The 72,089-nt window shown below is 43.6% G+C and overlaps 3 protein-coding genes across 10 annotated transcripts in view; 1 reads left to right on the top strand and 2 right to left on the bottom strand.

Annotated features, from left to right (window-relative positions):
- hcfc1b (host cell factor C1b) overlaps positions 1 to 6,910 on the bottom strand; it is a 62,224-nt gene extending 55,314 nt beyond the window's left edge. For 3 of the 4 annotated variants that reach the window (XM_029718321.1, XM_029718324.1, XM_029718323.1), the window contains exons 1-4: positions 6,634 to 6,910; positions 4,926 to 5,125; positions 3,164 to 3,312; positions 2,733 to 2,893 (exon numbers count right to left, since the gene is read on the bottom strand). In XM_029718321.1, coding sequence (XP_029574181.1) covers positions 2,733 to 2,893; positions 3,164 to 3,312; positions 4,926 to 5,103 — 488 coding nt within the window. In that variant the 5' untranslated portion in view covers positions 5,104 to 5,125; positions 6,634 to 6,910. Of the gene's footprint in view, positions 1 to 2,732; positions 2,894 to 3,163; positions 3,313 to 4,925; positions 5,726 to 6,633 lie in introns of those variants that run through there. The other variant, XM_029718322.1, reaches the window with a different exon arrangement.
- Positions 6,911 to 28,067: 21,157 nt separating this feature from the next.
- On the bottom strand, positions 28,068 to 62,063 carry mecp2 (methyl CpG binding protein 2). Of its 5 annotated transcripts, none has more exons than XM_029718318.1 (3): positions 62,046 to 62,063; positions 33,396 to 33,809; positions 28,068 to 32,462 (listed from the first exon to the last, which is right to left on the bottom strand). In XM_029718318.1, the coding sequence occupies exons 2-3, from the start codon at positions 33,674 to 33,676 to the stop codon at positions 30,932 to 30,934; spliced, it is 1,812 nt and encodes a 603-aa protein (XP_029574178.1). In that variant the 5' UTR covers positions 33,677 to 33,809; positions 62,046 to 62,063; the 3' UTR covers positions 28,068 to 30,931. The 5 variants fall into 5 exon arrangements, with proteins under 5 accessions (XP_029574178.1, XP_029574175.1, XP_029574174.1 ...); XM_029718315.1 differs by lacking the exon at positions 62,046 to 62,063 and adding an exon at positions 35,142 to 35,233; XM_029718314.1 differs by lacking the exon at positions 62,046 to 62,063 and adding an exon at positions 35,142 to 35,167 and having other exon boundaries at positions 33,396 to 35,006.
- LOC115165280 (uncharacterized) lies at positions 35,939 to 41,361 on the top strand. The gene is made up of 9 exons (XM_029718320.1): positions 35,939 to 36,495; positions 36,796 to 36,969; positions 37,551 to 37,708; positions 37,816 to 38,014; positions 38,731 to 38,827; positions 39,179 to 39,350; positions 39,797 to 39,949; positions 40,182 to 40,345; positions 41,040 to 41,361. The coding sequence occupies exons 1-9, from the start codon at positions 36,251 to 36,253 to the stop codon at positions 41,106 to 41,108; spliced, it is 1,431 nt and encodes a 476-aa protein (XP_029574180.1). The 5' UTR covers positions 35,939 to 36,250; the 3' UTR covers positions 41,109 to 41,361.
- Positions 62,064 to 72,089: the final 10,026 nt, after the last annotated feature.

Here is a 72,089-nt window from a genome sequence, read left to right as displayed (position 1 = left end):
AGATTATCCACTCGCCGATGACTTCTCACCAAACACCCCTTTGTATCGGAGTATCCTTTTCATGTGAATGATGGTGATTTGGGCCAGGTCCGGGAGGGGCCGTACATCTTTCGCCTCCGATTGAATAAAGAAAAAAAAATAATCTTTGTCCAATCCAAGGTGAGTAATCGCTCTTCTGATGTCCAGAAGCTATTTTAAGTCATAAGAGACGGTGACAGAAACGTTAAAATGATGAAATAACACATATTGCGTCATGTGGTAACCAAAGAAAGGTGTTAAAACGAATCAAAAATGACTCTTGGCATTCTCTGAAACAAGTTTCATGAGGTAGTCACCTGGAATGCATTTCAATTGACAGGTGTGCCTTGTCAAAAGTAAATTTGTGGAATTTCATTCCTTAATGCATTTGAGCCAATCAATTTCGTTGAGACAAGGTAGGGGTGGCACACAGAAGACAGCCCTTTTTGGTAAAAGACCAAGCCCATATTATGGAAAGAACAACTCAAATGAGCAAAGAGAAACGACAGTCCATCATTACTTTAAGACATGAAGGTCAGTCAATCCAGAAAATGTAAAGAATTTTGAAGGTTTCTTCAAGTGCAGTCGCAAAAACCCATCAAGCGCTATGATTAAACTGGCTCTCATGAGGACAGCCACTACTAAAAGACACCAATAAGAGAATTGCTTGGGCCAAGAAACACGAGCAATAGATATTAGACCGGTGGAAACCTGTCCTTTGGTCTGATGAGTCCAAATTTGAGGTTTTTGGTTCCAACCGCCAAGAGTAGGTGAACGGATGATCTCCGCATGTGTGGTTCCCACCGTGAAGCATGGAGGAAGAGGTGTGATGGTGCTTGCTGGTGACACTGATTTATTTAAAATTGAAGGCACACCTAACCAGCATAGCTACCACAGCATTCTGCAGCGATACGCCATCCCATCTGGTTTGAATCTTAGTGGGACTATTATTTGTTTTTCAACAGGACAATGACCCAACACACCTCCAGGTTGTGTAAGGACTATTTGACCAAGAAGGAGAGTGATGGAGTGCTGCATCAGATGACCTGGCCTCTACAATCACCCGACCTCAACCCAATTGAGACGGTTTGGGATGAGTTGGACTGCAGAGTGAAGGAAAAGCAGCCAACAAGTGCTCAGTATATGTAGAAACTCTTTCAAGACTGTTGGAAAAGCATTCCAGGTGAAGCTGGTTGAGAGAATGCCAAGCGTGTGCAAAGCTGTCATCAGGGCAAAGGGTGGCTACTTTGAAGAATATAAAATATATTTTAATTTAACACTTTTTTGGTTACTACATGATTCCATGTGTGTTAATTCATTGTTTTGATGTCTTCACTATTATTCTACAATGTAGAAAATAGTAAAAACTAAAGAAAAACTCTTGAAAGAATAGGTGTCCAAACTTATGACTGGTACTGTAAGTATTCAGATATTTTGCTATGAGACTTGAAATTGAGCTCAGGTGCATCCTGTTTCCATTGATCATCCTTGAGATGTTACTACAACTTGAATGGAGTCCACCTGTGGTAAATTGAATTGATTGGACATGATTTGGAAAGGCACACACCTGTCTATGTAAGGCCCCACAGTTAACAGTGCATGTCAGAGAAAAACCAAGTCATAAGTTTGAAGGAATTGTCCGTAGATCAGGGGAAGGGTACCAAAACATTTCTGCAGCATTGAAGGTCCCCAAGAACACAGCGACCTCCATCATTCTTAAATGGAAAAAGTTTGGAACCACCAAGATTCTTCCTAGAGCTGGCTGCCCGGCCAAACTGAGCAATCAGTGGAGAAGGGCCTTGGTCAGGGAGATGACCAAGAACCTAATGGTCACTCTGACAGAGCTCTGGAGTTCCTCTGTGGAGATGGGAGAACCTTCAAGAAAGACAACCATATCTGCAGCACTCCACCAAATCAGGCCTTTATGGTAGAGTTGCCAGACGGAAGCCGCCACTCAGTTTGCCAAAGGGAACCTAAAGTACTCTCAGACCATGAGAAACAAGATTCTCTGATCTGATGAAACCAAGATAGAACTCTTTGGCCTGAATGCCAAGCAACACATCTGGAGGAAACCTGGCACCACCCCTACGGTGAACCATGGTGGTGGTGGTGGCAGCATCATGCTGTGGGGATGTTTTTCCAGAGGCAGGGACTGGGAGACTAGTCAGGATCAAGGCAAATATTGAACGGAGCAAAGTACAGAGAGATCCTTGATGAAAACCTGCTCCAGAGCACCTAGGACCTCAGACTGGGGCAAAGGTTCACCTTCCAACAGGACAATGACCCCTAAGCACACAGCCAAGAAAATGCAGGAGTGGCTTTGGGAAAAGTCTCTGAATGTCCTTGAATGGGAGAAACTACAGAAATACAGGTGTGCCAAGCTTGTAGTGTCATACCCAAGAAGGCTTCAACAAAGTGCTGAGTAAAGAGTCTGAATACTTACGGAAAGGTCATATTTCTTTTTTTCATATATATATATATATTTTTTTTTCCAAAAAAATTCAACCCTTTTTACTTTGTCATTTTGGAGTATTGTGTCTAGATTGACGAGGGGGAAAAACGATTTAATACATTTTAGAAAAAGGCTGTTCAGTAACAAAATGTGGAAAAAGTTGAGGGGTCTGAACAGTCTCCGAATTGCACTGTAGGCTACACAGTACACACATACCTGGGGGTGTGGTTCTTGGTGGATAATATATATAGATGATGCATACCTGGGGATGTTGTTCTTGGGGTCCTCACTGTCGTTAGCCAGTCCTCCAAACAGGAAGCATTTGTTCCCTACTAGGGAGAAGCTGTGTCCCAGGCGGGGACAGGGAGGAGGGCCGTTCTTAGGAGACTTGGGCTTCAGACGCTTCCACTCCCAGCGACTGGCCTGAGGAGAGATCAGCAGCAAACGACAACATGAATGCAGTGACTCACTAACAAGCTCAGTTGTGCCTACAGAGCTAAGATCTCTAATTAGGCTATCCCTGTTCAAGCACATCTTATGCAAAACATAGAAATGACAAAGAACGTATGTTACGGTTTAAAATTGAGGACGGAAATTAGCATAACAGATATTTTTGCAAAATATTTCGTGTTTAAAACCCCAAATCCCACTAAATAACTGTCAGAGCTTAATTCTGTGGGGCTGAACACGTACCTGCAGTTCATACAGATCGTTACTGTATTTGCCATACTCCACCATCCCTCCGAACACCAGCAGCCTTGTGCCGTCGCACACAAACCCATACGCAGCACAGCCAGGCGGGATGTCGCCACGGACAGCAGGAATGAACCACTGATTGGTTGCTGAAACACATTGAATTTATGGATTACAAACCCTGCTAGGTACTGAAGTTACTGTAGTAATAACCAGTGCTTGACTTGGGCAGGCCGGCTAATCAAATCTACTTAGTGTTGCACGGTATACCGGTACCACAGTAGTACCACAGTACCAAAAAAATGTCATGATACCAACATTTTAGAATACCAAATTGTTCAGTCCTACTGATCTAAAAGAACCCGCTTGCTCGTGTCATAAAACGTTTAATAAAGTCAGTTGTGTTTATAAATTCTGTTGAATCAAAGCAACAGTCACTAGTCCCTTGTATGTACTGGTCCAATAATGTCTACTTCACTTTAAATGCTCATATTACGTGTGACAGCTATAAATACATTAGTGCATCCCCTACAGCAATCACTCACCTGCTTCTCTCCTTATGCATCATTATGTATGTATATTCATTCCTCCATCCAAATCACAGGTAGGCATTTGCAAATACTGTATGAGCAAGTGTGAATATCAGTGACAGGTTGTATAGCGCATGCGCATAATGTTTAGAGAGCAGGAACATGGTTCCGGGGACGGGTTGATCAGGACACCAGGCCACTGAATTTCCACCGTGGTATCCTGATACTACTCGGTATCCTGATACTTGGTCCGGTATCTTATTAGTAAAAAATGTTGGTATCGTGACAACACTATTCTACTGCAACTTATAGAATATTAGCTCGAAAGTATTGCAGAGTTCCTGCACCTAAATATAAACAGTACCAGCACAGCATCCATTTCAGTCCAAGTCGATCACTGGCAATAACCTGCTTAACTAACGACTGTCAAAAGCCACAGCCTGTTAGAATTCCAGTTATTTCAATTAATTAAATAGACTATCAAATATGCCAATATGTAAATTAATTCCTGATGCTGCACCACTGGCAGACCATAGTGATGCGTTGTTTACATTTTTGTTGTTGTTGTTGGCACACCCGTTGAAATACCCATTAGTGTGGATTTTCACAAACGGCATGGCTTATTAAAAATGCAGATCATAGATTAATCGTCAGTTTATATATATATATATATATATATATTTCAGTTTATTATGCAGTTACAGAGCTTTTGTTGATATTATGACGTGGGTTGTTTTAATTTAACCCGCCATTTCTCTTTGCAGTTTCCCTCCAATCTCCACTGGGCGAGTTCGGCTTTGCCAAAAGGCTTCGCAGCTCAACTGGGTACCATTAGCCATATAACTAGCGAGCTAGCTACTTGGTCCCATTAAATTTCACGGCACGTCAACACTGGCGCATGATTGTTTTGCACAATATGAGAAAAAAAACAAGAGTCAAACACTTTAACCACCTACCTATTCACTGTCACAACCACAGAGATACATTGGTAATTTACTGGTGTTGAACGACCCATGTATAAGAGGTTTAAAGCAATAACTACTCGGTGAAAATATTTAGCTAGTTAGCGCTACAGCCCATGAAATGGCTAACTAGCACAAATTAGCCGAGGAGCAAAGTTCGTATCCAATTGCTAAACATGTTAGTACCATAGCAACTCAAACATTTATGAACAATACCGAATGTATGCAACAACAAAAAAACACAATGGGGAAAATTAAATTAATCTTTACCTGTGTTATATACGTGTAGCTCATCCACAATTCCTTCATTGCCTCCCCCGAAAACAACCATCAATTCTTTGATTGCAACTGCACGATGTCCGTGTCGGGGCCGAGGGACAGGGCCGGACCAACCCAACACCCGCTTCCACCGTGGCTGCAGAACTGAGCCAGAGTTCCCAGATGTCATGGTGCCGGTAGATTCAGTTTCTCTTTGAGGGAAAAAAATCCAATTTGAAAAGCTTTCCAATATAGCTAAATTGCTAATGTACAACAATGCTAAGCTAACTAGTTAGCTAGCTTCCGTTAGGACTAGCCAGCTAACGTTAACTGACAACAAGCTAACACTAGCTAGCTACAGTAACGTTAACGCTAAACTAACAGGATTAAAAAACGCGTCCTGCTAAAATACTGCACTCAAACAACAAATATAGTATCAAGAGTTGTATGCGTTGTTTCCCAGTTCAAGACCACTTGTAGATAATTGTATAGAGAATATAAATATGTCCAGGCTGTGGATGCTAGCTCGCAAGCTTATTTAGCCAAGAAGAAGCACAAAAAAACCATCTATGGGAGCCGCCATTTTAGCAAGCAAGACACCCGAGAAGAAAATATGAAACGTAGAGCCGGAACAACATGAATGCACAGCCATCGAAATTGTGTAACTCTGAGACAATTTTTTGGGATAATCTCTTCAAAATTAAACGCATTAATTTTCTGTTGCAGTTATATTTCCAAGGAAAGCAAGGCGGTGCGATTCGATGGGTGCCGCCATCTTGTAGCTAACAAACTAAACAAACCATCCAGAAAACAGCCTGACTAAAAAAATAAAAAAAATGGCAGAACCAAATTAGGCACTGAAACTGGCTTGCTAGTTTAATCGTTTCAGATACCTTTAGAGTAATGCATGTACCCAATACCGATTAGAATTTGCAAGATACATTATGGTTGGACATTATTATCCCGGGAGAAATGACTATTGCAGTTGATTTTCATGCTTCTTCATGAGCAGAAATGATTTCTCAACTTGTTTCAGTCAGTAAACCTCCAATTGTCATATGTCATTGTAATTTTATAGCCAATGTTTATTTGTGTTCAGTTCTGTTGCACTGTGATGGTAACAAGCTAGCTTCCAGACAAAAAATGTCATGCCTTTCTGTTCTGGGTGTCGCCATTTTGACATACTTAAAAAGCTACAGTAGTTTAAAAAAAAAACGCTAGCTCAGCTAACGCGTTAGTGAAGCATCTTTGCTAGTGAGCTAGCTAACGTTAGCGGATGCTGCAAATTAACATTCAAAATAACGTTACTACCAGCTTATACAAGACATTCCAATACAAACCAGATAGCTAAATGGCTAAGCTAAATAGCAAATATGCTAACAGCTAATTTCTTAGCTTGCTAACGTTAGCTTTCAGCTTGGAGGCTACAGCTAACGTTAGCTTGCTAATATCCTTCTTGACCAATTAACAGAAGCTAGTTATAAATGGAGAACAACCTTAATAAATCCTAACATGATAGAATCATTTAACGAAATTAAGTTTTACTTCTTTATTAACGTCTCTTTCATTGATGCATTCATATCAATAAGTATTTTTTTTGTATTAGCCTTGCTAGCAAGCTAGCTAGCTTCCCTCAAGAAAAATGGCGGAGATAACGTTAGCCGTCACAATAAAACGCGAAAAAAAGTTAGTCGCGTTATCGTTAGCACATTATACTTACTCGTAAGTTGTAACTTTAATCAAAAGTCTCGAGAGCGGGACTCAATTTAATTATTTGAACCCGGGATAATTCTAAATAAAAATGAGAAAAAGCTACATGTTCTCATGCCGCCCAGGAAGCCGCCATTTTCTCATCCGCCTCAAACACCACTTTCCATAAACCGATAGTGGAGAGATGTCGAGCACGGTGGCCACTGTCACCAATTCTCACTGATTACCTGCTACAGAATGGTTGGTGGTCAACTTCGAAATTAAAAATCATATATATTGCTCATTCAAAGACAAGTTTGATAAGACCACTGAACCTGGAGAAACGATTGTCATTCTGGCAAACTGCATGCTAATGTAGAGTAGGCTATGTCGCCATATTATTGTGTGAAAAAAAAAATACAATGCAACAGTGACACAGCCATCATCCCACTGCTGACACCAATGCAGCAAATTGAGGGAAAATATTAATACAGCTGGCTCCCACGGCAACAGGTGGCAGAACACTACATTGCATGAGCCAAGTGTCCCTCAGACTTATATCATTAGGTGACTACTGCCCTAGTTTGACAGTAAAAAAAAATAAAAATGCACCCCTCTGGACAGTTGAAGGCCTGTACCCCAAACATGATCAAGTATATTGTGGGCCATGTTTTAAAATAAAGTATAACAATTGAATTACTCTTGATAACAAAATCTTGACATCAGACAAATAATTCACATTAATAGCTAAATAACTCTACTTTGTTAACTCGAAGCAGTCTGTACAGTAGACTTTCTATTCAGAAATTATAGTTTAAAAAAAATCAAACTCTTAGGCTATTTGTAACTGGCATATTTCATGAAAACCTTGACATACACTGTAAATATACAAATCCTACATTTTCTGAAATATCTAAAAGATACATTGTGAATACTAAAAAAGGATGTCATACAAATTGTGAACAATGATTTGGTGTTGAGAACTAGTGATGTGTTGTGGCCTAGGGCAGGGTTTACCAAACCTGGTTGCACATTTAGTTTTTTTGCCCTAGAACTACACAGCTGATTCAAATAATGAAAGCTTGACGACGAATAGGTTATTTGACTCAGCTGTGTAATATAGTTTCACTGATTCCCAACTGTATGCTTCAGTATTTTTAATTAAATGGAAAATACTCCTATACTGTTTGTTACTAAACATTTGCTTTGCTCTTCCAGAACTGACTTAGATAAAAGCCAAAATATACTGTTGGCCAGTGTATGACACACAGACAACTGTGTACGTATGTATTGCAGTGTGTACTGGGCCGGTAAGCTAGTTTTATTTTTAATTATTATACATTTTTTTGACAATTTCAACACAACAATAGAACAATTATTATTATGATTTCTGTCAAACCCCCGAAGGCTAGGATGTTAGCTGTGAGTTTAGGTTGGTCTGGATGTGTTGGCTTGACTCACTGGCCTCTCCTGAAAGGTAGTCAAGCTCATCGCTTTCCTCTGGTCCTCCGCTTGGTGGGTTCATCTCCGCATCTGAAAGATCAATGAAAACCAAAAACTACTTACAGGGCCGTCGGAAAGTATTCAGACCCCTTGACTTTTTCCACATTTTGTTATGTTCTAGCCTTATTATACAATGGATGAAATAATTTTTTCACCCTCATCAACACAATACCTCATAATGACAAATCAAAAACAGGTTTTTAGAAATGCTTGCTGATTATTATTATTTTTTAAATTACTGAGTAAAGGGTCTGAATACTTATGTAAATGTTATATATTTCCATTTTTTAAGCACCTTTGGCAGCGATTCCATCCTTGAGTCTTCTTGGGTATGACACTACAAGCTTGGCACACCTGTATTTGGGGAGTTTCTCCCATTGTTCTCTGCAGATCCTCTCAAGCTCTGTCAGGTTGGGTGGGGAGCGTTGCTGCACAGCTATTTTCAGGTCTCTCCAGAGATGTTCGATCGGGTTCAAGTCCGGGCTTTGGCTGGGCCACTCAATGACATTGAGACTTGTCCCGAAGCCACTCCTGCATTGTCTTGGCTGTGTGCTTAGGGTCGTTGTCCTGTTGGAAGGTGAATCTTCACTCTAGTCTGAGGTCGTGAGCGCTCTTGAGCAGGTTTTCATCAAGGATCTCTCTGTACTTTGCTCTCTTCATCTTTGCCTTGATCCTGACTAGTCTCCCAGTCCCTGCCGCTGAAACACATCCCCACAGCATCATGCTGCCACCAACATGCTTCCTTTTGGCAAACTGCAAGCAGGCTGCCATGTGGCTTTTACTGAGGAGTGGCTTCCGTCTGGCCACTCTACCATAAAGGCCTGATTGGTGGAGTGCTGCAGAGATGGTTGTCCTTCTGGAAGGTTCTCCCATCTCCACAGAGGAACTCTAGAGCTCTGTCAGCGTGACCATCGGGTACTTGGTCACCTCTCTGACGGGTGGCCAGCTCTAGGGTTCCAAACTTCTTCCATTTAAGAATGATGGAGGCCAATGTGTTCTTGGGGACCTTCAATGCTGCAGACATTTTTTGGTACCCTTCTCCAAATCTGCCCCTCGACACAATCCTGTCTCGGAGCTCTACGGACAATTCCTTTATGGCTTGGTTTTTGCTCTGACATGCACTTTCAACTGTGAGACCTTATATAGACAGGTGTGTGCCTTTCCAAATCATGTCCAATCAGTTGACTTTACCACAGGTGGACTCCAATCAAGTTGTAGAAACATTTCATGGATGATCAATGGAAACAGGATGCATCTGACCTCAATTTCTGAATACTTATGTAAATAAGGTATTTCTGTTAACTTTCTTTGCTAAATTAGCTTTTTTGCTAAATTTGCAAAAAATGTTTTTGCTTCATCATTATGGGGCATTGTGTGTAGTAGATTGATGAGGGGAAAAAATATTTAATCAATTTTAAAATAAGGCTGTAACATAACAAAATGTGGAAAAAGTCACGGGGTCTTAATACTTTACGAAGGCACTGTAAATGCATATTTAAAAACCAAAAATGTCATCATGCCGTTAAACAACAATACCGTTATTACAGTTAAATTCAAGTTCAAATTGTGAAATGAAAGAGCAGCTTACAAAGTTCATCAGAGGAAAGCATTTCGCCGGTCTGTATTCTGCCTTCCTCACAGAGCGCCATCTTGTGGAGGAAAGCAGCTCGCCGGTCTGTATTCTGCCTTCCTCACAGAGCGCCATCTTGTGGAGGAAAGCAGCTCGCCGGTCTGTATTCTGCCTTCCTCATAGATCGCCATCTTTTGGAGGAAAAGCTCCTTGCACGTATTAACAACTATGGCTGAGCAAGCCTGGCAGGGTTATTCCAGAGAGGGCAAGCTTGGCAGGGTTATTCCAGAGAGGGCAAGCCTGGCAGGGTTACTCCAGAGAGGGAAAGCCTGGCAGGGTTACTCCAGAGAGGGCAAGCCTGGCAGGGTTATTCCAGAGAGGGCAAGCCTGGCAGGGTTATTCCAGAGAGGGCAAGCCTGGCAGGGTTACTCCAGAGAGGGCAAGCCTGGCAGGGTTATTCCAGAGAGGGCAAGCCTGGCAGGGTTATTCCAGAGAGGGAAAGCCTGGCAGGGTTATTCCATAGAGGGCAAGCCTGGCAGGGTTATTCCATAGAGTGCAAGCCTGGCAGGGTTACTCCAGAGAGGGAAAGCCTGGCAGGGTTATTCCAGAGAGGGCAAGCCTGGCAGGGTTATTCCATAGAGGGCAAGCCTGGCAGGGTTACTCCAGAGAGGGAAAGCCTGGCAGGGTTATTCCAGGGGGCAAGCTTGGCAGGGTTATTTTCCATGCACCGGCAGAACAGAGACGCTACCTCTGGTAAGACGAGGGGTGGGGGTGTGTGTCTATTTGTCAATAACAGCTGGTACGTGATGTCTAATATTAAAGAAGTCTTGAGGTATTGCTCGCCTGAGGTAGAGTACCTTATGATAAGCTGTAGACCACACTATCTACCAAGAGAGTTCTCATCTATATTATTGGTAGCCGTCTATTTACCACCACAGAACGAAGCTGGCACTAAGACCGCTCTCAAACCAACTCTATAAGGCCATAAGCAAACAAGAAAATGCTCACCCAGAAGCGACGCTCCTAGTGGCCGCAGACTTTAAGCAGGCAAACTTAAATCAGTTTTACCAAATTTTTACCAGCATGTCACATGTGCAACCAGGGATAAAAATATCCTAGACCACCTTTACTCCACACAAGCTCTCCCCAGCCCTCCAATTGGCAAATCTGACCACAATTCTATCCTCCTGATTCCTGCTTACAAGCAAAAACTAAAGCAGGAAGTACCAGTGACTCGCTCAATACGGAAGTGGTCAGACGACGTGGATGCTACACTACAGGACTGTTTTGCTGCACAGACTGGAATATGTTCCGGGATTCATCCAATGGCATTGAGGAGTACACCACCTCAGTCACCGGCTTCATCAATAAGTGCATCGACGACGTCGTCCCCACGGTGACTGTACGTACATATCCAACCAGAAGCCATGGATTACAGGCAACATCTGCATTGAGTTAAAGGCTAGAGCTGCCGCTTTCAAGGAGCAGGAGACTAATCCGGACGCTTATAAGAAATCCCGCTATGCCCACAGACAAACCATCAAACAAGCAAAGCGTCAACATAGGATTAAGAATGAATCCTACGACACTTGCTCTGATGCTCGTCGGATGTGGCAGGGCTTGAAAACTATTACGGACTACAAAGGGAAAACCAGACACGAGCTGCCCAGTGACGCGAGCCTACCAGACGAGCTAAATGCCTTTTATGCTCGCTTCGAGGCAAGCAACACTGAAGCATGCACGAGATCACCAGCTGTTCTGGATGACTGTGTGATAACGCTCTCTGTAGCCGATGTGAACAAAACCTTTAAACAGGTCAACAATCACAAAGCCGCTGGGCCAGACGGATTACCAGGACGTGTACTCAAAGCATGCGTGGACCAACTGGCAAGTGTCTTCACTGACATTTTCAACCTCTCCCTGACTGAGTCTGTAATACCTACATGTTTCAAGCAGACCACCATAGTTCCTGTGCCCAAGGAAGCGAAGGTAACCTGCCTAAATGATTACCGCCCTGTAGCACTCACGACGTTGCCATTAAGTGCTTTGAAAGGCTGGTCATGGCTCACATCAACAGCATCCTCCCGCATACCCTAGACCCACTCCAATTCGCATACTGCCACAACAGATCCACAGATGGTGCAATCTCAATCGCACTCCACACTGCCCTTTCCCACCTGGACAAAAAGAACACCTATGTGAGAATGCTGTTAATCGACTACAGCTCAGCATTCAACACAATAGTGCCCACGAAGCTTGTCACTAAGCTAAGGACTCTGGGACTAAACACCTCCCTCTGCAACTGGATCCTGGACTTCCTGACGGGCCGCCCCCAGGTGGTAAGAGTAGGCAACAACACGTCTGCCACGCTTATCCTTAACACTGGTGCCCCTCAGGGGTGTGTTACATTTTCTTTTTACATTTTAGTAATTTAGCAGACGCTCTTATCCAGAGCGACTTACAGTAGTGAATGCATATATTTCATACATTTTTTTCTCTGTACTGGTCCCCTGTGGGAATCGAACCCACAACCCTGGCGTTGCAAACACCATGCTCTACCAACTGATACAGTCTCCTCCTGTATTCCCTGTTCACACACGGCTGCATGGCCAAACACGACTCCAACACCATCATTAAGTTTGCTGACAACACAACAGTGGTAGTAACTGATCACCGACAACGATGAGACAACCTATAGGGAGGAGGTCAGAGACCTGGCAGTGTGGTGCCAGGACAACAACCTCTCCCTCAATGTGAGCAAGACAAAGGAGCTGATCGTGGAAGACAGTAGGCGGGCCGAACAGGACCCCATTAACATCCACGGGGCTGTAGTGGAGAGGGTCGAGAGTTTCAAATTCCTTGGTGTCCACATCACCAACGAACTATCATGGTCCAAACATACCAAGACAGTTGTGAAGAGGGCACGACAAAACCATTTCCCCTTCAGGAGACTGAAAAGATTTAGCATGGGTCCCCAGATCCTCAAAAGGTTCTACAGCTGCACCATCGAGAGCATCCTGACCGGTTGCATCACCGCCAGGAATGGCAACTGCTCGGCATCTGACCGTAAGGCGCTACAGAGGGTAATGCGAACGGCCCAATACATCACTGGGGCCAACCTTCCTTCCATCCAGGACCTATATAATAGGCGGTGTCAGAGGACGGCCCATAAAATTGTTAGAGACTCCAGTCACCCAAGTTATAGACTGTTTTCTCTGCTACCGCACAGCAAGCGGTATCAGAGCGCCAAGTCTAGGACCAAAATGCACCTCAACAGCTTTTACCCCCAAGCCATTAGACTGCCGAACAATTTATAAAATTTGCCACTGGACAATTTACATTGACCCCCGGACACTACTGCTAGTCGCTGATTGTTTGTTACCTATGCATTATTTAAAAAAATATATAAATACAAAATATTGATTCAAGCGTGTGTTAAGTCGTTCGTTTGCTTGTAGAATATCTACGATCTACTAAATAGTATACCTACTCATTGATGAAAGCTAAGGTAACTGAGTTAAATGACTACCGCCCTGTTGCACTCACTTCCGTCATCATGAATTGCTTTGAGAGACTAGTCAAGGACCATATCACCTCCACCTTACCTGCCACCCTAGACCCACTCCAATTTGATTACCGCCACAATAGGTCCACAGACGACGCAATTGCCATCACACTGCACACTGCCCTAACCCATCTGGACAAGAGGAATAGCTATGTTAGAATGCTGTTCATCGATTACAGCTCAGCATTTAACACCATAGTACCCTCCAAACTCCTCATTAAGCTCGAGACCCTGGGTCTCGACCCCGCCCTGTGCAACTGGGTCTTGGACTTCCTGACGGGCCGCCCCCAGGTGGTGAGGGTAGGTAACAACATCTCCACCCCGCTGATCCTCAACACTGGGTCCCCACAAGGGTGCGTTCTTAGCCCTCTTCTGTACTCCCTGTTCACCCACGACTGCGTGGCCATGCATGCATCCAACTCAATCATCAAGTTTGCAGACGACACTACAGTGGTAGGCCTGATTACCGACAACGACGAGACGGCTTACAGGGAGGAGGTGAGGGCCCTCGGAGTGTGGTGTCAGGAAAATAACCTCGCACTCAATGTCAACAAAACAAAAGAGATGATCGTGGACTTCAGGAAACAGCAGAGGGAGCAGCCCCCTATCTACATTGATGGGACAGTAGTGGAGAGGGTGGAGAGTTTTAAGTTCCTCGGCGTACACATCACGGACAAACTGAAATGGTCCACCCACACAGACAGCGTGGTGAAGAAGGCACAGCAGCGCCTCTTCAACCTCAGGAGGCTGAAGAAATTCGGCTTGTCACCAAAAACCCTCACAAACTTTTACAGATGTACAATCGAGAGCATCCTGTCGGGCTGTATCACCGCCTGGTACAGCAGCTGCTCCGCCCACAACCGTAAGGCTCTCCAGAGGGTAGTGAGGTCTGCCCAACGCATCACCGGGTGCAAACTACCTGCCCTGCAGGACACCTACACCACCCGATGTCACAGGAAGGCCAAAAAGATCATCAAGGACAGCAACCACCCGAGCCACTGTCTGTTCACCCCGCTATCATCCAGAAGGCGAGGTCAGTACAGGTGCATCAAAGCTGGAACCGAGAGACTGAAAAACAGCTTCAATCTCAAGGCCATCAGACTGTTAAACTGCCATCACTAACATTGTGTGGCTGCTGCCAACATACAGACTCAAATCTCTAGCCACTTTAATAATGGGAAAATTGATGTAATCAATTTATCTCTTGCCACTTTATATTATTTACATTAGATAATGTTTACATAAACTACATTATTCATCTCATATGTATATACTGTACGCCATACCATCTACTGCATCTTGCCATCTTGATGTAATTAGATGTATCACTAGCCACTTTAAACAATGCCACTTTATATAATGTTTTCATAACCTACATTACTCATCTCATATGTATATACTGTACTCTATACCATCTACTGCATCTTGCCATCCTGATGTAATGTATCACTAGCCACCTTAAACAATGCTGCTTTATATGTTTACATATCCTACAATACTCATCTCATATGTATTTACTGTACTCTATACCATCTACTGCATCTTGCCTATGCCGTTCGGCCATCACTCATTCATATATTTGTATGTACATATTCTTATTCATTCCTTTACACTTGTGTGTATAAGGTAGTTGTTCTGGAATTGGTAGATTACTTGTTAGATATTACTGCATGGTCGGAAATAGAAGCACAAGCATTTCACTACACTTGCATTAACACCTGCTAACCATGTGTATGTGACAAATAAATCTGATTTGATTTGATGATAAGCCCTGCTTTACTGAAGTTCCGAGACATTTCAAGCCAGGAAATTGCAAAATCCATTGCGAGATACAGCTTTAGATTGCTGATAGACGGGCCTAGTGCACGTTTCTGACTCTGTCTGTCTGGTTGCCGATCTGCCTATTCAGTACCCATCTCCTCTCTCTCCGTCTCTCGCTATGACAGTTTTGTTTTGTCTGAAGTATGCGGCAACTAATCACTCTCCTCCATACCAAAAATACTTGAATCCCTATCGGACGATTCCTACCACCAAAAAAATGCAATGTTCTTCCCAGACTTTTCCTAAATGTTTTTTGTATTTTACATTGTTTATGTGTCCAGAATTTTGAAAATCACATTACAGTAAAGTATTTAGAGACTTTAACCCCCTCCATACCTATTTACAACTTAACCCGTGAAGACAATGTGCTGTAGGACCAGTGTTGCCAACTCCTCAGTAAGGAAAGTAGCTATTGGCTGTCCTAAAAGTCGCTAAATGACCCAATTTGCATAATTGGCAATGTGCATGTAATTGTGATGGACGCTGTAGGAGAGAGGAATAACGTTGTGGGAGAGACGAAAAGTGAGTAAAAAACACCATAACTACAAATGAACTTTCTTCTGTCATTTCTTGTTTGTTTTTTTATATCACAATTCCAACCGTCCTCCTTTATCCGGGCTTGGGACCGGCAAAAGTGACCCAAAAGAGACACTCTGGCAGAGTTACTTAGTTAAAAAAAATATATATTTAATTTTTTTGTTTTTTAGTTTAGTTTTTTACATTTACATCCTGCCCTGAATGTAAGCCAGGGCGGGATCAGCCAGCGGCGGCTTCTCGTATGCACGATTCATTTGCGGTCTGGATGTGGAGGGGTGAACATCTCCTGCTCTGACTGCAGCTGGGAGGGACTGCTGCGCGAGGACTGGGAGTGCTTTGGGACTGGGGTGGGACAGGGGTGGGACGGGGGTGGGGCCCACGGCAGCACCCGTAGCTCGTTGAGAAGAGTAAGAACGATACGTGCTTTCACGTCAGAGTCTCCAATAACACCAGAAAAAGTCGCTAGATTTGTCGCTAGTCGCTTTTTTGAGAATGTGTCGCTGGAGGGGTCTGAATGCTTGCTAAATATAGCAGCAAAATCGCTAAGTTGGCAACACTGTGTAGGATGTTGGTACCCAGCCAGGCTATAAAATGTCTCTTCTCACTGAATGACAAATGGATGAATGGGCGATTAATTGTGCACGTTACTTCACAATAACATATAAATGAGGCCCTAATGATTGATAAGGCGGGTGAAGAGGTTGATTTAATTTAGAACAACAGTGTGTAAATGGTGAGTTTGTATTAAATAATTTTTACAGTGCGGTTTGCGGGATGATGTCATTCTCTTTAACTTTTTACTTTTGGAAAAGATGCTGTTATGGGACTGTTTTACTCTAACCCTATTACGAAAACTATACCGAAACTAATTTCACACATAATAAGACTAGTGCTGAGCGATTAACCGAAATTATTGTCATTTTTCGGGGTTTTAAACAACTAATTGACTTACATTGATTCAAATATTTGAATTTCATTTCATTAGTTTTTCTTCTGCGTAATTATTGCGCACATTGCTTCTCAAGAGATGAATCAGATCCAGCCTGAACTGTGCGATGTAGTAGGGAGTTGTAGTTTCTCTAGGCATAAATCAGATCCAGCCTGAACTGTGCGATGTAGTAGGGAGTTGTAGTTTCTCTAGGCATAAATCAGATCCAGCCTGAACTGTGCGATGTAGTAGGGAGTTGTAGTTTCTCTAGGCATAAATCAGATCCAGCCTGAACTGTGTGATGTAGTAGGGAGTTGTAGTTTCTCTAGGCATAAATCAGATCCAGCCTGAACTGTGCGATGTAGTAGGGAGTTGTAGTTTCTCTAGGCATAAATCAGATCCAGCCTGAACTGTGTGATGTAGTAGGGAGTTGTAGTTTCTCTAGAGATGAATCAGATCCAGCCTGAACTGTGTGATGTAGTAGGGAGTTGTAGTTTCTCTAGGCATAAATCAGATCCAGCCTGAACTGTGCGATGTAGTAGGGAGTTGTAGTTTCTCTAGAGATGAATCAGATCCAGCCTGAACTGTGCGATGTAGTAGGGAGTTGTAGTTTCTCTAGAGATAAATCAGACCCAGACTGAACTGTGTGATGTAGTAGGGAGTTGTAGTTTCTTTAGAGATAAATCAGATCCAGCCTGAACTGTGCGATGTAGTAGGGAGTTGTAGTTTCCAACAGGCCAATATTCTACATGTTTAGCACATAAAACGTGGTAATTAACTAAAATGACGATAATCCATTGCCGGTGGCGATTTTAGGATGTAACACAACACTAAACAATACATTAACTGCCCTATAACGGTGACAAATGGTGCCCACAAACTGTCCCAACAGCAGAGTCCCAACAGCAATCCCAACACCCACTGCTACACCTGGCTATCAGCGGAGCCCTGTCTGGCAGCAAAACAGTTCATTCAGCCTCATTTACTGGCTTTTAAAAAAACATAGCTGATATGGCTGACTTGCTTAAACAAATGTGGTTTCTACTGACAATTGAGATGTACAAACTATGGCATAAGGAGATGACAAGCTGATAAGAGGCAATCCGTAATTTTGATTAAGACATTACTGAGCAAGCTAGGATGGACGTAGTCAATATAACTATTTGTTCAGCACTTTTGAAATGTACAGTGACAGAATTCAGAACATGGTCTGTTTCTTACATTGTTCTCCCTGTACACCAAGTCATAGCTGTAGGATAAATAAAGGGGGCATATAAGCAGACAATGAAAACTCGTACAATATTCTATGATTACATTTCTCAAAAAACAGGTTATAGGCCACATGTGTACCACCGAGTCAGAGCAGTAGGCGAAATTAAGAGGTGAAAATAGACCAAATTATTAGGGTGAGGCACATGGGCTACCAACAGCTTACTACACAACATACACTTAGTATTACTTTCTTAGCTACAGTATACATATCTCCCTGGCATATTACATCATTTATGCAGCAAAATATATAAGACATTTTTGGACTCACCTTGTTGTGATGTGGTCACTTGAACAGGAAGGTGGCACAGCGTTCCTTCGTGGGCAAATTTTGTCATCCAACAAAGAGAAAGAGGCCAGATTTACAATTCTATACATTTTTTATCAAAAATGATTATGTGGAATTAATCAATCAACATAATAGTGATAATGTGAGTATATTTTATATAAAGCCTACAGTTGCAAAGGCCTGCATGATGCAAACAAGCATTAATCAAGCTCAGTCCTGTGAGTTCTATTGTCTATCGTTTGTTGTCTATGTGTCTGGGTAGAAGAAATCCCCCTCCTAATCTAGTCTAAATATAATTTATATGAACCCAATATAAGGTAGCTGCAGTTTGACAGGGTTTTCATCCCCCCCCAGGGCCAGGAGTTTTTTTCCCAGGAGTTTTTTTAAAACCATGTGACCTAATTAGGAAAAACTGGTCGCATCATAGTCCATATCAAACCTTTTTACAACTGATTAATCACTGTCATACATAAGGCCCAGAGTTTTCCTAGTTAGGTTAACATATAAGGAAAAACTCCAGGCCCCAGGGGGTAAAAATTTCCCCACCACTCTGGGACCACCAGTCTGCTTGTAGTTGTCAGTTATCGTCAGGTATGTGGATGATCAGGACTTTATTCAGGGACGTTTCTTGGGATACTTTGATGTGTCAAGTGGGCGAGATGCACAGTCTGTGTCTGACTTTAAGAATTTTGAGATGTCTGAGTTTAACTTCGTAGAGAAACTCGTTGTTCAAACCTACGATGGCACAGCTGTAATGGAATGTATCTGCTATTTGTATTTTACAGCTAAGTCCCCCACCTGTTCCCTGATTTAAGAGGTGATGAATACTCCACTCTGCTACCATTGTCAACTTTCTCCTGACATGAACTGAAGCCATGTCTCATGTGCCCGCTCATCCACTTGCACATTGAATGTTTCCTCTTCAAGCACGGTGAGGGAACCTCTATCAGTTTTCTCTCATTACTGTATGTAGAGTCAATCTCATTATAACACATCTATGATTTTACTCCTTGCTTGGACTAACTTATTCTTAGCTCTTTTGTCTAACTGTGTAGTGTGTTGTGTTTATTGTCTTTTGTCTAATCAGTCAAATCCTGTCCTGCACTGGTCGAGCCTCTGAACACATCAACTCGTGCCTCATACCCTCATTCAATCACTGCTGTGATCCCTTTCCAACACCGTAAGAAGCCCTCTCATTCCCCTTCTATTGTACTATTAATGTCTTTATTAAATGCTTTAGGTTAAAATAATTAGTCTTTGACACTTTGTTTTCTCTGTGCATTCCGCGCCAATACCGTGGGTCTCCCATCCTCCTCAATTATTAAAGTCACCAGCCTCCACTGATCTACAGTGACACCATTTTTCTGTGGGGTTAATTTGGAAAGAGGCTGTTTAAGCTACATTGCTCAAATTCTTCCCTGTCCACACAGTATTGACAGTCCTCCGGATCCCTTGGTCAAGTTCCTTGTACAGGAAGAGCTCAAATAAGCAAAGAGAAACGACAGTCCATCATTACTTTAAGACTTGAAGGTCAGTCAATTCTGAAAATGTAAGGAACTTTTAAAGTTTCTTCAAGTGCAGTCGCAAAAACCATCAAGCGCTATGATGAAACTGTCTCTCACGAGGAACACCTGTAACGAGTGCGCTGAGAGTCAGGAAACAAGTACAGGAAGTGAGTCTTTTAATAAATAAACAAAACAATAAACACAAAACACAAACAACACACCGACATGAAACAGAGTCAATAACAGCTGAGGGGAGTGGCAGATATAGGGAAGATAATCAAGGAGGTGATGGAGTCCAGGTGAGTGTCATGAGGCGATGGTGACATGTGTGCGGGATAATCAGCAGCCTGAGGACCTAGAGGCCGGAGAGGGAGTATACATGACAAATGTACTAGAAAGAGAGAGAGAGAGAGAGAGAGCGAGAGAGAGCGAGAGAGAGCGAGAGAGAGCGAGTATACGTGACACCGCCACAGGAAAGGAAGACCCAGAGTTTGATGAACCTCATGTTTGAGGTCCTCTAAATCTGACTCAAAGGTCAGAGCAAAGGCAAACAGAGACTCGTCATTCAAGAATGTTGTACTCTTTGGGTTGAGAGACTGGACCCTTTGCATTATCTCGCAATTTTTCTTTGAAAAACACCTCATAGCTCACTCAGCGGTGAGACTGTCAAGCACCTGATAAAATATAGATCTTTGGAAGCTCTCACCATCACTTTGGTCACTATTTTTCTGTCCTACAGTGCTCATCAATGAGTCATGAACTCTTAAGCTTGTTTTAGGCTGTCTTTTACACACGGTTTGTACACTTATTTTGCAGTGCTCTGCAATCTCTTCAACCTTTTTCCATAGTTCTCCAAAGTAACCCTCACTTCTGTAGTAGTGTAATGTGTCTGTAAGGGCATCTACTAGATCCACAGCCCTTGCTAGGTCAAGAGAGCTTGATTGGAGCATGTCAGAAATACATTTGGCATCACCAAGCACTTTACAAAAGGTAACCAAAAGCCCTATGAAATAAAAATCTAAGGCCCCTTGCCTCTACTGATCTGTCACCACTTATTTTCAAGTGTGATATCCTGTAACACTCTCAGAACTGCTGGAAGCCTGTCTCTCAGATTATGGCATGCCATGTATCTGCAGTCCCACCTTACATCTGTAAATCTCTGCTGTGGATACAGCTCTTTCTGAACTGCAAGCCACTTGAGATAAACATACAAATCAGAGTTATAAAGCTTCTGCAGGAGAGCAAAAGAAGTGAACTGCCTCAGGCACGGATTGTACAGCATCGACAAGAACCAAATTCAAACAAATGTGCATTACAGTGCACATAAATTGCAAATCTTGCACTGTTTTTAATCCGTGCAGACACACCAGAATGCTTTCCGCTCATGACGGATGTACCGATTTATTTCTGTAGTCCAGACCATGTTTTTCCAAGGCAATCAATTATCATTTTTGCGAGACCTGCTACATCTAAGCTTTCAGCTGACTGAAAGTGTAAAATGGATGGCCCCGTTGTAATAGTACCTCACAACTAAATACATGTATTTTTTCTTTAAAATCTTTGGTTTCATCTGCAATTACGCTAAACTTATTTAACTGCTATTATTTCACTTTGTACCATCTCAGCTAAGCCCTCAAGAACTTTGTTCTAGATTTGGTGGCTTGTGTACTTAGCATTGCCACATGCTTTTGTAACCGATGTGAAATGGCTAGTTAGTTAGCGGTGGTGCGCTCTAGTAGCGTTTCAATCAGGTGACGTCACTCGCTCTGCGACCTTAAGTAGTTGTTCCCCTTGCTCTGCAAGGGCCCTGGCTTTTGTGGAGCGATGGGTAACGATGCTTCGCGGAGTGCCAGTTGTTGATGTGCGCAGAGGGTCCCTGGTTCGAGCCCAGGTTGGGGCGAGGAGAGGGACGGAAGCTATACTGTTACACTTTCATCCTTTTCTCTGTGAGAGGGTCAGGCTTTGCTTTTCTCCTGTAACTAGCTGAGTAATTTACATGCACCTGTAACAAGATAGCTCAGTCTAATTGTTACCATGCACCTGTAACAAGATAGCTCAGTCTAATTGTTACCATGCACCTGTAACTAGATAGCTGAGTAATTTACATGTACCTGTAACTAGATAGCTCAGTCTAATTGTTACCATGCACCTGTAACTAGATAGCTCAGTCTAATTGTTACCATGCATCTGTAACTAGATAGCTCAGTCTAATTGTTACCATGCACCTGTAACTAGATAGCTCAGTCTAATTGTTACCATGCATCTGTAACTAGATAGCTCAGTCTAATTGTTACCATGCACCTGTAACTAGATAGCTCAGTCTAATTGTTACCATGCACCTGTAACTAGATAGCTCAGTCTAATTGTTACCATGTACCTGTAACTAGATAGATGTTTAATATTGAAATATTGAAAGCAAAAAAACACACCAACAGTAGATGTACTGGTATCAAATTAAAATGTTTATTACAAAACACTTTTCAAAGAGAAAACAGAAATCCAGCCAGTTCACACTCCTTCACATAAATCCGGAAAAATACTAAATAAAAAAGGTACAACATTTACCAAAACATGAGCAAAGTAGAGTTGTGTGAACATTCTGTAGCTAGCTAGACTGCCACACACTTATTCAAATTGGCGTGCCAAGGTTAAACAGTAACAAGTTCAGCTTAGCATTACTTTCACCATAAACAGGCTATGTTCCATGAAACTAGCTAGACCCATTCAGGCTGTAAACATTCAGATAGAAACTCATGTTGCATAGCATGAATATTAAAATCAGTTTAACACAGATAAAACAAACCGGCCCGACGTGACAAATCAGAAGAACTAGAAAGAGAGATGTTGCGACCAGCACCGCTGTGGAAAACAGCAATGTAGGCTAAGGTGTTACTAGCGTTAGCTATAGCTAGTGGCAATGCATAGTGCAGTGGCAAGAGGGCCAAATATGGCCAGTTGAATTCATGTTAGTCAAACCCTTTGTTTGTGGCATATCTCCTGCCATGTTCGCCACTGACATAAATGCCTGGTATTGTCATCTGCACTAATAGGGCTCTACCAGTGCTCAAAGTGTTCAATAGAGGCATTTTTATTGTTATGAATTTCAAGCTATGAATTGTGAAAATAAAACATTTTAAAGGTCTGTGCACGGCCCTGGATCATCAGACCCTGTAAGGCCTCGATCACCCCTACATCGTCATTGCGCATAATGGTACGCAGCATCATGGTACGCAGCATCGTCTGGATACGTGTGCAACAAAAAGTTCAACATTCCCCCTTCTGCGTACAGTTTGACAAATCCAACGTACGCACCACATAGAACGCACTGCAACGCAATGCTGCATGGCGAAAGCAGCGTTCCATTGGAAATGAATGTACTTCTGGTGTACCAAAACGCAAGAACACTGTCGGTGTGATCGAGGCGTAACACTTTGAACACAATACCTGTTGTTTTACAAGTCGCTCACAAACTAGGCCAATATAAAGTTGTAGCTCAACAGCGAGCAAGTCGTCACCCTGTAGCTAACGTTACTGTTAAAACAGTTGTAACTTCTAGTCCTACCAAAAGGACCTAACTAACTAAAAAAATACACCATGTTTTCAAATATGTAACGTTACAATGATCACGACTATTTCATGGTAAGTAGAACAAAAACAACATATTTGAACACCACCGCAGAAGTTTCGCTATTCGCCATCTTCCAAGTTGTTTAGTTGTTTACGTGAAGATATCTAACGTTAACTATCAAAACGACCAGCCCTCTCTTCTAATGATGCATTGTGGCTATGAAATTCCCGAAGTGTGCAGCGAATTTTACTAGATGAAAATCCGACATGAGTAGGTCTATATCATCCTGACATTTAAATCCTACTCGATCAACAACAACAAAAAAATTCACATATTATAAAACATTCAATGTTGGCATACGAGAACGCATCAATTCGCCTTTTCCGCTGTTTCCCGGTATTCGTTGATTTCAGTAGCTCCTCCCCTTATCTGATGATCAGCTGCTGTCAAAACCCAAATGAGTATGACTTCCGGGCATTTAAAGTGTCAAAACCCAAATGAGTATGACTTCCGGGCATTTAAAGTGTCAAAACCCAAATGAGTATGACTTCCGAGTATTTAAAGTATACACCATTTCCGAAATGACTTTTTTTTTAACATACTCAAAACAACCTACTATTTAGGACACAAGTATGTGTATGTAGTATGGGTATTTGGATACAAACCTCTGCCTCGAATCTTTGGGGTTCCCAAATGAATGTCACCCAAATGAATGAACGAAGAATGTTTACACACAAGACTCCGTAGATATATGTTGTTTACTAGTATGTTTGTTACATAGGGCAAAATCAAACAAACAAATACATTACTACAAAAGTTGACACAAACTATGCTTTTCAGTTTCAGGAAGGCAGAGACATGGCCTGGAAATGGCATAACAATAATACAATATAACCCTTGACACCATGAATGTTTGTGATTGTTTCATTAAAATAGTTTTGCTAACATTTAGGACTACCCATCCCCTTTGCATTACTAGTTGAAACTAAATGGACAAATATCAAAAATAAAATGACTAATTCAGACAAAGGTAAAAATACATAGAAAAGGGTGATGTGTGTCCTGTCAGGCAACAGACTTCATAAAGTGCAGATATTAAATTTTTGTATTTCATACACTGGCCATGTTTTAAATATCATTTCATAAAAAGACATGGTTGGAAGGAATAAGGCAGGCTAATGATCACCAATTATTTGTGAATAATAATAATAATAATAATAATAAATGTTAAACAACACATTTTTCCTCCCAAAGTGCTAAAACAACAAACGAAAAACAAAACCTCTTAAATTTGTCACAAGGTCTTTATGACATATCCGTTATTGCCTGTTATTGTCCTCAGTTCCTCTAAAACACAATTTGTTTAAATGAAAAATAAAAAGCAGGCAAATTATCAAACTAATAAAATATTTTATATATCTATACACTCAAAGCGCAGAACAGCAACGAGGCAAATACAGGACTTGGAATAAAAAACACATTGACCACAGTATAAATTCTAGTACTTCAACTTCAAGGCACAAGACTATGTTAAATAGACAGTTAACTTCTCCAACAGTGGATTTTTGAATTTGTATGAAAGTCTGTTTTTTATTTATTTTTGACCTGAATTGGCATTCAATAAATAACTTGGGTGTAGTTGAGCTTAATGCTATACATCATGCAATCTTACAAATGTTACCTATTACACCTTCAAAGTGTGGGGAGAAATTTTAAGCAGTTAATAAGTTTAATAAATGAAGTAAAATGTAAATTCACTGGTTTTCTTAATGCGCTAGGCTATTGCTTTTTAAAAAAGCAGTGATTTGGTGGAAGAGACAAGAGAGTTTAAACAGCATTGTCAAAGCTACCATGTCTGAAATAGTTAAATCTATAACATCTGAAGCAGGGACAAGTAATATACATCTCCCTCATCGAAAGAAACACAAAGTCCCTTGTAAGCTGGCACAATCTTTTTTTTCCCCCCTCTTCATAAATATAAAAAAACTGAAATAGTTATTTAGATCTTCTTAACCACATGCTAAACACATCAAACACCTGTCTAGCTGTGTCCATGAAATTACATTCTACATCGTTGGATATTTCTTTAATCAAATCAAATAGAAAAATGAAGGGATTTATTATTTGAATGTAAATGTTCATTGAACAAGACACAAGCATACATCACAATCAACTACAGGTTATATACTGAATGAGGATTGAGTCCATACATCACAATCAACTACAGGTTACATACTGAATGAGGGTCGAGTCCAAACAGACGCTCTGATTGAAGTGTTATAACCATCTGTTATTAACATGTTATTCACATGTTATGACCTGTTATGACCTGCTAACATGTTATGACCTGCTATTCACATGTTATTCACATGTTTTGACCTGTTATTCACATGCTATGACCTGGTATTAACTTCAACTGATTTAAGGAAATGCTAGATCCTCTTTGTGAAATTGTAGCAGGGTCCCAGATCAGATTGGGCCATCTTGCCAAGTCCAATGGTGGTTAAGTTGGCAAGACAGCACAAACAGATCTGGGACCAGGCTAGTGAATTGTCCTAGTCATCCGCTGCTTTCCTTTGACCTTTTTAGTTTAGTTTTATTGGGATAAAATAATCATTATGTTAATCAAAGGCCACAAAATATACTGTACATGCATGTCATGTAAATCCGCCAAAGCAAGGCACTATCCCAGGCCATCAATGTTGTTCCTATGGAGACAGAGATTCATTCACTTTCCTCAAGTCCACACTTATCACAAATGAGAGAATGTCAGTCAAAAGTTTGGACACACCTACTCATTCAAAGGTTTTTCTTTAAACAATTTCTACATTGTAGAATAATAGTGAACACATCAAAACTATGAAATAACACATATGGAATCATGTAGTAACCAAAAAAACAAATCAAAATCTATTTTATATTTGAGATTCTTCAAAGTAGCCACCCTTTGCCGTGACAGCTTTGCACAATCTTGACATTCTCTCAACCAGCTTCATGGAGGTAGTCACCTGGAATGCATTTCAATTAACAGGTGTGCCTTGTCAAAAGTAAACTTGTGGAATTCCTTTCCTTCTTAATGCATTTGAGCCAATCAGTTGTGTTGTGACAAGATAGGGGGTGGTATATAGAAGAAGCCCTATTTGGTAAAAGACCAAGTCCATATTATGACAAGAACAGCTCAAATAAGCAAAGAGAAATGACAGTCCATCACTACTTTAAGACATGAAGGTCAGTCAATCCAGAATGTTTCAAGAACTTTGAAAGTTTCTTCAAATGCAGTCGCAAAAACCATCAAGCGCTATGATTAAACTGGCTCTCATGAGGACCACCACAGGAAAGGAAGACCCAGAATTACCTCTGCTGCAGAGGATAAGTTCACTAGTGCTACCAGCCTCAGAAATTGCAACCCAAATAAATGCTTCACAGAGTTCAAGTAACAGACACATGAACATCAACTGTTTAGAAGAGACTGCGTGAATCAGGCCTTCATGGTCAAATTGCTGCTAAGAAACACAAGCAATGGACATTAGACCGGTGGAAATCTGTCCTTTGGTCTGATGAGTCCAAATTTGAGATTTTTGGTTCCAACCGCCGTGTCTTTGTGAAACGTAGAGTAGGTGAACTAATGATCTCCACATGTGTGGTTCCCACCGTGAAGCATGGAGGAGGAGGTGTGATGGTGCTTTGCTGGTGACACTGTCAGTGATTTATTTAGTATTCAAGGCACACAACCAGCATGGCTACCACAGCATTCTGCAGTGATATGCCATCCCATCTGGTTTGCTCTTTCATTTGTTTTTCAACAGGACAATGACCCAACACACCTCCAGGCTGTGTAAGGGCTATTTGACCAAGAAGGAGAGTGATGGAGTGCTGCATCAGGTTTGGGCTGAGTTGGACCGCAGAGTGAAGGAAAAGCAGCCACATCATAATGTGGGAACTCTTTCAAGACTGTTGGAAAAGCATTCCAGGTGAAGCTGGTTGAGAGAATTCCAAGATTGTGCAAAGCTGTCATCAAGGCAAAGGGTGGCTACTTTGAAGAATCTCAAATATAAAATATATTTTTGATTTGTTTAACACGTTTTTGGTTACTACATGATTCCATATGTGTTAGTTTATGTCTTCACTATAATTCTATAATGTAGAAAATAGTATAAAAAAAAAATAAAACTCTTGAATGAGTAGGTGTCAACTTTTGACTAGTACTGTATGTAACCAATGGGTACATATTTCCATCTTACTTTTGATATTTACTTCCACTAATTTCTGCTTCATTAAAAGAGCAAACATGAAATGGCAAACTCAATATGTATATTTTGCCTTCAAACTGTGGAGTAACTGACAGACCCTCCTCTAGCCTCCACCTCCAGGCTTCTGGACCAGGGGAAACGTATTACTGAAGACCGAGTCAGACCCTGGTACTGTTAAATCCCTTTCACACTACTGAGCCCAGCTGAGCCAAAACAGAGCTGACACAAACTGCACTGGCCTGGCCTAGTTACACATCCACCATACAATTGTTGCTGGAACTGTGCTGAAAAGAACCATATCAGAGCCAGCACAGTACAGCTTAGTTGTATGTAAAGGGCATTAGAATAGAATAGGAGCTACTAGTGATAATCTAGAGAGAGACAGAGACAGAGAGAGAGAGAGAGAGAGACAGAGAGAGAGAGAGAGACAGTGGTACTTGGGGTCACTCAGGGGGAGAAATATGTCACAACTTGTACCACGAATGTCCAGCTGTAACAATGCAGACGGTGTGATCACGTCAGGTTTCCGATCAACTGGTCTAGCTGTTGTGAATTTGAAGACATTCCATAGCCCTTTGTGAGAGAGGATCTTCAGTTATACCCCTCCCTAGTCACTAGGGGGAATGGAATATGAAGGAGAGAAATGGGCCACATCCAAACTATTGTCTACACTTTACATTTTTATTGAGGAGGACAAGCCACAGGGTGTATACATTGGTCTGAATCTCTGGTCGATATAGGACATATTCTCAATGCAAGGTGGAGACCGGAGTCATCTGATCTAGAAGGAAAAAATTCTAGTGCAGATAAAAAAAAAAATAATAATAATAATGTTTGTTATTTCTGGTGTTGTTCCAAAACTGATTACTACCGTTTAAGCAAACTACTTTAACAGGCCTGCTCTACTGTAACAGCCACATACTGCCAACAACATGACAAGAGTATAACAGGTTTAACATATTGGTGCATTAAAGTAAATGAGAATATAGCTACTATCGTATTATGTTACACTTTTAAAAAAGTCACTAACAAATAGATCTCTCGTGCAAGGACACGGTTTTTTTTTTTTAAAAAGAAAACAATGTTTTTCTAGACAGGGGCGTTACATTGATGGAAGTACTTGTGCAAGAGTGATTGAGCGTAGGCTAGAATTCATTCAAACATTTTGTTCTTGAGCCAGAAGAAAAGTGCATGTTTTTATCTAATGTAATTAGAAAGACATTGTTCACTCGGGGGGGGTGGGGGTGGTGGGGAGAAAACATTTCATTCATGTTGTAATCAAAAACGCACTTGCTATGTTTGCGCAGGGGATTCCGGTTTCTGCTCACTGCAGATTTGATTGAACTCCAAACATACATTTGAAATCTGACGACTATAGTCACTGGCAACACTAGTGACCACGGACAAGATTGTTTTTTTTTTCTTTCTTCTTCTTCCCCCCCGCCATATCTTTTGACTTCCCACCTGTGAGTTTAAACTAAAGGAAACCCACGAGCCTAACACCAAGTTTCATGAAGTCACGGATAAATAGGCTAGTCCTGTTGCATGCAGAAAGGAGTATGGGGTGATGATATTCAACATAAGTCCTACGTCAAAACTGGAGACAGAAATGTTCCTGATCAAAACAATACATCTTCTAATTTAAAATAATTCTTAAAACAGAACTATATATAAATTCATTACATTCCCCCCCCCCCCCCCAAACAGACAGAAAAACAACTTCCTTCAGTGGGGTTGGGTTATTTATGTCTCTTGGAAATAATTTAAATATTATTGACAATATACAGGACTGGGGGGTCAAGAAATCTATGGCGCATCCATAATCATGTCTTGGGTCCTGTTGTGCTTTTAGCTTCCTATCTGACTGTGGGGAAACAGTTCCATTTAGGAATGATTAGGTAAAATTGTCCATTTACTGGCTAATTCATGTTACTGGGGAAAACGTATAGGTTTAATGATTGGAATCCTATTATTTTCTTCTAAAAACGTTGTAGGACTACAACTTCCAAAAAAACATCAGTAGAATTTTTGAATTCTTTAAAGCCTTGAAAAGAAAATTCAACCTGTTTTTCAGTAGAGGTCATCAAGCTGCTGGCAGCATCTAGTCACTTGGTGAACAATGTAGTTGGTGAACAAAAATTGATTGTGAGCCACCACACATCATTGGTGTATCTAGGCCTCTAAAACCCCGGGGTTTCATCACCTCGACCATCAGATAGGAAGTTATGTCCGCATCAAGACGTTTCCATTTCAAAGCTTCAGACTACGTCCCAAATGGCACCCTCTTCCCTTTGTAGTACACTACTTTTAGATGGCCCATAGGGCTCTGGTCAAGATTACTGCACTATACAGGGAACAGGGTGCCATTTGGGACACAGCCTCAGGAATAATTGGAGAAGGTCTATACTCAGCCCTATTGCTGCCTGGGCCACGTCAACATTCTAACAATCATAATCTCTCCGATCATCAAGCACCTCTGGTCTCTGTGTGAAGTGAAAGAATCTCCAGCCTGCTTGAGGAGACTAGCAGGCTGTAGTGCACTACTTGTCTCTCCCTGTGTAAGGAATAGGCTGCTGTTTCAGACAGAGACTACTGTATATAGAAGGAGATGATCGACACCACACACACACACACACACACACACACACACACAGAAGACTTGGCATCTACATAATATAGGCCAACGAGGAAAACATATGTCACCTAAATTAATATGCTGACTGTAGAGCAAGGACTGGAAACCCATCTGTGTCCCAAATTATTCCCTATTTAGTGCACTACTTCTAGCCCACTACTTTAGACCAGGGTCCATAAGGCTCTGGTCAAAAGCAGTGCATTATAGGGAATAGGGTGCCCTATGGGATACAGCACAAAGCGTTGATGGACTGGATGTTGAGCGTACTGCAGTAAACAGAGGATGCTACAACAGCAGAAGAAGAAGCAGTGGCAGCTTGTATGACATATGTATGTCGTACCGTTTCTAGCCACAACACTGGAAAAGACCAACTGTGAGAAAACTACAGACAGGACACATGCCTCAGTCCCATTTTTTTTTTTTTTTTATACGTTATCTTAAAACCACAGTGAAGAACTGAATGATTGAGGTTTATGAGTCATCGTCGTGGTTGCCGTGGTTTCCATCCGATGATGGCACCGGAAGGTGTAGGTCCTTCACTTCCTGTGAGATTTTAAGCAAAGCCTTCTGGGTCGGGGTGGATGGGTCAGATGACAACAGGTTTAAAGGACAAAAAAAAACCAGAGAGAACAAGACAATGACCAAAACAAAGGAAGAAAAAAAATAAAAATAAAACGTTCATTTATCAGGAAGCAATCTGTTGTGGGTTGACCATTAAGCTGTGCTACCTGTCAATAAACAGATAAACAGCCCAACCCACAGAAAGAACAATCAACCAACAAGCTGCCTTGTGTTTCTATATACACGTCCTTTTCTGTTGTCTTATAAAACACCACTGCTCCTATACACGGCTCCTTTTCTCCTTACAGACAGGGGTCCTACCATACAGTCAACTAACCCTTTCAGTGACCGGTGTCCGAGACTCGACCGTCTCCTCCCGGCTGGGCCTGGGTACAGCGGAGACCGTCTCCTCTCTGCTGGGTCTGGGTACAGCGGAGACCGTCTCCTCTCTGCTGGGTCTGGGTACAGCGGAGACAGTCTCCTCTCTGCTGGGCCTCGGTACTGCTGAGAACGGTACAATGTCTCTCAAATCCCTCCCTACTACCACTGTCCCCGTTGCCTCGTCTGCTCGATTTCTGTTGCCTCTGGCGTCACTCGTTCCCACTACTACAACCGCAGCCGAGCTGACCTCTCCCCTCTCTCCTCTGGTCGTGGTGTGGCCCTCTGGCCTGCTGCTGGCCCGGCATGGTCCCCTAGAGGTGCTCAGGTCCTGGGGCTTGTTCTGTTGGAGGGCCCCTGATCCTACCGAGGCCCTGGCTGTATGGGAGACCAGGCCCATAGTCAGGCCGGGGAAGTGGTGGTGAGGGGGCCGCTGGGAGGGTTGAAGAGGATGATCCTCCACTACAGAGGAGTGTGTGTGATGGTGACGGTGGTGGTGACGGTGGTGGTGGTGTTGGTGCGGCGTACGTTCTTTTCTCTTGTGGCTGTGACTCTTTGGAGTAGTGATACTACTGCTGCCTCCGCTGGGCCAACTTTTAGATCCACCACTGGCCCCTGTGGTAACCGTTGCTGTCAGGGGAATGTCCTTGTGCTTCCTCCCTGGACTCTTTGGCAGCTTCTGTCCCTGCTCTGTCCCTTCTGTTGCCACCACAGCCAGACCACTCCCTGTTCCCATCCCAGTTCCTACCCCACCACCACTACTCCCTGTCCCTATCAGAGTTCCTGCCCCATCACCATTCCCTGTCCCCATCACAGTTCCTGCCCCACCACCACCTCCTGCCCCGAGCAGTGGCGTGGTGATGGCTGGAGTCTCCTTAGTCTCCTCAACAGTTTCTCTGGTCTTGCGTTTCTTAATGGGCAGAGCGGTCTGCTGCACCGGCTTAGCGGAAGCCTCCTTCTGAGCTTTCCCCTTGGCTTCGGCAGCCATGATAGCAGCCGCTGCGTAGGAGGAAGTACTGGAAGCCGCCGCCCCAGAAGCTGCTGACAGCGCCGACCCAGTCACCCCCGACCCTGGCTTACACCCCCGCTTTTTCAGAGCAGTCTGCGGTGGTATCTCCGCTTTCCTTTTCCGTCCTGGGCGCTTCTTGGTGACTACGACCAGCTCCGATGTCTGCCCAGCTGCCTCGGATGCTCCAAACGGCATCTTAACCAGGAGCTTCCCAGGACTCTTCTCCACCACGCGCTTCATCGCCACACCCTCCGTAGCCGGGCGCAGCTTTCCACTCCCCTTCGGCCGGCCCCTGCCCCTCCCCGACGGTTTCACCACTTTGGGTTTCTTCGGGGGTCTCTTCTCGCGGCGGGAAGGGCTGCCACGCCCGGTTACGGTGAAGTCGAAGTCGTTGGGGTCGGTGGTGGTGTCCCCAACCTTCTGGAAGTAGGCGATCAGCTCCACCTTGGATCGGAAGGCTTTCCCCTCGGGGCTGAAATACAGATCAAACCGAAACATTCTAACTGTAAACGGATCCGTTAACGTCCTTTCTGTAAACACAAGTCTGGAATATTTTATGTGTATATGATGGAGATTAAATGTTCATTCCTCTGGAGATCAACTAAAGGGAGTGTCCTTGGAATAAAGATGGTGGGCGTCTGGGCGAGTAGGAATCAAAAGTTTGGACACAGTTACTCATTTGAGAGTTTCTCTTTATTTTTACTATTTTCTACATTGTAGAATAATAGTGAAGACATCAAAACTATGAAATAACACATATGGAATTATGTGGTAACTAAACATTTTTTTAAAAAGTGTTGAACAAATCAAAATATATTTTATATTTTATATTCTTCAAAGTAGCCACCCTTTGCCTTGATGACAGATTTATAGAAAATAGTAAAAAATAAAGAAAAAAACCTTGAATGAGTAGGTGTGTCCAAACTTTTGACTGGTGCTGTATGCATGTATGTATGTATATATATATTGAAGTATTTCCATAAACCTCAAAACAGTCCCGTGAAACGCTCTTTATACAGTTCAGTCACGTTATAATATCAAAATGGGGATGAAACTGTCCGAATTTTGTTACTTCCAGGGAAGGATTTTGTCACCCCTAAAGGAGATCAGGCTGTAACATATTTAGTATTATCATATGAAATCATTTCTGTTAGGGGAATAACCTATGTGTAAATGTAATCTGTTGCTGTATTTTTTTGTTGTGTTATCTGTGATCGTTTTGTTTGTCTCGTGTAGTTTCTTAAATCATTGTACCTAAACTGTATGTGTAAACATGTATACGCAGGGCCCAGCTGTAAAAAGAGACCTTGGTCTCAGTCTGTGTTCCTTGTTGTAATAAAAAAGGTAGAATAATATGCTTTTAAGAGACCATATTTGATAAGGCTCTCTCTCATCGCCTACTCACTTCATCAAGTAGACGTCAAACTTCCCGGCGGACCGTCCAGACTTGCGTTGTTTGAGTTTACGTGTCCAGCCCTGGGGTAGAGAGGGGTCATCGTAGAGTGGACCTCGGTCTCTGATGATGGACCTCCTCTGTTTGGGCGAAGGAGAGGACTCAGAGACACCAGAGGCCTCACCAGCTGCAGCGACCGTGGGCTCCGAGGGCCCCGCCTCAGCTAACTGGAGCTGTTCCTGGTCTGAACAGGGCTGCTGGGCTGGAGGATGAGGAGGAGGAGGGGAGGACATGGTGGTGGATGAAGACTCCAGCCTCTCCTTCTCCACATCCCTCCTCTCCCGCCTCACCTTCTTGGGCTTGCTGTGTGTCTTAAGGTCCTTGGAGCTCTGATTCTGGTTGACGTCCTCACTCTTCTCCTCACTACTGTGGAAGACAACATTAGTCATGAGTGGGAAGAGGCAGAGCAGAGGCAATGATCTCATCTTAGGCTAACTCATCAGATCAGAATATGGAGAATGGCTATCTTTGGCTGATAATACATTTTAAACAAGAGTTTAAAGTCCCAGATAAGTTTCGAACCTAAGCTTGCTCCCTCCCAACCTCTACATTAATACACAAAAGGTGTAGTAAAAACTCATCACTTTTTGGGGGGAATTGTTGTTATTATTGTGATGTTTCTTCCCATAAGTGAAACATATATTACATTATTAGATGTTTGGAAAATGCACCAGGATTGGACTGATAAAATCTACCAGCTGAGGAACTAGCCTAAACCAAGCCCTATATCAGGCATGTAGAATGATGCAGCCAGCTAAAGAAGCCACTGGGGCAAGAAATAATGTTATGAACTGCACATGGTCCACACACACACACACACACCCCTTATCATGATCTACACAGCAACACTTATTGAAATGAATAGAAACAATATTTACCATACATTTTGTTTTATTCAAATTGTCCCATCTAGAATATTTCATTACCAGACGTCAGTGTAGGAAAAAAAAAATAAAAAAAATACAGGGCGGTATTTTGACGGCATATCAACTGTACTTTTCTACCACGGCACTCAGTCCTTCATGCAAAATAAAAGCAATACTTTGATTGCTTCATAACATGAGTATGAGTTATTCTAGAAAAATGGGCCAACTCATGTCAGTTAGTTCTCGCGTTTAGCTAGATGATAACAGTCGTCACAACCTAGAAACCTAGCTAGGATATTTCCTCTGTAGAAAAAAATATATATATAAAAAAAAATGCAATATCATAACAAACGCAGCAATGATGTGGCTACTTTGTTGCCACATTACCTTGTCAAATGGCAACGTATGTAATCAGCTGACGCTACGATGTATCCAGCTACAGCTATTTAGCAGCATGCCAAATTGGTTACGAGGGTGGAGGATGCGGACAAAATCTATGTTGACAGTTAATATCTTTAAAAAACTGCTCTTCGTTTTCAGAGAGGTCAGAAAAATGGACACACACACACCCAACCACATACGTTTAAGCTAACTGAGACGTTTTTGTTTCGCTCAGCCATGATCTTGTAAAGTAAGGGAAATACTTAGCTATAACTTGGTGACGTATTCACAACGCTTCTTTCAGTAAGCTACACCGCTGACCAGTTCATAACAAAAATACACCACATTACTTCAGTTAAATACAGCGATACCAGTTGTTTAAAAAAAAAAAACACCTACAGTCATAAAACTCGACATTTTTAAATGGTGAATACATGTAATTCACACTTACAGTTTCTCCTCTCCGCTCTCTATGGCGGCCATTTTTATTTAAATAAATAATTGGATAAAAAATGTCTCCAAACATCTCATGGGTACCTCTCTGAACCCCGCCCCCTGCCTCAATTCCACTGCCGTCAGTGGCGTACTCCCGCGAGATCCGTGGGACACTTTTATAAGACCCAATCGCATGAGCGCTTAGATCTCGCGAGAGAAGTTGTCTTAACGCTGTAAATATGTAAATGATTTGTGAACTCTGAACTGAGGCTACGCTCTTCAACTGCAGAAAATACACATGACACACATAATCGCACAGCAAGACTGAATGTACAGGCAGACTATGCACTGATGTTAATAAGTGTAGGATTTTTTTCTGGGTGTTAATAAGTGTAGGATTTTTTTCTGGGTGGTGAAAACTGACCAGAAAATCCCCACTTATTATAGTGTTCCTTGACAATCTGTCTCTCATTCAAAGTTGCATTTGTTCAGCTCTAAACACATTTCAAGTGATGAATTACTGGTAAAATAGTTTAATTGAAACGTTATCTCTTCTCTGCACTGATTGTAGTCCCCCCAAAACCCTCGATGATTTAACAAATGATCAGATTCAACTCACCCATTACCCATTGATTATAGAGTGGCCTTAATTGGACTGGTTCATTGTTTGCCCCCCTTTGCAACCTCTACTACAGGTGACTTCATCAACCTGGCAGTCTACCTTGGGGGTAGGCAACCCTGGTCTTGGAATACCTCAGGCACTTCAGCTTTTTGATTTAACTGAACATGGAAGACCAGGGCCCGATTTCTTAAGGCTAAATTAATAGTTATAACCATATAGTTTATGTTTAAAAAAATATATATATTAGTTCTAACAATGAAGTTAGTCTTAAAATGCCTTAGGAAAAGCGGGCACAGGTGTGTTGAATTTAGGCAATCACTAGACTGATCAATTAGCCCAGTGGGTGAGGTGCCGTGCTGACTTGGATGGGGCCCTCCAGGAATAGGGTTGCCTGCCTCATTTGATTGCTTTTTCCCCCCTGTCTGATTTCCTACCGTAACACTTGATTGTTGACTGTGTAGGTGACCTTTCAAAAAAATATATATCTATTTTTTTGATCGGAAATGTGGACTTTGTGTCTTCTCTGCGTCTGTTTATCACGGTCGTCGTGCCGTGACGCAGAAACCGCTGTTAACGTTGCGGCTGAAGGCAGAGCGGAGCTGCGGAGGGTTCGGAACCTTGCGGCCCAACCGCGCTATGGTGAATGTTGGTCTAATGCGCTGGAGAACATCGACGCGCGTTGCAGAGACTTCACAGTTGACATACAGAGTAGGATTGCCCTACTTTTCACCCACTGTCACCTGCGCAAGTAAATAAACACTTTTTTTGGGGTATTTATTAAAATATTTTCAACGACTGTTTGCTGAGAGCTCTATCAAAGTGTAGCATGGTAGAAAAAGCCCCCTTGGGATCTCGAGTTACTATAGGTTGACTTATTGAAATGTTTAGTAGGCCTATATAAATATTAGGCTACTGCAAAATAATATATATATATATATATATATATATATTGTTTTTATCCTCCAGAAATTAAGAGACTGGTGGTAGTTCATTATGGCATTGAGCAAGTGACTAAGTAAGTTTGTGACTGAATAACATTGTCTGTCAGATCTGGCCGTCCATTCCCAGCATGTCCAGAGGGCAGCGAGGTCAGTAGCTGTACTAGAACCATGGACCCTGTGGCCTTCAACGCCTACACGGAATTCTTCACCCACGCCCACAGCATCTGTCGACACCTGCAGAGCGAGAGCTGGCAACACCAGGCTGAGAACACCATCCACAGGTGCAGTGGTAGGTGCGGTCCACCTGACTACAGGTGCAGTGGTAGGTGCGGTCCACCTGACTACAGGTGCAGTGGTAGGTGCGGTCCACCTGACTACAGGTGCAGTGGTAGGTGCGGTCCACCTGACTACAGGTGCAGTGGTAGGTGCGGTCCACCTGACTACAGGTGCAGTGGTAGGTGCGGTACACCTGACTACAGGTGCAGTGGTAGGTGCGGTACACCTGACTACACCTGACCAGTGGTAGGTGCGGTACGCCTGACTACAGGTGCAGTGGTAGGTGCAATTTAATCAGTGTTCACAATTCACCTCCATTCAGTGGGTGAGTTGGGTTTTGCTACGTCAGGTGTCCCGGTTTGGTGGGGTTTGCACATTTTACCTAATTCCATTGGTTGTAAAATGAAATCTCCACTCACCCGGGGCACCGGGCTATGCGAAACGAACTGGCTCAATAGCTCTCCAGGAGGGTTGCCGATCCATGTCATAGGTGTTTTGTTATTGGACACGTTTTTAAAGTAGTACCTCCATGTTTTAACCACTATCTTCTGTCTGGTGCCCTGCTGAATGTGGTGCTGGTGTCTAGGCTAACAGAGAGCTCAGCGGGGGTGGTGGAGCAATTGTCCTCTACCCAGCGTATGGCTGAAAGCCTAGTGGAGGCCCAGAGCGTCGCCCTCAAGTCACAGGAGACGATCCTACGCAACGGAGAGGAACTCAAACACACTCTCCACCATTCTACCCAAGGTAGCCGCCGTCTGTCCCTGTTCCTGTTAATAAAGTGATGCTTATGGCTAACTTGTTAGAAAATTCCCCATCCAGGAAGTTCATGTCTCCTTTACACCTCTCCTCAGGCATCAGAGCAGTATTTGATGAGATGAGACTGTCAGCCCAGGAGCAGCAGGTAGCATTCTCGGAGATCTTCAACCGTGTTGCTTTCCTCCAGAGTTTCATCATGTCAGAGTCTCACACCTTCACCAGTCTACTCTACAACTCACTGGGGTTCCTCGCTGCCTTCTTCCTCACCTCTACACAGAGGACTGCTCCAGCCAGGTGTCCTTATGTTTATATCATCCATCCAATTACACATGAGCACCTGACCTAAGGGATTAGAAAGCAGATTAGGGGATAGTGCCATGGGGGGGGGGAAGAGTATGTGTTATGGCTTTACACCCCCCCCCCCCCTGCTCTATTGTGGATAAAAAGTTTAACTGTCTAACAGAACACAGAGGGTGTTCTTTTAATTGGAAGCCTCTCCAACAAAAGCCAGGTAGAATCAGGAATTCTCCAGGGCAGCTGTCTAGGACTTTTTTTTTTTTTCCCCACAATCTTTAAGTAAAGCCAGTGTGTATGTATACCAGGCCTGATTTGGTGTCGCACGTTTTCCCCAGCTGACACACCCGACTCCAATAATCAACTGATTATGATCTTCAGTTTAGAATGCAATTTTATTAATCAGCTGTGTTTGCTAGAGATTTGGGGGGGGGGGGGGGGGAGAAAAGTGAGACACCAATCAGGCCCCCGAGGACTGGAGTTGCCCGGGCCTGGGATAGTGCCATGCTCAAGGGCACAATGGCAGGATACCTAGAATCTGACCTTTTTTTTATTTTTTTTATTTTTATTTTTCACCATCTGACTTTGAATCGGTATGAAACTCTCCCGTTGCAGGCCTACCTCTAACATTTAAGCTACCAGCCCGCCCCTTAGAATGGTTGGTGATCCCATGTACCATTCTGGTGACTGTCCTCTTTGTCATGTCACCTATGCAGGTTTGTTCTGTTTGGTCTGGTAGTGCTGAACGTGTACCTGGAGAGGATGCTCTGTAGAGCTGTGCTAGACTCCTCTGAACCAGGCTACCAGCAGATGGTAAGTAGAGCATGTGTTAGTTAAGATGCTTCAAGAGAACCTACGGGGGAATCTTAAAAGCAAATGTGACAGCGTGGAAATTCCACCCAGAAATTCTGCTCATTTATAGATCCGGGTTGGACCATCTCTTACACATAAAGAGAGAAACTATGGCAACACATTGGACAAGAAAAGGAATGGTGGATAACTTGTCTTCTACATTTTTAACTGTGTTCACTCAACATTTCAGAGTGCTGTCTATTGACACATCTGTAAATGTCTCCTGGTGCTGTGTTCTAACCAGCGATGGAGTCTTTTTATAGTCGGAGTCTAATTCCAGTCTTGACTCCATTCCTCTGTGTTTCTGCCCAGGAACAAATCAGCCTGTTGGTGAGCCTCCTCAGAAGGGCCATGGTCCTAGTGGGTCTATTGGCTCTGGTCTACGTTGCTGTACGGTATCGTAACGTCACCAAAGAGAGCCTGGAGATTCTCACCCAACTCAAAGAGACTCGTACAAGTCTTGAACTGGCCCTGCAGAAAGCAGGTAGGTTTGGTTATTTGGCTTAGTTTTAAGCCTGGTCCAAGATCTGTTTGTATTGTCTTGCCAACTTGTGGTTGACACAGGACTTGGCTATACAGCACAGATGGTTATCTGATATTCATGGTGCACAGACAGCGAATTGAGAGATTTGTTAAAGCTTCACTATCAAGACAGAGCAGTCTGGATCAATTTGATTTCCAAGCGACTTTAGTCCGTTCAGAAAGCCGCTTTAAAAATGTAATTAATTCAGTCAAATTGTTTTCTGAGGATTATAAAAATTAAAAAAAATGTATCAATACTGAATGTCCCCAAAGCATTGTGTGGGGTCGTATTCACGAGGAACCAAATGGGATGAAACTGGGAGGGACCTACCTAAATTTGTACAATAAACAACTTATTTTTTTGTTTTGCTACGGTGTGAACAAATAAAATACGACATTGCTGTCCAGAGTGTCTCTCTGAGGCGGTGGACAGGAGGAGCAGTGGAGCAAGAGGTCGAAGGTCAGAACAACAACCCAGTAGAAGGAGGGAGAATAAGGAAGAAAACAATAGCACTTCAGATTTCACATCAGAGAAACCCTACATGACTCACACCTATGATGGTGAGGAATATTATACTCATAATGTAAAAAAAAAAAAAAAGGCTATTTTTACATTCCTGTATTTGTCTGAGACCCGACTCCTAACATGGGGTCTGCACGTATAACTCTAAAGTTTTAAAACACATTTTCCGTTATCCTCATGAATGATTTATGCGAAAGTCTGAAATGCTCTGAATGTAGTATGGCGAGGGACTGTATTGTGCAACATAGCCAGTTGTTTGTGTTACATCAGGCTGGCAGTATGACAGCAGTTACAGCACCCCTGGAGGAGAGGAGACCTCGACCCCGAACCAGTGTACCCTACCCAGCCCTACAAGACCTCAGCGTCGCTCCTCAGTCTCTAGACGTGCTCCGTCCTCCCCTTTGGTCTACAGTATACTGGTGGAGGATAAGCAGGTAGACTTGTGATTAGGGTTGAAAGCTTTCTGTAACTTTCCAAAAATTCCCTGTTTTTCCAGAAATCCCTGTTGTGGGGGATTGTTTTGTTCCCCCTGCTGATTCCCTCGTAACCAAGATTTCTGGGAAAACCTGGCAATTTTGGGGAACATTACTGGAATTTTGCAATCCTACTTGTGATATTCTCGATTCCAGACCTATCTCACCCTGTTCCTGGAGAGAGACGCTCCTATTGGTTTAAACTAACCCTGTTCCTGGAGAGAGACGCTCTTGTTGGTTTAAACTCTAACCCTGTTCCTGGAGAGAGACGCTCTTGTTGGTTTAAACTCTAACCCTGTTCCTGGAGAGACGCTCCTATAGGTTTAAACTCTAACCCTGTTCCTGGAGAGAGACGCTCCTATAGGTTTAAACTAACCCTGTTCCTGGAGAGAGACGCTCTTGTTGGTTTAAACACTAACCCTGTTCCTGGAGAGAGACCCTCTTGTTGGTTTAAACTAACCCTGTTCCTGGAGAGAGACGCTCTTGTTGGTTTAAACACTAACCCTGTTCCTGGAGAGAGACCCTCTTGTTGGTTTAAACTAACCCTGTTCCTGGAGAGAGACACTCTTGTTGGTTTAAACTCTAACCCTGTTTCTGGATTAGAGTTTAAACTCTCTTTTTCTTTTCCCCTCCGTGCTCACGGACGTCCCTGCAGACACGCTACAATCTGAGGAACCGGAGGTCTTCTGTGTCAGGCCTGGGGACAGACAGACAGAGGGACTGACACAAACCGACTGATGGAGATCAAAGTGTACCCAAACGCGCTTCAGCCTTGGCTAAAAGAATACTTTTATGGACTGAGATGATTCATGCTTTAACCTGTCTGGATCATAGCAGTGAAGCGACTGATCTCACGATACATGCGTTTAAATATTGGCCATTTTCATGACCATGAATATCACTGGTTTTCAGGAATCTAGTAATGCAAAACTGTCTCAATCTTGTGTATTTTAAGTAAATAAAGCTTTTAAAATATTTTTGTGTGTATATATTCACTTGACTATCAAGCTCCAATCAAATAAAATTAACCAGTGTTCTGTGTGATGGAGGATTTGAACGTTTTTCCAGTAAACCCTCTTCTCAGATTGACCTGTTTGTGTGTAAGGGGTAGTCCACTATAAGTGAAATAATTGTGCACTTTATGATAAATGTATCAAACTTTGTACACATGCTATATTGAACAAAAAAACGCAACATTCAACAATTACAGTTTAAAAAAGGAAATCAGTCAATTGAAATAAGTTAGGCTCTAATCTTTCACATGACTGGGCAGAGGTGCAGCATTGGGAGGGCATAGGCCCACCCATTGGGGAGCCAGGCCCATCCAATCAGAATGAGTCCCCCCCCCCACCCCCGCAAAGGGGCTTTACAGACAGAAAAATAATCCTGTTTCATTGGCTGGTCTCTGATGATCCCGTAGGTGAAGAAGCCGGATTTGGAGGTCCTGGGCTGGCGTGGTTGTGAGGCGGGTTGGACGTACTGCCAAATACTCTAAAATGACATAGGCGGACTATGGTAGAGTACATTCAATTCTCTGGCAACAGCTCTGGTGGGCATTCCTACAGTCAACATGGCAATTGCACACTCCCTCAACTTGAGACATCTGTGGAATTGTGCTGACAAACCTGCACATTTTATTGGCCTTTTGTCCCCAGCACAAGGTGCACCTGTGTAATGATCATGCTGTTTAATCAGCTTCTTGATATGCCACACCTGTCAGGTGGATGGATTATCTTGGCAAAGGAAGAATGCTCACTAACACGCTGATTACACTACCCACCATCGTGCTCACTTCGATTTGCTCCATCCGCGCCAGACCCGATCAGGACACGCAGGTAGAAATATCAGAGTGAACTCTAAACCAACTAAATTAATTTGGGAACAGGTCGAAAAAAAAACATTTAACTATATATAAACATTGGGTTGTTATTTTACTTTATTCCACCTGAAATGTACAAGGTCCTTTTTTTTGTTCTGGATCTTTCTAGAATTTTGACCCATTTTGAGTTACACAAAATCTTGTTATCTACTACGACAATTAAACTTAGTTTCTAGTAATCGCTCCTTCAGTCTTCTGTGGACTTTTTTGGTGGTTGGCAACCAAATTTAAGGTACATTACCACCACCGACTGGACTGGAGTGTGGACCTCAGTTCAGCTTTCAATCACCCACGTGGGTATATGCTCCTAACAACCAATGAAGAGATGGGAGAGGCGGGACTTGCAGTGTGTCAAAAAATAGAACCACGTTTTATTTTAGGACCTGGCTATGCATATGCTCTTAACAACGATCGCAAGCAGTTTGGATGAAATTATTGAGTAACATGTACGTGTACAATTATTTTGTAACTTGAGTGGTGTGGTCAGCATGTAACCGCGATGTAAACAAATTTGTCGACAACATTTGAAAGAAATAAGCTTTTTGTGCGTGTGGAATATTTCCGGATCTTTTTATTTCCGTTCATGAAACATGGGACCAACACTTTACACGTTGCGTTTTATAATTTTGTTCAGTATAGATCCCTTAAGTGGAAACTCACTTTTTTTCATCTGAGAGATGAGGCTCATAGCTTAACCATGATGTTGCACAATGATTTTACGTCAATACGTCATCGTTTTAGTCAAAGTATCATGTATTTGGGCTTGATGTGGGAAATCGGAACTGGTAAATTAAATATTTTCGGTGTCAATTGTGTGTGTTTAGTCTGAGATGACGTGCTAATACTTTTCAGTCTACATTTATTTTCAGGATCAGGTTTTATTTGAATGTTACCACCCACCAGCATAGCATTGTTTCGGGGTGGCAGGTAACCTAGTGATTAATGTATTGGGCCAGTAACCGAAAGGTTGCTGGATCGAATCCCAGAGCTGACGAGGTAATAATCTGTTGTTCTGCCCCTGAACAAGGCAGTTAACCCACTGTTCCCCAGTAGGCAGTCATTGTAAATAAGAATCTTCTTCACTGACTTGCCAAGTTAAATAAATGTTAAATAAATAAAAAAAGGTTTATTAATCACCTGCAACGTCCTTCCTCTTTGCGAGTTTTGTTACTGAGCTGAGACAAACCATACTGGCTGCCAAACCATAGGACAAATTAAAATAAGCAGGTGCAAGCTAGTCTGCATTTAAAAAAATAATTGTATGTATGTATGTATGTATGTATGTATGTATATATATGACCATTTTGTGAGTGTAGCTCAGTTTCCACCTCATTTTGTGGGCAGTGTGCACAAAGCCTGTCTTCTCTTGAGAGCCAGGTGGAAAGGTGGCCTTTCTCAATAGCAAGGCTGAGTATGTACATAGTCAAAGCTTTCCTTAATTTTGGGTCAGTCACAGTGGTCAGGTATTCTGCCAAAATTCAGCAATTTGGTGTTTGTCCCATTTTGTGAGTTCTTGGTTGGTGAGCAGGACCCCAGACGTCACAACCATAAAGGGCAATGGGTTCTATAACTGATTCAAGTATTTTTAGCCAGATCCTAATTGGTATGTCGAATTGTATGTTCCTCTTGATGGCATAGAAGGTCCTTCTTGCCTTGTTTCTCAGATCGTTCACAGCTTTGTGGAAGTTACCTGTTGGCGCTGATGTTTAGGCCAAGGTATGTGTAGTTTTTTGTGTGCTCTAGGGCAACGGTGTCTAGATGGAATTTGTATTTGTGGTTCTGGCAACTGGACCTTTTTTGGAAGACCATTATTTTTGTCTTACTGAGATTTACTGTCAAGGCCCAGGTCTGACAGAATCTGTGCAGAAGATCTAGGTGCTGCTGTAGGCCCTCCTTGGTTGGGGACAGAAGCACCATAACATCAGCAAACAGTAGAGATTTGACTTCAGATTCTAGTAGGGTGAGGCCGGGTGCTGCAGACTGTTCTAGTGCCCTCGCTAATTTATTGATATTTACGTTGAAGATGGTGGGGCTTAAGCTGTGTGTTTTTATTTTTTTTAATTTTTTGTCCATTTTAACCGCACACTTGTGTACATGGATTTCATAATGTCCTATGTTTTTCCCCAACACCACTTTCCATCAATTTGTATAGCAGACACTCGTGCCAAACTGAGTCAAAAGCTTTTTTGAAATCAACAAACATGAGAAGACTTTGTTTTGGTTTGTTTGTTTGTCAATTATGGTGTGCAGGGTGAATACGGAGTCTGTCATACGATAATTTGGTAAAAAGCCAATTTGACATTTGCTCAGTACATTGTTTTCACTGAGGAAATGTACGAGTCTGCTGTTAATGATAATGCAGATGATTCTCCAAAGGTTGCTGTTGACGCTTATTTCACGGTAGTTATTGGGGTCAAATTTGTCTCCCCTTTTTGTGGTTTGGGGTGATCAGTCCTTGTTTCCACATATTGGGGAAGATGCCAGAGCTAAGGATGATGTTAAAGAGTTGAAGTATAGCCAATTGGAATTTGTGGTCTGTGTACTTTATTATTTCATTGAGGATACCATCAACACCACAGGCCTTTTATGGGTTGGAGGGTTTGTATTTTGTGCTGTAGCTTATTCAATGTAATTGGAGAATCCAGTGGGTTCTGGTCGTCTTTAATAGCTGATTCTAAGATTTGTAATTGATCAAGTATATATTTTTGCTGTTTGTTCTTTGTTATAGAGCCAAAAAGATTAGAGAAGTGGTTTATCCAGACATCATCTCCGTTTTGGATAGAAAACTCTTCGTGTTGTTGTTTTAGTGTTTTCCAATTTTCCCAGATTTTATAGATTCTTCAATTACATTGAGCTGATTTCTGACGTGCTGGTCCTTCTTTTTCCGTAGTGTATTTCTGTATTGTTTTAGTGATTCCCCATAGTGAAGGCGTAGGCTCAGGTTTTCTGGGTCTCTATGTTTTTGGTTGGACAGGTTTCTCAATTTCTTTCTTAGATTTATGCATTCTTCATCAAACCATTTGTCATTGTTGTTCATTTTCTTAGGTTGTCTGCTTGAAATGTTTCGATTTGATAGGGAAGCTGAGAGGTCAAATATACACTGCTCCAAAAAATAAAGGGAACACTAAAATAACACATCCTAGATCTGAATGAATGAAATTATCTTATTAAATACTTTTTTCTTTACATGGTTGAATGTGCTGACAACAAAATCACACAAAAATAATCAATGGAAATCCAATTTATCAACCCATGGAGGTCTGGATTTGGAGTCATACTCAAAATTAAAGTGGAAAACCACACTACAGGCTGATCCAACTTTGATGTAATGTCCTTAAAACAAGTCAAAATGAGGCTCAGTAGTGTGTGTGGCCTCCACGTGCCTGTATGACCTCCCTACAACGCCTGGGCATGCTTCTGATGAGGTGGCGGATGGTCTCCTGAGGGATCTCCTCCCAGACCTGGACTAAAGCATCCGCCAACTCCTGGACAGTCTGTGGTGCAACGTGGTGTTGGTGGATGGAACGAGACATGATGTCCCAGATGTGCTCAATTGGATTCAGGTCTGGGGAACGGGCGGGCCAGTCCATAGCATCAATGCCTTCCTCTTGCACTCCAGCCACATGAGGTCTAGCATTGTCTTGCATTAGGAGGAACCCAGGGCCAACCGCACCAGCATATGGTCTCACAAGGGGTCTGAGGATCTCATCTCGGTACCTAATGGCAGTCAGGCTACCTCTGGCGAGCACATGGAGGGCTGTGCGGCCCCCCGAAGAAATGCCACCCCACACCATGACTGACTCACCACCAAACCGGTCATGCTGGAGGATGTTGCAGGCAGCAGAACGTTCTCCACGGCATCTCCTGACTCTGTCACTCTGTCACATGTGCTCAGTGTGAACCTGCTTTCATCTGTGAAGAGCACAGGGCGCCAGTGGCGAATTTGCCAATCTTGGTGTTCTCTGGCAAATGCCAAACGTCCTGCACGGTGTTGGGCTGTAAGCACAACCCCCACCTGTCGACGTCGGGCCCTCATACCACCCTCATGGAGTCTGTTTCTGACCGTTTGTGCAGACACATGCACATTTGTGGCCTGCAGGGCTCTAGCAGTGCTCCTCCTGCTCCTCCTTGCACAAAGGCGGTGGTAGCGGTCCGGCTGCTGGGTTGTTGCCCACCTACGGCCTCCTCCACGTCTCCTGATGTACTGGCCTGTCTCCTGGTAGCGCCTCCATGCTCTGGACACTACGCTGACAGACACAGCAAACCTTCTTGCCACAGCTCGCATTGATGTGCCATCCTGAATGAGCTGCACTACCTGAGCCACTTGTGTGGGTTGTAGACTCCGTCTCATGCTACCACTAGAGTGAAAGCACCGCCAGCATTCAAAAGTGACCAAAACATCAGCCAGGAAGCATAGGAACTGAGAAGTGGTCTGTGGTCACCACCTGCAGAACCACTCCTTTATTGGGGGTGTCTTGCTAATTGCCTATAATTTCCACCTGTTGTCTATTCCATTTGCACAACAGCATGAGAAATGTATTGTCAATCAGTTTTGCTTCCTAAGTGGACAATTTGATTTCACAGAAGTGTGATTGACTTGGAGTTACATTGTGTTGTTTAAGTGTTCCCTTTATTTTTTTGAGCAGTATACTTTTTAGGTTTTCTACTGCCACTTACAGTGAAACATTTTGAAATTGTCGAAAATTGATTGAATTTGTTGTTGCCTAATTGTTTTTTGGTATGTTTCCACACTACCTTCCTTCCATCTACAGCATTTCTTAATATTTTGCAGTTCCTTTGGCTTTGACGCCTCATGATTGAGTATTGCTCTGTTCAAGTAGACTGTGATTTTGCTGTGATCTGATAGGGGTGTTAGTGGGCTGACTGTGAACGCTCTGAGAGACTGAGATTTCCAAGATGGCGTAGCAGTGGGACGTCTGTTTTTCGTCTTGTCTATTTGTATAGATTGTTTTCTTCGTATATATTTTTAATCTCATTTTCCATCTACGGACTGAATATACTCTCCTGCAACCCGCCTCACCCAATGTGGTACGGATCTGCTATTTTTATACTTTAGAACCGGAACCCCCATCAGCAGCTAGCCAGCTAACTAGCTAGTAGTCAGTTAGCCACTGCTAGCGGTCTTCACCGTTAACTCGGACATCAGCCAGCCTCAGCCCGGTCAATTCCTGCCAGCCTGCACAGCGCGATATCAACCAGGAGCATATCGGACTGCTTTTTCTCTACCACATCTCCGGATTCCTACCGCAAGCTCTGAACCTTTACACCCCGGATCATCGCAGTTAGCTTGCTGCTATCCGAGTGGCTACTCCTGGCTAACGTCTCTGTCTCGAAGCAAGCACCAGTTAGCATGGCGCTAGCCTCGAGCTTAGGCCCATCGTCCGGCTAGCCGTAAAGATCCATCAGCCAATTCCTGGGCTACAACACCTCTTTTGCCAATTGGCCTGGACCCCTTTACTGCCGACATGGAGCCCCGCCGATCCATCACGACTGGTCTTCTGACGTAACCGTCAGAGGGGTTTCTACAGGCTCTTCCGTTGCGACGTCCCCAGGAGGCCCATCTGCTACCCGGGTAGCCCCGGCCCGCTAGCTGTCTGAATCGCCATGTCTCCAGCTCGCCTAGCTACTCACTGGACCCTATGATCACTCGGCTACACATGCCTCTCCCTAATGTCAATATGCCTTGTCTACTGCTGTTTTGGTTAGTGATTATTGTCTTATTTCACTGTAGAGCCTCCAGCCCTGCTCAATATACCTTTTGTTCCACCCCCCCCACACATGTGGTGATCTCACCTGGCTTAAATGGTGCCTCAAGAGACAAAACCTCTCTCATTGTCACTCAATGCCTAGGTTTACCTCCACTGTACTCACATCCTACCATACACTTGTCTGTACGTTATGCCTTGAATCATTCTTCCGTGCCCAGAAATCTACTCCTATTACTCTCTGTTCCGAACGCACTAGACGACCAGTTCTTATAGCCTTTAGCCGTACCCTTATCCTACTCCTCCTCTGTTCCTCTGGTGATGTAGAGGTTAACCCAGGACCTGCAGCCCCCAGCATCACTCCCATTCCCCAGGCGCTCTCATTTGTTGACTTCTGTAACCATAGAAGCCTTGGTTTCATGCATGTTAACACTAGAAGCCTCCTCCCCAAGTTTGTTTTATTCACTGCTTTCGCACACTCTGCCAACCCGGATGTCCTAGCCAAGAATCCTGGCTTAGGAAGGCCACCAAAAATCCAGAAATGTCCATCCCTAACTATAACATTTTCCGCCAAGATAGAACTGCCAAAGGGGGTGGAGTTGCAATCTACTGCAGAGAGAGCCTGCAGAGTTCTGTCATACTATCCAGGTCTGTGCCCAAACAATTTGAGCTTCTACTTTTAAAAACCAACCTTTCCAGAAACAAGTCTCTCACTGTTGCTGCTTGTTATAGACCCCCTTCAGCCCCCAGCTGTGCCCTGGACACCATATGTGAATTGATCGCCCCCCATCTATCTTCAGAGTTCGTACTGTTAGGTGACCTAAACTGGGACATACTTAACACCCCGGCCGTCCTACAATCTAAGCTAGATGCCCTCAATCTCACAAAAATTATCAAGGAACCTACCAGGTACAACCCTAAATCCGTAACCATGGGCACCCTCTTAGATATCATCCTGACCAACTTGCCCTCTAAATACAACTCTGCTGTCCTCAACCAGGATCTCAGCGATCACTGCCTCATTACCTGCGTGCGTAATGGGTCCGGGGTTAAACGACCACCCCTCATCACTGTCAAACGCTCCCTAAAACACTTCAGCGAGCAGGACTTTCTAGTCGACGTGGGCCGGGTATCCTGGAAGGATATTGATCTCATCCCGTCAGTAGAGGATGCCTGGTTGCTCTTCAAAAGTGCTTTCCTCACCATCTTAAATAAGCATGCCCCATTCAAATGTAGAACCAGGAACAGATATAACCCTTGGTTCACCCCAGACTTGACTGCCCTTGACCAGCACAAAAACATCCTGTGGCATTCTGCATTAGCATCGAATAACCCCTGCGATATGCAACTTTTCAGGGAAGTCAGGAACCAATATATTCAGTCAGTTAGGAAAGCTAAGGCTAGCTTTTCAAATAGAAATTTGCTTCCTGTAGCACTAATTCCAAAAACCTTTGGGACACTGTAAAGTCCATGGAGAATACGAGCACCTCATCCCAGCTGCCCATTGCACTGAGGCCCATTGCACTGTCACCACCGATAAATCTATGATAATCGCTAGTTTCAATAAGCCTTTTTATACGGCTGGCCATGCTTTTCACCTGGCTACCCCTACCCCGGCCAACATCTCAGCACCCCCTGCAGCAACTGGCCCAATCCCCCCTCCCCCTCTTCTCCTTCACCCAAATCCAGACAGCTGATGTTCTGAAAGAGCTGCAAAATCTGGATCCCTACAAATCAGCTGGGCTAGAGAATCTGGACCCTCTCTTTCTAAAGTTATCCACCGAAGTTGTTGCAACCCCTATTACTAGCCTGTTCAACCTCTCTTTCGTATCATCTAAGATCCCCAAAGAGTGGAAAGCTGCCGTGGTCATCCCCCTCTTCAAAGGGGGAGACACTCTAGACCCAAACTGCTACAGACCTATATCTATCCTACCTTTCTAAAATCTTCGAAAGCCAAGTTAACAGCTCACCGACCATTTCGAATCCCACCGTACCTTCTCCACTATGCAATCTGGTTTCCGAGCTGTTCATGGGTGCACCTCAGCCACGCTCAAGGTCCTAAACGATATCATAACCGCCATCGATAAAAGACAGTACTGTGCAGCCGTCTTCATCGACCTGGCCAAAACTTTCGACTGTCAATCACTCTTGCTGCAAGTCACTCTTGCTGCTGGTGATTCTCTGATCCACCTCTACGCAGACGACACCATTCTGTATGCATCTGGCCCTTCTTTGGACACTGTGGGGCAGTTTTTTCACGTCTGGATGAAAAGCGTGCCCAAAGTAAACTGCCTGTTAGTCAGGCCCAGAAGCTAGGATATGCATATAATTGGTATATTTGGATAGAAAACACTCAAAAGTTTCTAAAACTGTTAAAACTATGTCTGTGAGTATAACAGAACTGATATGGCAGGCGAAACCCCGAGGACAAACCATCCCCCCCCCAAAAAAATTCTCCCTACCACTAATTTCAATGGCTATCACTTTTATTATAAGGCGAAATCCTCCCAGATTGCAGTTCCTAGGGCTTCCACTAGATGTCAACAGTCTTTAGAAAGAGTTTCATGCTGGTTTTTGGAAAAATGAGCCAGAAATTGTAGTTTTTCTAGGTGGCTCCCATTTTGGCTGTAGTGTTTCCAAGTGCGTGGAAGAGAACGCGTTCTTTGGTATTTTCTCCAGTAAAGACAATAACGATTCTCCGTCTTAAATTTGATCGTTTATTTATGTATTAGGGTACCTAAGGTTTGATTATAAACGTTGTTTGACTTGTTTGGAAAAGTTTATTAGTATTGTTTGGGATTCATTTTGATCGAGGGAAACTGAGTGGATTATTGACTGAAGCGCGCCAGCTAAACTGAGTTTTTATGGATGTAAAGAAGGACAGTATCGAACAAAAGGACCATTTGTGATGTATCTGGGACCTTTTGGAGTGCCAACAGATAAAGATCATCAAAGGTAAGGCATTAATTATGTCGCTATTTCTGACTTTTGTGGCGCACCTGCCTGGTTGAAATATGTTTTTCATGCTTTTGTATGCAGGGCGCTATCCTCAGATAATCCCATGGTGTGCTTTTGCCGTAAAGCCTTTTTGCAATCTGACACAGCGGCTGGATTAACAAGAAGTTAAGCTTTATTTTGATGTATTACACTTGTGATTTTATGAAAGTTAAATATGTATAATTCTGTAGTTTGAATTTCGCGCTCTGCAATTTTACCGGATGTTGGCCAGGTGGGACGCTACCGCCAGGTGGGACGCTACCAATGCAAAATTAAATCTAGAATTGGCTTCCTATTTCGCAACAAAGCATCCTTCACTCATGCTGCCAAACACACCCTCGTAAAACTGACCATCCTGCCGATCCTCAACTTCTTGACCTAAACATAAGTGCCACAGGTAACTTCCACAAACTTCCACTCGTCTGAGATCCCCAAAGATTGGAAAGCTGCCGCGGTCATCCCCCTCTTCAAAGGGGGAGACACTCTAGACCCAAACTGCTATAGACCTATATCTATCCTACCCTGCCTTTCTAAGGTCTTTCGAAAGCCAAGTTAACAAACAGATTACCGACCATTTCGAATCCCACCGTACCTTCTCCGCTATGCAATCTGGTCATGGGTGCACCTCAGCCACGCTCAAGGTCCTAAACGATATCATAACCGCCATCGATAAGAGACATTACTGTGCAGCTGTATTCGTATACCTGGCCAAGGCTATCGACTCTGTCAATCACCACATTCTTATTGGCAGACTCAACAGCCTTGGTTTCTCAAATGACTGCCTCGCCTGGTTCACCAACTACTTCTCAGATAGAGTTTAGTGTGTCAAATCGGAGGGCCTGTTGTCCGGACCTCTGGTAGTCTCTATGGTGGTGCCACAGGGTTCAATTCTCGGGCCGACTCTTTTCTCTGTATTTATCAATGATGTGGCTCTTGCTGCGGGTGATTCTCTTATCCACCTCTACGCAGACAACACCATTCTGTATACATCTGGCCCTTCTTTGGACACTGTGTTAACAAACCTCCAGACAAGCTTCAATGCAATACAACTCTCCTTAGGTGGCCTCCAACTGATCTTAAATGCAAGTAAAACTAAATGCATGCTCTTCAACCGATCGCTGCTCGCACCTGCCCACCCGTCCAGCATCACTACTCTGGACGGTTCTGACTTAGACTATGTGGACAACTACAAATAACTAGGTGTCTGGTTAGACTGTAAACTCTCCTTCCAGACTCACATTAAGCATCTCCAATCCAAAATTAAATCTAGAATCGGCTTCCTATTTCGCAACAAAGCATCCTTCACGCATTCTGCCAAACATTATAATTTTATTATTATACCTTCATTTCAACAAGGAACACAGACTGAGACCAAGGTCTCTTTTACAGCTGGGCCCTGCGTATACATGTTAACACATACAGTTTAGGTACAATGATTAAAAAACTAAACAATTCAAACAAAACGATCACAGATAACACCCTCGTAAAACTGACCATCCTACCGATCCATGACTTCGGCGATGTCATTTACAAAATAGCCTCCAACACTCTACTCAGCAAACTGGATGTAGTCTATCACAGTGCCATCTGTTTTGTCACCAAAGCCCCATATACTATTCACCACTGCGACCTGTATGCTCTCGTTGGCTGGCCCTCACTACATAGTCGTCGCCAAACCCACTGGCTCCAGTTCATCTATAAGTCTTTGCTAGGTAAAGCCCCACCTTAACTCAGCTCACTGGTCACCATAGCAGCACCCACCCTTACCACGCGCTCCAGCAGGTATATCTCATTGGTCATCCCCAAAGCCAACACTTCCTTTGGCCACCTTTCCTTCAGTTCTCTGCTGCCAATGACAGGAACGAATTGCAAAAATCTCTGAAGCTGGAGTCTTATATCTCCCTCTCTAACTTTAAGCATCCGCGGTCAGAGCAGCTTACCGATGGCTGTGTACAGGTACAGCCAATCTGTAAATAGCCCACCCAACTACCTCATCCCCATATTGTTATTTATCTTCTTGCTCTTTTGCACCCTAGTGTCTCTACTTGCACATCATCATCTGCACATCTATCACTCCAGTGTTAATCTGCTAAATTGTAATTACTTCGCTACTATGGCCTATTAATTGCCTTCCCTCCTTACTCCATTTGCACACACTGTATATACATTTTTCTATTGTGTTATTGACTGTACTTTTGTTTATTCCATGTGTAACTCTGTGTTTGTGTCTCACTGCTTTGCTTTATCTTGGCCAGGTTGCAGTTGTAAATGAGAACTTGTTCTCAACTAGCCTACCTGGTTAAATAAATGTGAAATTGAAAAACATATATATATCATGTCACCGTGTGGGACTGTGGGTCAATCAACCTTGTCGGAGTGGGCGCCCTGATCTGGGGGGGGCATATAGGGTGTGGCCAGGGTTTGTTTGGGGTGGTCTCAGCTGGTTGGGGTGTGGCTGGTGATGCTGTGGTCTAGGTGTCCTTCAGGAGGGGTGTCTCGCTGGTCTGGGAGGGGTGTCTCGCTGGTCTGGGAGGGGTGTCTCGCTGGTCTGGGAGGGGTGTCTCGCTGGTCTGGGAGGGGTGTCTCGCTGGTCTGGGCAGGGTGTCCAATGCTCTGTTGCTCCTGTGTGAAGTGCTGGGGCTGTGGTTGAAGGTGACGTCCTTCAGGGTCCTGGCAAAAGTTGGGATTGTTGCCTTGTAGAGGTGGACCTGGTTTCCTCAATGTCTATTATTCAGAGTTTCTGCCCTGGGCCAATACACTCTCTCTTGACATAGTGGTAATGTAGCACTCTTATAGCACTCTGCCATGCCAGGGGATGGTCTGTGTGGAAAATTAAATTGCTTACGTTCCCCTCTTTGTAGCAGTTAGCAAATAGTGTATGTGGATTTTCCTTGAGGAGCATTACAGTACAGTACTAATTTGATGTTAAAAATAACATTGCACAATTTTTGTCAACATTTTTATTTGTATTGAAGGTTTTGATATAGAGGGTAGTATCCTGTTTAAATCCAAGTATATCTACATCTAAACAACTCTATCTGAAGAACTCAGGAGACCATGATTTCATGACCTCTCTCTTTCTTTCTCTATCCATCCCCCCCTCCATTCTGTCTCCCTCCTTTCCTTTCCCTTACCTCTAATCTATTTTTCTCTCTCCCGCCTCCACCTCTCTCCACTTTCCTACCTCCACAGACAGGATATTGCAGAAGAGATACTGTATGCATCAAGGGTATTGGCGCATAAATCCATACATTGCATTCAAGGCAAAAAAAAGTTGGTGATAGAGCTGCAATGGGTAAACTGGCAAAAGACCCAAACCAGGTTTCCATCCAACCCTTTTTATGCAAGTAAATTACTTGTTGGTAAAAAAAAAAATGACAGGCCTAATGGAAACATACAAAACACGCCAGACAAGGTGGGACCTTTATGTGTTGGTAATGTAATGGAAACACAAAACACGCCAGACAAGGTGGGACCTTTATGTGTTGGTAATGTAATGGAAACATACAAACACGCCAGACAAGGTGGGACCTTTATGTGTTGGTAATGTAATGGAAACATACAAAACACGCCAGACAAGGTGGGACCTTTATGTGTTGGTAATGTAATGGAAACATACAAAACACGCCAGACAAGGTGGACCTTTATGTGTTGGTAATGTAATGGAAACACAAAACACGCCAGACAAGGTGGGACCTTTATGTGTTGGTAATGTAATGGAAACACAAAACACGCCAGACAAGGTGGGACCTTTATGTGTTGGTAATGTAATGGAAACATACAAAACACGCCAGACAAGGTGGACCTTTATGTGTTGGTAATGTAATGGAAACACAAAACACGCCAGACAAGGTGGGACCTTTATGTGTTGGTAATGTAATGGAAACATACAAAACACATCAGACAAGGTGGGACCTTTATGTGTTGGTAATGTAATGGAAACATACAAAACACGCCAGACAAGGTGGGACCTTTATGTGTTGGTAATGTAATGGAAACACAAAACACGCCAGACAAGGTGGGACCTTTATGTGTTGGTAATGTAATGGAAACACAAAACACGCCAGACAAGGTGGGACCTTTATGTGTTGGTAATGTAATGGAAACACAAAACACGCTAGACAAGGTGGGACCTTTATGTGTTGGTAATGTAATGGAAACACAAAACACGCCAGACAAGGTGGGACCTTTGTGTTGGTAATGTAATGGAAACACAAAACACGCCAGACAAGGTGGGACCTTTATGTGTTGGTAATGTAATGGAAACACAAAACACGCTAGACAAGGTGGGACCTTTATGTGTTGGTAATGTAATGGAAACACAAAACACGCCAGACAAGGTGGGACCTTTATGTGTTGGTAATGTAATGGAAACACAAAACACGCCAGACAAGGTGGGACCTTTATGTGTTGGTAATGTAATGGAAACATACAAAACACGCTAGACAAGGTGGGACCTTTATGTGTTGGTAATGTAATGGAAACACAAAACACGCCAGACAAGGTGGGACCTTTATGTGTTGGTAATGTAATGGAAACACAAAACATGCCAGACAAGGTGGGACCTTTGTGTTGGTAATGTAATGGAAACATACAAAACACGCTAGACAAGGTGGGACCTTTATGTGTTGGTAATGTAATGGAAACATACAAAACACGCCAGACAAGGTGGGACCTTTTTTGTGTTGGTAAAATGAATTATGCGAGAAATCTCAGTGGAAACGCTTTTATGCACAAATATTGATATAATAACCATCATATCGAAGTAAAACTTCGAGTCACACGATGATGACATGCGGTCCTCTCACTACGACTCGTCGGGAAAGCATGCAGTTTATTATTAAACTACACACGAAATAAATGATGAACTTCACAGGGTGGTGAAAGTGTAATGTGATGAGCTTGATGTTCCTTTACAATAAATATCAAGGGTCTTATTGTGGTGATATGATAATCGATGCTTGGCTGCCGTTTGACAAATACAAAAAACAATCTTGCTCTTTTTGTCCATTTAATAATCTCATGTAGGCTATACGCGCCCTCTAGCCAACAGCGCGTAGATACATACTGCGTCTGCCCGCTGTGTGTGTTGGCTAGAACGCACAGTACGCTTGCTGTATAATATAACGCAACATTTCTTTTAGTTATAAAACTATCAGTATAGTTGAAAATGCAAGGAAAACCCATTTCACTTGAATTGTTTTATTTGGTTCATGAGAATTTAACCGCAAAATGTATGTTTATGTGCATTAGGTCATCGTGCACAGTCTTTTTTTTTTTTTTTTTAAATCTGCAACAAGTCAATTTGACGAAAACACATCTCTGGTGGGAAAATGCACTTTTTGTTTTTATGCGGATTTTGGAATATTCCTATGGAAAATGTGTCGCCAATTGGATGGAAACCTAGCTACGGACAGACGTCCACTCAGAGGCAGACAGAGACAGACAGGCAGATATATAAACTCACATACAGGCAGGGAGGCAAACAGACATATAAACTCACAGGCAGACAGGCAAACTCTAAACTCAAACTTAAACCTAACCCTAGCTTTATGTCCACATCCCAGCACAACCCTAAACCTAGCTTTATGTCCACATCCCAGTTCAACCCTAAACCTAGCTTTATGTCCACATCCCAGTTCAACCCTAACCCTAGCTGTATGTCCACATCCCAGTTCAACCCTAACCCTAGCTTTATGTCCACATCCCAGTTCAACCCTAAACCTAGCTTTATGTCCACATCCCAGTTCAACCCTAACCCTAGCTGTATGTCCACATCCCAGTTCAACCCTAAACCTAGCTTTATGTCCACATCCCAGTTCAACCCTAAACCTAGCTTTATGTCCACATCCCAGTTCAACCCTAAACCTAGCTTTATGTCCACATCCCAGTTCAACCCTAACCCTAGCTTTATGTCCACATCCCAGTTCAACCCTAAACCTAGCTTTATGTCCACATCCCAGTTCAACCCTAACCCTAGCTGTATGTCCACATCCCAGTTCAACCCTAAACCTAGCTTTATGTCCACATCCCAGTTCAACCCTAACCCTAGCTTTATGTCCACATCCCAGTTCAACCCTAAACCTAGCTTTATGTCCACATCCCAGTTTAACCCTAACCCTAGCTTTATGTCCACATCCCAGTTCAACCCTAAACCTAGCTTTATGTCCACATCCCAGTTTAACCCTAAACCTAGCTGTATGTCCACATCCCAGCACAACCCTAAACCTAGCTTTACATCTTGACTCAGCTCTTGAAGGAGTTAGGGTTGATGTGGACAAGAAGTTAGTGTTAGTGGTGAGCTGGGAATTTCTATGAAGTTAAGGTTGAGGCTAGGTTTAGGGTTGATCTGGGATGTGGACATAAAGCTAGGTTTAGGGTTGAACTGGGATGTGGACATAAAGCTAGGTTTAGGGTTGATCTGGGATGTGGACATAAAGCTAGGTTTAGGGTTGAGGTTACTGTTCGGGTTGAGCTGGGAGTGGACTTAACTCTTGACATAACCCCTAACCTTAATCCAATTAACAATGAATTAATTTGTCCCTGCCCACTACATGTCAGAAAGGTAGGCCTCACTTGAACTCTGACCTATAGTTAGAGCTCTGCTACCCAACCCGAACCCCACGTGCCACAACATTACACATCGAATTAGAGGCTTTTTTCCCCTCATTAATAACTAGAGTACTGGCAGGGCTCGGGTATCATTAAATGGATCACTAACATTTTGAAGCTGAGCCATTTTGCTCGTGCTCTGCTGTTGCGAGGTACAGTCATATCAGACGAAGATCATAACATGCATGGTGTTAAGAGTGACAACAAAAAAGTATTTAACTGTTCTCTCTCTCTCTCATCTCGTCATTGAGTAGAGCAGCCCAGAGCCGTTGCTGTGGATACTCACCGACTCAGAGCCATCTTGAGAAGAGTGCATGCAGAGTGAGCTGCACTCAGGGAGCGAGTGACAGACCGAAAGGAGAAGCTAATGTATTTACTAATGGAGGAAGTTATTTCAGAATTCGGGGCAGGGCCCGGGCTTTAAATTTGACAGAAGCAATCAGGCCTGGGTTGGGAAGGCCTGAACGTCGCACACATGGGTAGGACACGGGCGTAGAATTCATGCCCGCGCAGGGCTCTAACTATAGTTGATGTGCTTTTGAGTGGCATCGTTCAGAACGGTTCAGCCAAGATGTGGAGATGAAGTGAGGGTTAGGTTAGAGTTAGGGTTAGGTTAGAGTTAGGGTCAGGGTTAGAGTTAGAGTTAGGGTCAGAGTTAGAGTTAGAGTTAGGGTCAGGGTTAGAGTTAGAGTTAGGGTCAGGGTTAGAGTTAGGGTTAGGGTCAGGGTTAGAGTTAGAGTTAGGGTCAGGGTTAGAGTTAGGGTTAAAGTTAGGGTCAGGGTTAGAGTTAGGGTCAGGGTTAGAGTTAGGGTCAGGGTTAGAGTTAGGGTTAAAGTTAGGGTCAGGGTTAGAGTTAGGGTCAGGGTTAGAGTTAGGGTCAGGGTTAGAGTTAGGGTCAGGGTTAGAGTTAGGGTCAGGGTTAGAGTTAGGGTTGAGCTGGGATGTGGCCATGAAGTTGGAGTTAGGGTTAGAGTTAGGGTCAGGGTTAGAGTTAGGGTCAGGGTTAGAGTTAGGGTTGAGCTGGGATGTGGCCATGAAGTTGGAGTTAGGGTTAGAGTTAGGGTTAGAGTTAGGGTCAGGGTTAGAGTTAGGGTCAGGGTTAGAGTTAGGGTCAGGGTTAGAGTTAGGGTCAGGGTTAGAGTTAGGGTCAGGGTTAGAGTTAGGGTCAGGGTTAGAGTTAGGGTCAGGGTTAGAGTTAGGGTCAGGGTTAGAGTTAGGGTTGAGCTGGGATGTGGCCATGAAGTTGGAGTTAGGGTTAGAGTTAGGGTCAGGGTTAGAGTTAGGGTCAGGGTTAGAGTTAGGGTTGAGCTGGGATGTGGCCATGAAGTTGGAGTTAGGGTTAGGGTCAGGGTTAAAGTTAGGGTTAGGTTAGAGTTAGGGTTGAGCTGGGATGTGGCCATGAAGTTGGAGTTAGGGTTAGAGTTAGGGTCAGGGTTAGAGTTAGGGTCAGGGTTAGAGTTAGGGTCAGGGTTAGAGTTAGGGTCAGGGTTAGAGTTAGGGTCAGGGTTAGAGTTAGAGTTAGGGTTGAGCTGGGATGTGGCCATGAAGTTGGAGTTAGGGTTAGAGTTAGGGTCAGGGTTAGAGTGAGGGTCAGGGTTAGAGTTAGGGTCAGGGTTAGAGTTAGGGTCAGGGTTAGAGTTAGGGTTGAGCTGGGATGTGGCCATGAAGTTGGAGTTAGGGTTAGGGTCAGGGTTAAAGTTAGGGTTAGGTTAGAGTTAGGGTTGAGCTGGGATGTGGCCATGAAGTTGGAGTTAGGGTTAGAGTTAGGGTCAGGGTTAGAGTTAGGGTCAGGGTTAGAGTTAGGGTCAGGGTTAAAGTTAGGGTTAGGTTAGAGTTAGGGTTGAGCTGGGATGTGGCCATGAAGTTGGAGTTAGGGTTAGAGTTAGGGTCAGGGTTAGAGTTAGGGTCAGGGTTAGAGTTAGAGTCAGGGTTGAGCTGGGATGTGGCCATGAAGTTGGAGTTAGGGTTAGAGTTAGGGTCAGGGTTAGAGTTAGGGTCAGGGTTAGAGTTAGGGTCAGGGTTAAAGTTAGGGTTAGGTTAGAGTTAGGGTTGAGCTGGGATGTGGCCATGAAGTTGGAGTTAGGGTCAGGGTTAGAGTTAGGGTCAGGGTTAGAGTTAGGGTCAGGGTTAGAGTCAGGGTTGAGCTGGGATGTGGACATGAAGTTGGAGTTAGGGTCAGGGTTAGAGTTAGGGCCTCAACCGTAGACATAACCCTAACCTTTAATCCAATGAACAATGAATTCATTTCTTCCATAGAAAATAATAACCTACAGCTCTCACATACTCATGACGCACCTGGTTGACTGCGATTGAGCTAGCTAACCGTCCTTTGCACACAACCAGTCGTGCATGACCTTCTAGGGATGCCCTGTTGAGGTTCAGCTTCCTGTGGCAACAGGAAGTGTCTCTCCCTACAGTTACACAAAAACACTGGCTTCCATATCCTCTGTAGAACGGTCAAATGTTAATGTAAACACTTGAAACAGGGCATCGTTAAAGAATGTCCCCCGTAAACCGTACATTGATATATTTGTGACCTGGCATGAGAAATGTTGAAATCAATCAACGCTTAAAGCATTTTTTTTTAACCTCCATTGAACACAATCGTCTTGCAGTTCTAGAAACTAAGAGCCTTGTTATGAATTCTGAAGAGGATATTGGTCCCATTTTTTTTTAAATAATAAAAATGAGATAAACTTGAAACAGTCTTTCTGCCTGCCTAACTGCCTGTATGTCTGTCAGACTGTCTGTCTGACGACAGGAAGTGACTTCATTCGGGGTCTTATGGACGGTTTCGAAAGGACAATTTTTTTGATCTTCCTAAATTTGACATATTTGTTAATGGAGGACACAGCATGAGAAATTTGAAGTCAAATCAACCCAAAAGCATTTTTTGACCTCCCATTGGACAAAATGGGCTTGCAGTTCTAGAGACTAAGAGGCTTTTATTACATTCTGAAGAGGATATTGGTCCCATTTTATTTTTGATTGACTTGAAACCGTCTGTCTGTCTGCCAGCCTGTCTGCCAGTCAGCCAGTCAGCCAGTCAGCCTGTCTGCCTGTCTGCCTGTCTGCCTGCCTGCCTGCCTGTCTGCCTGCCTGCCTGTCTGCCTGCCTGCCTGCCTGTCTGCCTGCCTGCCTGCCTGCCTGCCTGTCTGCCTGCCTTCCTTCCTTCCTTCTTATCCAAGAGCTTTGTTATGAATTCTTGAATGAATTCTAAAGAGTGAATGAATTCTACAGAGGATGTTAGTCGATTTTAGTTTATTAACCAGTTAAACGTAACCGAAAATGTAATCTCCGTAATCCACCAAAGGTAATTTTTTTTATTGTGAGAGGGCCATAAACAATAACTAGTAATGCTACATACTCCAAGAAAGGTTAAAATCTCACCTTTCTTGGTTAAAAAAATAGCTATATACTGCTGAGGTGTAGTCACTTTTTTTTGAGGACACAAGCACACAGTAACCGTAAGGTTGCTGGATCGAATCCCTGAGCTGACAAGGTAAAAATCTGTCCTTCTGCCCCAGAGCAAGGCAGGTAACCCCCTGTTCCCCGGGCGCCGAAGATGTGGATGTCGATTATGGCAGCCCCCCCCTGCACCTCTCTGATTCAGAGGGGTTGGGTTAAATGCGGAAGACACATTTCAGTTGAATGCATTGTTGTACAACCTGACTAGCTATCCCCCCTTCAACAAAAGTGTATGAATAAGGCTTTAAATTACTTATATACTTTCTAAATATTGCATAATAAAATTATAAAACTATAAGATTTCACTTTCCTTTATAACTGTAAAATACATATTTGTATGTTTAGTGTTAGAGAAAATGTGCATTAATTTCTAAAGGTCTCTCTTGATCAAAATGTCTGAGATTCATCAATATAAATTGATTTCTGAATGTGATAGCGTGATTGCTGTGAACGTCTCACAGAGCTCTAGCTTGACTTCCTGAACTCGTTAGGAGCTCGCCTTTCATCTTATATTCATATTGTCCGTCTATAACAGTGTTTTTTATTTATTTAAAATCTATACATTATTTGAGATTCATCAATATAAATTGATTTCTGAATGTAATACAGTGATGAAATCACCATCGCTTGCTGCGCTACGATGTAAGATTACAGGGATTTAAGAGGAGGCTCCAAGATGGCAGCTTGAACGCACGTTTCCTACCGAGCTCTGCATACCAACTTTTGAAAGATAATGAAAAGTGTATTTTTTTTGAACTACCAAACTAATAATTTGCTTGCTAAAAACATCAGGTTATTGATGATTTAAGATTTATATTTTCCAAAATGTCACAGTGCGCTGACAGAAAGAGAAATCTTATTGCTACCTCCTCAGCTAGTAATGCTCAGGCATCATCCAATGTCGTTACACAGGAAGCAAAACGCTTTGATTGACAAACTGCCACAACTATACCGCTCTGACAGACTCTATGACACTTACCGGGTCAGACGAGGATTTTCCTTCTTTGCCTATAACCCCAAGCAAACCTCAAGCTTCCAAGAAAGGCATGTGTTGAACTGGGCCCAGATGTCGCCGCCAATAATGATGTTATCGCCACTCTTTCCAGGCTCATCAATGCAAGGTCCGAAGCCATAGAGAAAATGGTTGGCGACAACGCAATGAAAATCGAGGTCTTAAAAATAAAAAAAAGTTGACTTTGCATGCATGGAAATCAAGGATGTTAAGGTCACCCACGTTGAAAAGCGTGTCGAAAAGGAGGAGGGAAAGATGGACTTGTGCCAAAGAAGAATCGCGAAACTCGAAAGCTACCCCAGACGGTGGAATCGGAGACTGTATGGAGTTCCCGAGGCAGATGGGGAGGAAAACGTGCGGCAAGAGACCGTCAAAGTCTGCCAAGCTATCCTACCTGTGGAGAAGGCTAAACTAACAGATGTTATCCACACTGTACATCGCCTCGGGCACGACAAGGCAGGGTGACTCCAAGCCCAGAGGTGTCATTCTCCAGTTCACATCACGGATCTACAGGGATGCCATTTGGAAAGCAACCAAGAAATCTACTTTCCTACGCGATAACAATCTGGGGTTTGCTGAAGACCTCTCGAAAGCAGACAGAGAAAAGGAGAGAGAAACTGTGGCCAGCTGTGGATAAAGCACGAAAAGAAGGGAAAGCGGCTTATTTCATCGGAGGGCGCGCTTTCATCGACGGATCTGAAATCAACCTTCCTCGTTGAGGACTGTCATAGGCTGTGCCTGTTGGTCAACATAGGCTACCTAGATAGCTACCTCTGATGTGAGCAGATCTCACTCTCAGCTCTAAGGTGATTTAACCTTCGTTCTAACTGCACAGGACTACTGGAGTAATGGATATGTTCTATTGTATTTGTTCTCTCACTTCTGATATTTCTACCTACATTTACATTTACATTTAAGTCATTTAGCAGACGCTCTTATCCAGAGCGACTTACAAATTGGTGCATTCACCTTATGATATCCAGTGGAACAACCACTTTACAATAGTACATCTAAGATCTTTTGTTGTTTCTTGTTCTGGCAGTTAGCTTTGTTATGCTAAACTATTCTCACTCAAGCATATATATATACGGTGTGCAACGCTGGTTTCCTTCCATTCATTTTTCGATTTGTGATTGTTGTTTAGCTCATAGTACTTTGTTCTATATTCCACTTTGTCATTGTCTATAGTTTCACTCAATGCTAGGGGGGGTTAAGAAATAATGTAAAGCGCAAAGCATTATTTTTATTTGCCTAACAGCTTAAAACAAATTTATGTTCCCCCCCCCCCCCCCCCCAAGAGTCTCATTCAGTTGCTACCGACGTCAACTTCTGGAGATGTCAGTGATGTATGTCTCTCTCATGGTTCTGAACTCTCTGCTGGAGATATCACTCTAATGAATCATTTCAATGGAAGTATTTTGCACTCAGACCGGGACCCTATTGGTCACTTTCTTTGTCTTGTCATCAACTGTAACAACATCATCATTACCAACATTTATGGGTTCGATTCCAAACTTGAAAATGATCACTTACGTATTCTCCATTGGCTAACCAAGTTCTCAAATGCTTCACTTATAGTAGGTGGTGATTTTAATATTTATCAGAACAATTTAATTGAGCGATGGCCTCCGGGACAGTCCACTTGATTTAACTAGACAAGTCAGTTAAGAACAAATTCTTATTTTCAATGACGGCCTAGGAACAGTGGGTTAACTGCCTTGTTCAAGGGCAGAATGACAGATTTTTACCTTGTCAGCTTGGCGATTCGATCTTGCAACCTTTCGGTTACTAGTCCAACGCTCTAACCACTAGGCTACCTGCCGCCCCACTTCTATGAATACAAGTTTGAAGCAGTTTATGGAAAGGTTTGATATTATAGATATTTGGAGAGTAAAGTTTCCTGATGACAAGTCTTTCACATGGAGTAATAAGGCACGATCCAGACAATCACACATAGATGTTTGGCTGGTGTCTAAATGTTTTGATAAACAGGGAATTTCTGTTAACATCCTGGCCACTATCCTTACTGATTGTATAGCAAATTACACTGCTCCAAAAAATAAAGGGAACACTAAAATAACACATCTTAGATCTGAATGAAAGAAATAATCTTATTAAATACTTTTTTCTTTACTTAGTTGAATGTGCTGACAACAAAATCACACAAAAATAATCAATGGAAATCCAATTTATCAACCCATGGAGGTCTGGATTTGGAGTCACACTCAAAATTAAAGTGGAAAACCACACTACAGGCTGATCCAACTTTGATGTAATGTCCTTAAAACAAGTCAAAATGAGGCTCAGTAGTGTGTGTGGCCTCCATGTGCCTGTATGACCTCCCTACAACGCCTGGGCATGCTCCTGATGAGGTGGCGGATGGTCTCCTGAGGGATCTCCTCCCAGACCTGGACTAAAGCATCTGCCAACTCCTGGACAGTCTGTGGTGCAACGTGACGTTGGTGGATGGAGCGAGACATGATGTCCCAGATGTGCTCAATTGGATTCAGGTCTGGGGAACGGGCGGGCCAGTCCATAGCATCAATGCCTTCCTCTTGCAGGAACTGCTGACACACTCCAGCCACATGAGGTCTAGCATTGTCTTGCATTAGGAGGAACCCAGGGCCAACCGCACCAGCATATGGTCTCACAAGGGGTCTGAGGATCTCATCTCGGTACCTAATGGCAGTCAGTACCTAATGGCCCCCCCCAAAGAAATGCCACCCCACACCATGATTGACCCACCACCAAACCGGTCGTGCTGAAGGATGTTGCAGGCAGCAGAACGTTCTCCACGGCGTCTCCAGACTCTGTCACGTCTGTCACATGTGCTCAGTGTGAACCTGCTTTCATCTGTGAAGAGCACAGGGCGCCAGTGGTGAATTTGCCAATCTTGGTGTTCTCTGGCAAATGCCAAACGTCCTGCACGGTGTTGGGCTGTAAGCACAACCCCCACCTGTGGACGTCGGGCCCTCATACCACCCTCATGGAGTCTGTTTCTGACCGTTTGAGCAGACACATGCACATTTGTGGCCTGCTGGAGGTCATTTTGCAGGGCTCTGGCAGTGCTCCCCCTGCTCCTCCTTGCCCAAAGGCGGAGGTAGCGGTCCTGCTGCTGGGTTGTTGCCCTCCTACGGCCTCCTCCACGTCTCCTGATGTACTGGCCTGCCTCCTGGTAGCGCCTCCATGCTCTGGACACTACGCTGACAGACACAGCAAACCTTCTTGCCACAGCTCGCATTGATGTGCCATCCTGGATGAGCTGCACTACCTGAGCCACTTGTGTGGGTTGTAGACTCCGTCTCATGCTACCACTAGAGTGAAAGCACCGCCAGCATTCAAAAGTGACCAAAACATCAGCCAGAACCACTCCTTTATTGGGGGTGTCTTGCTAATTGCCTATAATTTCCACCTGTTGTCTATTCCATTTGCACAACAGCATGTGAATTTTATTGTCAATCAGTGTTGCTTCCTAAGTGGACAGTTTGATTTCACAGAAGTGTGATTGACTTGGAGTTACATTGTGTTGTTTAAGTGTTCCCTTTATTTTTTTGAGCAGTGTATATTGACTTTAAACTTTATATCTCTGATAATGGCCTTGGCAGAGCATCCTACTGGAAGCTTAAATGCTCTATATTAGAGTTGGTCAAGATAATTTAATTACACACTTTTGGAACAAAGCTTTTAAATGACATTTCATACAGTAATAACTGGGAGCTTTTTAAATATGAGGTTGGAAAATATTTAAGAAAATATGGGAGTGTTCTTGCCGAGGAGAGCTGAAGAAGAAAGTGTAATTACAAAGATCACCTGTCTTGTTCAAAAGACTGTTGAAAGTTTCTCAGAGGAGGACAAGTCTGTTCTGTTTGAGCTACAAAACAAGTTGAATGATATGTATAAACTGAAAGCAGAGGGAGCCTGTATGAGCTGGAAGCAGAGGGAGCCTGTACGAACTGGAAGCGGAGGGAGCCTGTACGAGCTGGAAGCAGAGGGAGCCTGTACGAACTGGAAGCGGAGGGAGCCTGTATGAGCTGGAAGCGGAGGGAGCCTGTATGAGCTGGAAGCGGAGGGAGCCTGTATGAACTGGAAGCGGAGGGAGCCTGTATGAACTGGAAGCGGAGGGAGCCTGTATGAACTGGAAGCGGAGGGAGCCTGTATGAGCTGGAAGCGGAGGGAGCCTGTATGAACTGGAATCAGAGGGAGCCTGTATGAACTGGAAGCATCTAGGAAGATGTGGCTTGAGGAGGGTGGACAAAATTCTTCTTATTTTTTTCAGGTTAGAAAAATACCACTCTAAATATTAATGGTCTCATCACAGATGATCCCAAATGAATCTCTAACTTTACATTTTAGTCATTTAGCAGACGCTCTTGTCGAGCGCGACTTACAGTAGCGAATGCATACATTTCATACATTTTTCTCTGTACTGGTCCCCCGTGGGAATCGAACCCACAACCCTGGCGTTGCAAACACCATGCTCTACCAACTGAGCCACACGGGACCACTTTAGTATTGTGAGGTTTCCTCAACTCTTTTTTTCTTTGACTCTCTGGGGGATGTGAAATCAGTTGGGGAGGCTGAGAGGGAACAGGGGTGATGACCCTATTATAGTTGAAGAGATCATTTATTCTATTGAACACCTTCAAAATAATAAGTCTCCTGGGACTGATGTTATATCTGCTGAGTTTTACAAAACTTTTTCTCAACAGTTTTCTGTTGGAGGTATTTTCTGATTACATTGATAATATAATAATGCTCTCCCTCCCAGTTTCACTCAAGGTCTGATTACATTAATCCCTAACCCCAAGAAAGACTTGCTTCTCCTCGATAATCGGCGTCCAATCTGTCGGCTCAATAATGACTACAAAATATTAGCCTCTATATTTTCAAAAAGAATGAAGGCAGTATTGGACTCCATTATAGAAGAGACCCAATCTGGCTTCATGAGGAATAGACATATATCTAATAATATCTGACTGGTGTTAGACCTTATTGACTATTCTGATCTAATCTTCGATGATAGTTTTTATTGTCGTCTTAGACTTTTATAAAGCCTTCGATACAGTGGAACATGAGTTTCTATTTCTCTCCCTTGAGAAATTTGGTTTTGGGGAATTATTTTGTAGTACTATTAAAACTCTTTTATATGAATGGGAACAGTTCAATGAAATTAAATCATGGCACTTCTCCTAGATTTGATTTGAAAAGAGGAATTAGGCAAGGTTGCCCAATTTCGCCATTACCTCTTCCTGCTTGCAACCCAACTTCTTACAAGTTCTGTTAAATCCAGCGATATAAAAGGGATTTCTATTTCTGACAGAGGTATTATCATAAATCAGCTTGCAGATGACACAACCCACTTTTTGAAAGATGCTGACCAGATTCCTAGAGCAGTCGATGTGATGAAATATATTTTCCAAAGCATCTGGTCTTTTCCCTAAACCTCAATAAGTGTGAATTGTTTGCTGTTAACGACTGTGTGATACCCTCTATATGCAATATTCCAGTCAAGGAAAAAGTAACATACCTTGGGATTACCATTATCTAAAGATCAACAGGAAAGATGCTCATTAAACTTTATACCTATTATTGAAAAAAAAAAAGAAGTTGAACCATTGGTTGCAGAGGGATTTATCCTTGAAAGGTTGATTATTGCTTTCTAAAGCTGAAGGTATCTCCAGACTTACTTATGCAGCCCAGTCCCCTACATACAGCCCAGTCCCCTCCACGCGGCCCAGTCCCCTACACGCAGCCCAGTCCCCTACACGCAGCCCAGTCCCCTCCACGCAGCCCAGTCCCCTCCACGCGGCCCGGTCCCCTCCCCTCCACGCGGCCCAGTCCCCTACACGCAGCCCAGTCCCCTCCACGCGGCCCGGTCCCCTCCCCTCCACGCGGCCCGGTCCCCTCCCCTACACGCAGCCCAGTCCCCTCCACGCAGCCCAGTCCCCTCCACGCAGCCCAGTCCCCTCCACGCGGCCCTGTCCCCTCCCCTCCACGCGGCCCGGTCCCCTCCCCTCCACGCGGCCCGGTCCCCTACACGCAGCCCGGTCCCCTACACGCAGCCCGGTCCCCTCCACGCAGCCCGGTCCCCTCCCCTCCACGCGGCCCAGTCCCCTCCACGCGGCCCGGTCCCCTCCACGCGGCCCGGTCCCCTACACGCGGCCCGGTCCCCTACCCTCCACGCGGCCCAGTCCCCTCCACGCGGCCCGGTCCCCTCCACGCAGCCCAGTCCCCTCCACGCGGCCCGGTCCCCTACACGCGGCCCAGTCCCCTCCACGCGGCCCGGTCCCCTCCACGCGGCCCGGTCCCCTCCACGCGGCCCGGTCCCCTCCACGCGGCCCGGTCCCCTCCACGCAGCCCAGTCCCCTCCCCTCCACGCGGCCCAGTCCCCTCCCCTACACGCGGCCCAGTCCCCTCCCCTCCACGCAGCCCAGTCCCCTCCCCTCCACGCAGCCCGGTCCCCTCCACGCAGCCCGGTCCCCTCCACGCAGCCCGGTCCCCTCCCCTCCACGCAGTCCAGTCCCCTCCACGCAGCCCAGTCCCCTCCCCTCCACGCAGCCCAGTCCCCTCCCCTCCACGCAGCCCAGTCCCCTCCCCTCCACGCAGCCCGGTCCCCTCCACGCAGCCCGGTCCCCTCCACGCAGCCCGGTCCCCTCCACGCAGCCCGGTCCCCTCCCCTCCACGCAGCCCGGTCCCCTCCCCTCCACGCAGCCCGGTCCCCTCCACGCAGCCCGGTCCCCTCCACGCAGCCCGGTCCCCTCCACGCAGCCCAGTCCCCTCCCCTCCACGCAGCCCAGTCCCCTCCCCTCCACGCAGCCCAGTCCCCTCCCCTACACGCAGCCCGGTCCCTCCATCTTGACAACAAAATAGTTAAACCGGTTGACCAGGTGCTTTTCAACTTCATCTGGAAAAATCGTACACATTATATTAGGAAATCTGTCGTTATGAACACATATGACAGGTCCCGTGTGGCTCAGTTGGTAGAGCATGGTGTTTGCAACGCCAGGGTTGTGGGTTCGATTCCCACGGGGGACCAGTACGGAAAAAAAAAAAAAAAAAACATCTAAAAATCTAATTGTGCTAATGGGGAAAATGTCATATTCATAAATGTAAATTCACTAATTACAAAAAACTCTTCCGTGTTTTCTAGAAGGAATTCGAGCAGTACATTAAGACCATTCAACATTATTCTAATAAGAAAGCTGTTAAAACAATCAATAAGTGTGTTTCTTTTAAGGCCTTTGTATAATTGTAACGGTCGTCATAATGGATGGACCAAGGCGCAGCAGGTTGAGTGCTCATATTCACTTTATTAGAACACTTATAAACAAAACAAGAAAACCGGACGGACGACAAACAGTCTTGCAGGCCACACACACACACAAACAAACAAACAAACCAAACAAACAAACAAACAAACAAACAAACAAACAAACAAACAAACAAACAAACAAACAAACAACCTCCCACAAATCCCATGACAAACACATTCCTATTTATAGGACCTTCAATCAGAGGCAACGATAGACAGCTGCCTCCAATTGAAGGCCCCAACCCCAATTACCTAAACATAGAAATAGAAATGACTAGACAGAACATAGAAATACACTAACATAGAACAATGACAAAACCCCCGGAATACATAAACCAAACACCCCTCTACATACACACACACCCCGAACCATATAAAACAAACACCCCCTGCCACATCCTGACCAAACTATAATAACAAATAACCCCTTTACTGGTCAGGACGTGACAATAATCTGTAATTTGTTGTACCCCCTAGCATATGTTATCATTGTCTATTTGTATACTTCTTGTATGTATACAGATTATTCTAAATTATATATTTAAAAAAAAATAATAATCTTTGGCATATGAAAAAAAAAGTAAGATTACAGGCATGTGCTTCACTAGCCACGATGTACGGTTGATGGACAGTCGGAAGAGCGAATGAAATGTTAGGAGGGACGTCCCAGTTTTAAGTGGTTTCAGACTTCACATCCTACATCACACTGGCTCAGAACAAATACTACAGTGTCTGTGGGAACCAGGGCTATCGTTCAATGCAGGCTTTTTCGATCTACGGTGTCCACAGATCGACGTGTGAGCGACAATGTCGGTCGGAACCGGTACCAGAACCACGCAGGTCCCCACAACTCTGTCTGTCTCTGTCTGCCTGCCTGTGGAAGAGAGTAGGTGGGAGAGAGAATGGAGGGGGGAGAATCAAATCCAAATCAAACTTTATTTGTCACATGCGCCGAATACAACAAGTGTAGACTTTACCGTGAAACGCTTACTTACAAGCCCAAACCCAATAGTGCAGTTCAAGAAGAGTTAAGAAAATATTTACCAAATAAACTAAAGTAAAAAATATTTTAAAAATAACGAGGCTATATAAAGGTGTACCGGTTACCGAATAGACAGAGAAAATGGGGAGAGGCTGAAGGAGTGATGGGCGAGAGAGAAGAGGCAGGGAAAGGAGGAGGGAGGGAGAGGGAAGGGGAGATGAATTTTGAAGTCAATCAACCAAAAAGCATTTTTGACCTCCATTGGACAGTGTCTGTGGCGACTGTCATTCAGAGCAGGTGCAAGAAAGTACATAAGATCGTTTTTTCAGTTAATATCCATTATTGTCAAGTATTATAAAATAATGCAATACAAAATAAAATGATACTATAAAATAAAAGGTTTCCTTGCTGGACAAGGATTGTCCCGACTTTCAAGAATCTCTGAGCTAATTTCTTGCTATTCAACACATTTTGCCATGAGGCTGAGAAATAAAAAATGTTGTAGTTTTAAAGCAAATTTCCTGTAAATTCCCCCCCCCCCAAAAAAAAAAAAAATATTTAATGGCTCTTATGTACTTTCTTGTGTACTTTCTTGTCTTTATTGTGTACACCTGTTTTGATTTTCCCTAATTATGTTCATTATTTAAACCTCTGCATTTCCTGTTTGTCTTGTCGGTGATTGTTTGTCTGTTTTGTGTAGTTGGAGGTGTTTCTCCAAACTATGTATTTTTGATGAGAAGATTGATTGATCATTTTAGTAAACACGTTTGTTTACCTTTATCCCTGTGCCTGACTCCTCCACTTCTCTAAAAAAAACATTACATCATCATATAATTTTAATAGAACACTTTAAACAAAACAAGAAAATGAACGACAACCAAACAGTTCTGTCAGGAACATAAACTAAACAGAAAGTAACCACCCACAAAACCCAAAGGAAAACAGGCTGCCTAAGTATGGCTCCCAATCAGAGACAACAATGTACAGCTGTCCCTGATTTTGAGAACCATACCCGGCCAAAACAAAGAAATAAACAAAACATAGAAAAAAGGACATAGAATGCCCACCCTAGTCACACCCTGGCCTAACCAACATAGAGAATAAAACCCTCTCTATGGCCAGGGCGTGACAATTTTACTCGCCCTAGCAGAGCTGGTTAGGCTGTTTTCATGTTAGCGTTGGTGACTGTAACTGTGCTGCTGGCAACAATGTAATTACGTTTATTTGCCGACGTTTACTGACACCGGTTATATTTGACGGGTGTTGATGTCACAACGTCCACAGAAGGTGGCGCCTCTCCTCGGTCAGGCGGTGCTCGGCGGTCGTCGTCGCCGGCCTACTAGCTGCCACCGATCTGTGTTTCAGTGTCTGTTAGTTATGTCTGTTTTTGGTTGCAGCTGTTTCGTGTTTGTCATTAGTGGGGGGGTGTTTAGTTAGGATTCGTGCTGATTGTTCTATGTTACGTGTGGTAGGGGTTGTAATTATTTAACGTAGTTGCATTTGCTACGTATCGTTTAGGCATTAGGGTTGCCGGGCTGCGCCCCGTCTGTCTTTTAGAGTGGAGCTTCCCTCTCGTCATTTGACTTTTCTGCACCCTGCCTTATATGTGGATTTTGCCCCTTGGCAGTATTAAATGACGTTTGTTCAAACGGACCTCAGTCTCCTGCGCCTGACTTATCCTCCAAGTGTTCTATCTGCCCGTGACAGTTGAACGTAA

This window comes from Salmo trutta, chromosome 28, assembly GCF_901001165.1.
Source record: "Salmo trutta chromosome 28, fSalTru1.1, whole genome shotgun sequence".
Classification (NCBI taxonomy): Eukaryota; Metazoa; Chordata; class Actinopteri; order Salmoniformes; family Salmonidae; genus Salmo; species Salmo trutta.
Note: the sequence above shows the minus strand (reverse complement) of the source record. Positions and strands in the feature narration are given on the sequence as shown.

Coding starts and splice junctions, on each gene's coding strand:
- mecp2 (XM_029718314.1), bottom strand. CDS start 33,868: ATGAGATCATTGCCTCTGCTCTGCCTCTTCCCACTCATGACTAATGTT. Junction 32,463..33,395: donor TTTGACGTCTACTTGATGAA/GTGAGTAGGCGA, acceptor TCTGTATTTCAG/CCCCGAGGGGAAAGCCTTCC.
- LOC115165280 (XM_029718320.1), top strand. CDS start 36,251: ATGTGGACTTTGTGTCTTCTCTGCGTCTGTTTATCACGGTCGTCGTGC. Junction 37,709..37,815: donor TCTCCACCATTCTACCCAAG/GTAGCCGCCGTC, acceptor ACCTCTCCTCAG/GCATCAGAGCAGTATTTGAT. Junction 40,346..41,039: donor TACTGGTGGAGGATAAGCAG/GTAGACTTGTGA, acceptor ACGTCCCTGCAG/ACACGCTACAATCTGAGGAA.